Raw genomic sequence first — 72,089 nt, forward strand, 5'->3', positions numbered from 1 at the left:
ACGACACAACTTCTATCTAACAACACGCGTTCTATATGACAACACAAGCACCTGACAATCTACATAACAACACGCACTTCACAGCAGTACTCAGCTAGAAGACACCACTGTCTTCGACTGTGCCACTGCCTTGCGCTTCTTCCAATCAACTTCCTCTCTCTGACATTCAATGCCATTATTTAGGATAGAAGACATTCGTCTCTGTAGGTGACGGGGTTACTACAGACAACTGTTAGAGTTACACTTCCTGGTGTGGCTTCCTTGACTTCTTCCTGGTCGTGCTAAATGAGATTATTGTGCAGACCCAGATACATCAAGGCTTCCTCTACGTCAGAAGCATAGCAAAGATGAACATCTCCATGTCCATGTTGTTTTACATGAATGTTTAAACATTCCAAAGAAACAGCCATATTTTCCGTCTCACGTATATTGAAACCTTTCATCTCAATGTCCTGTAACTTTGGTGGCGCCATTGTGGAGGCAGGTAAATTATTCAGTGGGTTGCAAGATATTGACGATACTGAATGGTTGATGAGGAAAGAAACCACTTTTGGAAAGGTTAAGATCGATCAGCAATTCAGAGACCAGGAACGTGTATTCTTTCAACACTGATCACTCATGATTAGGGTAGTCCTGTGGTTAAAGCGTTCACTCGTCACGCTGAAGACCCGGGTTCGATTCCTCACATGCTAAAAGAGACGTAAAACCAAATCCACTCATTCCATTGTCCCCTGTCGTGATATTAATGGAATATTTGCTAAAGGCAGCGTAAACCCAAATGACCCATTCATAAGTCTAACGATGATTATAATTGATAGAAAAAGTTTGGAACAAGATTCATCCAATGAGAGGAATATAGCATAGTTTCATTGTCAATACTTTCTGTGTGAGTATGTGGGTGTACGGGGTATGTCTCAAAACAAGTTACATATCATTAAATCGAACTTTTGAACTGCACCCAAGCGTTTTAGATTATCACCTGCTGTTAACATGAAGAATGTAAATGAAGCAAGGTAACGATAAATGAAATATGACTGTGATTTGTATACCCTGTCTTCATCGTTAAAACAACACGCCAGAAACCTTTGTTATCAACAGCTGCATCAACAGCAGGTCGTTACACCTCGTCTAGACTGTGTCCTTTCAAATCACTTACCCTATGAATTAGAGAAAAATGTCTAAACTTGCATTCACATTTAATCACAACCCCGAATCAGTAAAGTATATATGGCAGACAAATAGTTGGTTCTAATATAACACAGCTATATCGAATCATCTTAACACGGCTCTCCGAAGAGTTGTTCTAGTTCTGAAGAATCAATGACAGACGGCTGGCCGATAAGTGCCAATTCTTTTAAAGTGAAAACACAGTGAAGAGTCGTGTAAGATAGTTGGCACCAATGGTGGTATTGTTCTGGCACGATACATCATGTCATAACAACATTGCCACTTCCGCTGCCAGTCTGCCAGAGTTCTCTGCGATGCCATGTTGGCAAGGAAGACGAATCAGCCTGTAAGGAATACCGTTGTTCTTGTCGATGTTAATAGTGACGATGTCTAGGAGGGATAATGCTCAGTCCTGTAACTGATAGTAAATGAGAGGTCTTCTTTGCTGTGATATTCTTGTGTTCTCGTTCAAGGTGGATTAACTGTCAGAGGAGTGGGGGAGAGCAATCCCTGGATACTTATAATGATTGATATAGCAGGGACTGAAGCTAATATAAGATCCTAACATCCCTGTTTACCTTCTAGAAATACAAAGGTCAAGAAAGACGCTTCTTGTATACAGTGCTGGGTGGCCCTGTAGTTGTTTACAAGCAAGTTGTTTGAGTTAATACCGATTTAATGGAGATGGCTGGTTCTTTGATAACCTTGGCAGAGTTCCCTCGTGATACTGCACATAACAGGGATGGTGGAAGGATAGCATTGTTGATGTGACGAGATATGTGAAGCTGATATTAGGCGATAAAAATATATCATGTAGTGTGTAACATTCCATGAACTATCGGAGACAATAGTCTTCAAACTACAAACATATGGGCCGTAGATACAAACCACAAAAATAGCCAAGATACAAGGATGTGCAGTCTCATAACTTCATTTAAAAGAACATGCAAATCTATTTATCGATATCAAGGACGGTGTGAGATCAATCATTTTGCGGCTATGTACATAAAGAAATTTATTGAAAGTGTATTCAAACTTGTAGATTTGATTAAATTTCTTGATAACTGTTCCTGAATGGGCGGTGGTGAGACGTGACTGACACAATACGTTGTATAGCTTAGTTTATCCACTTTCATTTTAAGGCTAAATTAATTAAATGATGTTTAATATGAAGGATAGAACTGACCTTTGGGGCAGTAAAACTAGTTACTAAAATATTCCGCCATATTCACTATTACTAATGATTTAATCAACCTGCTAATTTTTCTTTACATGCAGGCACATATGAGAGAATATCCTAAATAAATGCATTCCTGGACATGTTGACATTTGGACTGAGATTATTTGCTAATTATAGTCAGTAGGGAACAGTTGCACGTCGCATCAGCGTTGTTTCCGACGTATTACGACAGGACTTGGAATTACAACATGTCAAAAACTGAAAGTGGCAAAATTTGGAATTACAACCCATAAACAAATGAAAGTGGCAAAATTTGGAATTACAACCCATAAACAAATGAAAGTGACAAAATTTGGAGTTTCCACATGTTAAAAAATTAAAGCGACAAGCGTGCTGAAAACAAGTCAGACACAAGACATCAGATAATACTTAAATGTAGAGGAAACAACTGTACGATCGCCAAATCGCTTTTGCCATGGAGTAGGCACACTAAAATGTGAAACGGAACTATGTCAGTCAAAGTGTGTGTATACCTACACAACCAAACACAATGTGTTTCGTCAAAACATACAATAAGGATAATAAATGTTTTAATATTGTGCAGTCTGCCATGTAAATAAACAGTTACTGGTGCGAAAGTAATCTCGTTGCTCAATTTCTTATGAGGGAGCCGGAAATGTGATATTGGGTTTGGGGGGTGATATTTTGAAAACTGAAACATTCCCCGAAAATGAGTTTGACAATCTACTTGACAATCTATCTGTCTAAACCTATACAAAACGTTACATTATTCTACTGCCCTTAGAAAAAAATACAGCCTTAATTAAAAAATATTTTTCTGACAAAATATCCACGCTCCAATCAAAGCCTCTCTGATAATATACTTACACTCTTAATTATTGCCAGCCCCCAATGTATTCGTTTCAGTAGAGGGGTGTTTGTCCTGTGCTTACTTTTATCTTTCTTTTTGTACGTTTAATATATTTCATTTCAAGCACTCTCTCACGAGTTCAGGAAGTGCTTTAGCTGCGTTTGTTGGGTATAAGTGTCGATCAGCTCCTTCTTCTGGCTTGTGCTTGAAGTGCATCATATCAAACAGTTCCTCGCAGTAATAACACCAAACAACATTAGTGTATGTCTAGTATTCGCCATTAGCCTTCCAAGTGTGTTTTTCCAACAAACTCATTTCGAAGTCTGTTCTTTCCCTCAAAACATCCAAATCGTTTTACAAGTGAACGCTGTGATCTGGTATCGCGCCTACTGTCACTGAAGAATGTTGACTCTATGAAAAGGAGAAGAATGTTTCTGATCTCAAACAAACCAAGAGACATTTCTGTCAAAATCCTGTTATGAATTACACTATGCTGTAATGGCGTGGAACCGCACGTGCCCTACCTGCCGATGCGAGTGTGTGCATCTATTCGTTTGTTACGCCTGAACGCTTGTGACCGCTTGCATTCTTGTATTATATATTTCCGGCAGGAGCTTCGTGTTGGTCAAATTCTTTCATTCAAGATAACATGTTTGTCTATGTTATGAGAAGGTTCTTGATCGTCTTGCACGTGCATGTGCCTCAATGTCGTCATGAACACGGGTGAGTGATATAAGACTGTGGTTGTTCAGTTAGATATAGGCGCTCTGGATCCATTAAAGCATCTGTTTCAGCGGTGAATATTATTTTGTCTTTACATGTGCCCTAAAAATCAGTCAGGTCAAATTGTGTAGGCACGTGCAAGGTCAAGTGACTATTTACGCTAAGTGTTTCTCTGACTTCAAACAACGGTATTTGATCGTAATGTGTTCTGACGTTAATCAGTACACCAGCCATAAAACTCTTTTACAACAAAAACATTTTAACAGACTTTGTTATAAACTGCTTGCAAACCCGTTAAAACGCCATAGGTTGTCTGTATCTTTATATATAGCAATGAAAAGTATTCGTGCTACGTGAAGTCCGATTCTTGACCAATCGTCTATGACACAATCCCGAGATCAATAGTATGAACAACTATAAAGCGATAACACACCGACGTAGCATACTGGGGGCGGTGGGTAGCCTATGGGTTAATGCGCTTGCTCGTCACACAGAAGACTCGGGTTCCATTCCCAAAATAGGTTCAATGTGTGAAGTCCACGTCTGATGTCCAACGCCGTGTCGCACACGAAGCAGATTGTATCGACCCAAGCGAATTTGAGCATATTTTTACTTATAAACAAATAGGAATAGGGACACAGGGCGGACATTCAAATTTGGTTTTCGAAAGATTAACGAAACAATATAAACTGAGTAATCTGGGTGATATCCTTTAATGGAAATGCGCAGAATGGCATAGATAGATTTCTCTTTCCATAATCTTCATGACTCTTTTGGCATTATTAGCAAAAATATTAAATTATCAGTGTAATGTAATTTAATGAAAAATATGCCCACCGGTAAATGAACGAATGATTACATTAATGTCCACATTAGGGATTACTGGAGTGCTGAATAGGTTATCAATGAATGTAGTTAGGGAAGTGATGAGAAGATAGGGCAGATAATTGAATAGCTATAGAATTGATTGATGCTTGAATGAATGAACGATTTCAGGGTGAATGGATGAATGATGAACGAACAAGGGTGGGTGTGGAAGAGGGACGCAAAGGTGAACAGCTGGGGATGGGTATGACTGACTGGATGCATGGATGGATGGATGGATGGGTGTGGATGCACCATCACTAGGTCTCAGACTACAAAACGATTTGCCTTTTCTCGAAAACCTTCAATCACTTATTTGTGAATTATAACTATCATCAATATTTTGCTGTTTTACGTTCATTAATCGTAGGTGGTCCATTCATATTGTGACATCACAATTTTGCCATCTATGGGAGATCTTCCCGATTATTCTCCTGCGAGGACTTGAGTTTCCCAATGTCCAGTTCACCGCCCAGTGGATCGGCTCTGTAGGTCACTTCAGATGATTACCTGTCCTGACATACAGCGGATGTTCTGTCTTTATCACCTCCTGAGAGTGACCCCCCTCTGACCTGTGGTCACCATTGTAGTGTCCTACACCGCCCAGGACATCCGCCATTAATGTCGGAAATACTGACTCCTGCCCGCCAGGCCAACTTGGCAACGACCTTCTCTTCCGGCTAACCTTTAATGCCACCAATTAGCCACATAAACTGGTATATGTCATCTTTGTTGTCTTGAGGTTCTTGTCAATATGAACCTTGTGAATGGGTGGTTCTCAAACTGAGTCAACGAATTTGCGAATACAGACTGTGAAGAAAGATGCACTGAGTGTATATATGCGTGTGTAACGTTTAACTGGAATCTGGTGAACCTTGACTGCCCAGGCCGACAATTGTCCCAAGTTAAGGGCCTATAATTTTGAAGCTCTCGTAGCGGTAAAGCGGTCGTAAGTTAATGTTAATGTGTGTATCTTAGCGCTAAGAGAGTTTCGAAAATATAGGACCAGGTGTCATTTGAGACACTGAAGCTCAAACTTCGTAATGAATGCACCTTCACGTTGGTATTAGCTCGCAAAATTATAGCTGCCTCTTGAGACTTCACTAGTAGTGCCTAAGGCAGATGTGTGAGAATATAGATCCCTGGTGAAATACTTCTGGGAAAAGTCGACCAAATGGAGGGTTGATGCCAATAAGTGATCTAGACACTATTTGTGTCATCATATCCTCATGGCATAGGTCGGTGCTCATTGTATTAAACACTAGTTCAAGCTCAGTTTGCCACATATAACAATATATAATGCTTGACAACTGGGGCCCTAAACACCACTAACGTTCTATTAGAACGTAATAGACATTCTTCGTTTCTGGGAATATTGTGGAATAACAGTGTCGCTTTTGCAGAGCGGTACACAGCCATACTGCGCCATTTTCAAAAGTTGTATACCGAGCCTCGTTTTGACTTTTTTTAGCGGGTCGCGTGAGAAAAGCGTATAGAAATATATATAGAATCTCACTCAAGCATCTACTGATATCAAATATATCAACATCAGTTGATCCAGTAACAAATATCGGACACTTGCCGAAGATATTTTTACCTTCATGAACGAGTGTTGATATAATTGATATCAGTAGGCACGAGGGTGAGATTCTGTTTATCATCCAGGTTCATTCTTCATTAGTTTTCAATGAAAAAATTACTTTTCTTAACACAGTACTGCTATTATATTTGCAGTGCGACAGTGTCCTAGGATTGTGACATCATCAACTTCATAACGTCATAGCATGGTCAGAGCATTGTACAAAATTTACTGTCAAAATCATATGTCCTAGCAGATATCGTCTGATCTCACACAAGCGATATCTCATGTGGAACGTAGTTTGGGATGAACAATTTCATTGTCATTGAAAGATTTTGTAAAATATTCTTTTATAGAGACAGAACTGATGTAAGCACACATTATATTAAAAATATAACTTCTTATAGAAAGGCCTTTGTTTGGCAGCATGTGCTAGCTTAGCTCTGAAACACGGATTTCATTATTGATCAGAGGTCAGAAGGAACAATATACTGGTACTCTGACTAGCGAGCTGTAAATTAGTATTTATAACAGCTTCACACAGAAGTGGGGCTCTCAGTTGCTTACTGTGTTTTTTTTCAAGTGATAATCAGCTGTCTTGCTAAAGTGTTTTAAGTGGGGGTGAAATCGACTGGAATCCTCAACCAACATTACAGATTTAGTCATCCTCCACCAAGCCTGGAGTATATTTTCTAAACAAAATGTTACATAATCCTGGGTAAGTCTAGATAAAACGAAACCAATCCTGCTTCTAAGAAAATAGAAGGAAATATTAATTATGGGATTTTTTAAAGAAATGTTTTCATAGACTAAACATTAGTCCATCTCATTCTGCATGCTCAGATTTCTAAAAGGACATTGTCTTCATGAAAAAACGATACGTTGTACTACATAAACATATTATGTAAAATTCAGTTAAGGATAATATTAATCATGTAAGATAATCTAAAATGGAAAATGAAACAATAACACAAAAAAGCTCTCAAGCTGTCATTCATATTACTTCCTTGTTCGAAGACCTCATCAATGGCGCCATTCCACTGTAAAAACAGTCTCGAGGCAAATAGTACTTGAAAGACAAGGCGAGCAATTATTTTGTTTTCTTTGTATTAAATATCCCCCTGAGGTCACCCGGCTCCGTTTCTCACACCTACCCCACGGATAAAGTGACCACAGTCAAGTAGTCACCGGTGGACACAAGCAAACATTTGGACGTTCAAGTAGTTTTAGCCCGTAAACTCCGCACTCAATATATACCACATAGGAGTCGCAACGTGACAAAACGCGGTGGAAGAGCTAGCGATAACCTACGACTTCAAAGCCCAGCGTCTTCACCGGAAGACCTCTTAACTTGACAAGTGTTGTTCGAGGCTAGCTAATGAACAAATTGACCTGCTGGGTAATTCGGGGCATACTTTACCCCCTGTAACTCTTCCCTTTTCTCACTTTCCCTGGAGTAACTCTCTTCGTTTACGCATTTCCTTGGGGTGTTTCAGTATTATCACGTTCTCATCTTTGGAGAGTTTTTTTCAGTTTTTTTTTCTTTTGCAGTGATTCATTTGAAGTGCTTTGAACATTAGCCGTGAAAAACATGTTTTGGGGTCGTTTTTACGATTGTTGTGTGAAATTATTTTGACTCATTTCACATGGTATTTTGTGTTCTTTGAACTTATTTCTAACAATTCGTCTTTACAATCACACAAGGCTTTTACGACTATTGTTTGCAGAGACGGAAACTCGCAAAAATGAAGCTCTTGGCTGCCAGGATTCGATTGTGATCCCTGGTTTGTTTGCACCGTGTATCATGTGAAGCGGTGGGGTTAAGGTGGTAGTCAAACCATTCGCTCCTCACGCCGAGGATTCCCAAGAAGGTTGAGACTGATTCGTGTTTTAAAACACAAATCTGATAAAACAGTACGCACGCAAGTACGCACACACAGACACATGCATCACACACAATGAGAGAGAGAGAGAGAGAGAGAGAGAGAGAGAGAGAGTTTTGACGTTGACGTCGTTGCACCAGAGGCAATTTCCAATCTGTCATCATCATTTTTATCACTGTACCTTCTGTATTGCCTACTTTAATTGGCTGTAGAAATAATGTATTTATTGCGCAGCTCACACGTGTTTTTAGGCTGAACAGTTGCCTTGCCACTGCATTTGTTTTTCGCCGTAGCCAAGAAGGATAGTTTTACTGATGTTTGTTTTAAAATCTAGCGTCACTGGATCCAACTTTCCCACCCACTCGCTCCACTTTGATAAAATTACTTATTGAGTTATTAATGTTACTAGCAACTTATCACCTTCACGCATCTACTTCATCGTAAACCCGCGATTTCGAGTCTCTTATAAGTAATGGAAGAGTTTTGACACGTTTATTTATACATCTACTACAGTGAGAGATGAAGACATATTCACACATAAATTCCCGAAGACGCCATCTTGACTCAACACCCTCAGTCAGACGCCTAATTCATCATTGTGACATAAAATTGAATTTTCTATGAACTGTGAATGACCTTGACGGGTGAGACATCCCATTGTATTACATCACCGTGCCTGTGATAACTGGATGACGAAAAGTGCATTTATATAAGTAGATTAGTCCCCAGACAGCCTCAACAGCCAACCCAAGGGAATATACATGACCTTGCATGACCTTCGAATTAATCGAATAAGGAAACTCCATTTGAGTGATGAGGCATTAATGAAAGCCTCTGAATAATTTCAGCCCTTTGAGGTTTCCAATTTGCTCCCCTTGTCAGCTTTCACAAAGACTTCATTTTTTATTGAAAAAATGTTAATGAAATAGCTTTGGACTGTTTTTTTCATGAGGTTATTGCACCTAAGTACTGGCGTGTGTGGGTTTAAACATTCCATGGTATTTGCAGAATGAAACGATGACATCCTTTGGTGAAATGACGCATGTGTTTGCTTGTGTTGGGATTTGAATCAAACGCAGTTACTTATTTTAAATGACTCAATTTCAAGGTTTTAGAAAAGAAATATGGAATGTGTCAATTTTCGCAAATTGAAAATGCATGTGTAAATGCCTAAGTGTTGCTTTTATTTATTCCTTTTGAAAGAGCAATTTTCGCTCATTTTTATTCGGAGCACAAACTGATTCTAGAAGAATATTATATCAGCATGACTTTAGTAAATGTAAGAAAAACAGTTTGAATAATTTAGTTAAGATCGAGGAGCAAATTTAGTTAAAACTGAGAAACCCTGTGCCCCCCCCCCCCCCCCCCACCCCCCACCCCCTTCGCGTCTCCGATCTAATACTTTGTTTAATTTTCAGTGAACAATATCCTATCCTATCCAAAAGTGAATTGTCATCATTTAAAGAATACTTTCAAGTGGATTTATATTTTAAGATATAATCTGATTTAAAAGTGGAAAAAGAATAATTCGCATAAAAAACTGCTGACAACTTATTGTTAGAATTAGACCATTATATGCCTTTCTGTACAAATATAAGAAATTTCAAAAACTGAAGATTAGATGATTTGTTATCTTTATTGAATGAATATATATATTTAGACATTACTCAGCTACTGTTTAATTTTTAAAACAAAACTGTTAACAGGAATGAGAAGAGAGAGAGAAATGAAAAGAGACACGTTTAAATGAAAGTTCTTTCTACTCCCAAATACATAAATAACTAAATGTAAGGTTTGTTTCGACGCTCAGTGTATTAAAACCAGACAGCTAGGCAAATTCCTTTTCGGTGTAATTTTTCTTTTCCCACGATAAACTCGTCAGTGGCACAGCGGTGCTGGTGGTGCACGTGGTGGTTGGTTGAACAAACCCAGGATGTTTCCACGATTGTTACACGTGTGTATTTAACAGACTTAATGCTTTAATGAAGCTGCCAAGGGAACCAGATGTTGTTCCATTTGAGGCAATTAACGTTAATACCAAGTTGAGAACACTACTGAAAAAGGCTTTGTTCTAAAAATCTTCAAGAACACAAGTTGAACCTTCGCAACGCATCGCCATCTGTTCATTCATGGACACCCTCGTGCAATATCTGTAAACATAGGCATATTTGAATATTTTTCGTTGCTAGGCTGAACTGTTATGGTTCCTTTTCCATCAGACGTTAAAATGTAATGTCGGAAAAATGGCCACGCTGAGCTTATCTCGAAATTTCCAATGGCGTCAACTTTGTAAATTTTAATATATTTATAATATATTCTGTAACAACCGCAAATCTACAAACAGTAACTTAGCGTTAATGGGGTCACCTGTTCCAAGGCTTCACTGAAAGCTGAATTCGAATCCATGGATGGGCAGCAATCCTATCCTTCGAAGAGGCAAGTCTAGATTTTAGTAATTATCATTTAAACCATTAACCTGACCTTAGAGACTAGGTTAATGGTAGTACTAGACGAAAGATACGCCCATGGTTGCGTAGTAATTCTAAAGTCTTCATGAGCAGATAGTACAAGGACGCCAGTCTGAGGAACATTGTGTTCTTTGTATTCATATTATTTTAGAAATTATCAGCTGATATTATTTATTACTTTAGAGACTTGTGCAAGTCAAGGTTAATGAACATGTAGAACATGCAATACCGCGGAAACCAAATCTTATCATTCCCTTGCAGCCAGAAATCTTGTGGGAGAACAAAGCAAAAATATACAAACAAAACCGACAGACATGCCACAAAATATTGATCGAGACAACCGACTTTCGTCATGAGACTAATTTATTCCCAAGAGCCCATACTGCAAAAAGTAATTTCTGAAAATATCTAGAATTCCAAAATTACACAATTATCTGTATGCCTTTACGTTAAATCTACCACCATTCCCAGACTACCATGTTACCTAATCTGCCGTTTTCTAAAAGTCAAAACCAGTTTGGCCTTAAACATATAAATCAAGTGCATATGAACGTCTATTAAAAAGGTTTAATCTTTAAATTGTGAAACTGGAGAAACGTTAGCGTATTTTTACTATTACCGCGAATCTTATCTGAGCTCAAATCTCGAGGTTACGTCTCGTCGCTGACTGGCTCCCCGTCTGGAATGCACAGTCGCCGAGACGCGTTCAGTATATCAGTAGACAGGACCTAGTCTTGTGTAGTGACATTTACTGTTTTGGCACAGTGACGAAGACCTTGCGATAACCTGTCGTTGACACGTTAAAAACATGTTTCTTTGTTTACACTTGTATCGTTATAACAATTACAAATTTACGATAAAATTGCAATTTTAGTATCTTATTGCCTTGAAAACCAAGAGTCCTTACAAACTTTGAAACGATCCGTATCGTGCGCGAGACAATAATTATAAGAGGTACCGTAACGAGAAGGGGGGGGCGACCAATTTGCGATGTTTAGATGTCATTTACTCCGATTTTGTGACAGTAAAACTACGGTGGTATGTTGTGCCATGCAGACACATCAGTAATTGGTAGCTGATAGTGTACGGTAGGCCGCCTGGGCCATGTTAACAGAGGTGAATGTACGTATTCGGGAAGTCATTTTGCAAAGAACTGAATCTGAAAAAAGCACTTGACCTGAGTCACGTAAATTACCACTTTATGCTTACAATTAAATCAGCTTAACATATGATGGTGGTGGCCCTGTCGTCAGTGATGCTGCAATCCGCTGTGCAAAGTAATGCCCCTTAGCCCACCAGGCGCATAAGGCACCGGTCATTTTTTCGAGTACTGTTTCACTGAGAAACGTCTCAGACCGGTGCTACTTCGGGATTTCCTCACATATTGTGCAATTCCTCCCATAAGGTATTCACACTCAGAATTAACCACTCTACTCCGTCAAGTGAATTTTCTTCCACCAAACCAACTATTTTTAGAATGATAGTTTTTTAAGAGATTTTTACCCCCTTTTGTTTACATATCTAAAATATATATGTCTACATGTGCAATAATCGGTTTAACTTGGATGCGTGGAATGCTCCAATATAGATGAACCGATGTTGGTATTACGAGAAATATGTATTGCCAGGATAGATGGATTCAATGACTGCTTGAACAGAATGACTAGTTACAAGGGTTGACTAGGTAGTTGTAACAGAGACCATATAATAATATCTATTATATGGTCTGTGGTTGTAAGGATTGTTTGGACAGATGCATGCAAGATCACCTAGATAGATGGTTGCAGGATTGCCTGGGTAGATGTTTAGTAGAGTTGCTGCGACAGATGTTGCATGGACTACTGGACAGCAATTTGCACGGACTGCTCGAACCGGTTATTTCGGTGACTTCTTGACTTCTTCTTGGATTGGAAGAGCAGGCGGTTGCAAGCCCAATCAGAGAGAGAATGGCAGGAAGACAGAAACAAGCTCGTATACAGACAGTTCCAAAGGACAAGGAAGATAGTCTGAATAGCTGCGAAGAAATATCCTTAACAGTATTCCGTAGTATATTCCGACGGCGGCTGGTTACACGATCTAGACTGTGTGTCGGCTCGGACTGATTTACTCCCTATGTGCTGATATCGCCTTACCTCTTCACCACGTCAGGAATCCTTCCGCCACATAAACAAAAAAAGAAGCGCACGCGCCCGTGAAAATAACGACACGGTTTATTACAAGCAAGTCAAAGTTGCCTTTCTTCTGTCACACATAAATTGCCAAGATGCGTCCAAGCGAGGTAAGGGGAACGGAGTAGTCCAGCTTCTGTGTCGCGCTGATGACCTGGGAGACATCTCAGGGCAAAGGTCAAGGACGTAACTCAAGATCTCAGTTTACTTGTGGACGTTAACAATAAGCATGAAACACACATGCAACACACTTCAGGATATTATTCAGCTCCGTATAGTCTTATTTAATATTTCTTTGACATCGTGAGTTTCGTGAGAGTTAATGTGTATTATATGTCTATGACAATATATGTAGCTCATAAGAACCTAATGTCCAGCTACCGGCGACAGAATGTGTTGTATGTGAAGTTGTGTGTCAAAACCTGGATTCACTCGATTAAAATTCAAACCAACAAAGAAAAAGAGAGTGAGGGATGTGAATTTTACGTTATAAAGAATATCAGGCAACATTCAGGCGGACATTGGAAATTGACTCCACAAACTGTACCGATAAGGCACACTGAACCCAGGCGTTAGGCTTTGTGAGCGAACGCTCTAACCACTAGGCTACTCAACTGTCCCGAAGAAACTGAACGAATGACACTCAGTACAATACTGGACATAAATTATTTTGTCTCAGTTTTTTTCCCAGCTGTTCACCTCCGTCTGAATACTGAGCAGCCGGGCCGTATAAGTATTCTTGTCTAGACAGCAAGTATTGGATCAAACTATAGTTTTTGTCACAAGATGATTTATCCACGTGTTTCACATTTGCAAGGAACAGGTTCAGTGTTGACTAGAACAATTTACATTTTTGAGTCAATCATTTCATGTGTAAATGCATTTGTCTTATTGTTCATACGCTTCAATAAATGTATGCAATGGATACAAAGCACTGACAACTATAAACTGCAATTTATTATCTGAAGAAAAATTCATCTTGTTTGCCCAAGGTATCATGTTCCTGTGACTGTCAAACAGTATTGTTATTCAAGATAAGGAACATGTTTATTCATAACATCTCATTTCACATTTCATATATGTCAGAAATCATGCTAAACATCTTAGTTTCACAATAAAGCCATTGCTGATGGCTACATAATATGTAAACAAGAGATCCAAGCTCTGCCTGGAGTTTTATGAAAGTTGTTTTGATGTTTCTTATTTTTGTCCCACCACGGCAAATATTCGCTACGTGTGTGGCATTAAACTATTAATTTGACATAAACAAGACAAGGTAACTCAAATATGTTTATTTCAGCAATACAAGCCTGTCTGCTCTCCATTTCCGATGTCATATTCCCTTCATCTAAACCCTTTCTTCGCCTGTTAAAGAAAGAAGTCTAGATTGTCAACATTACTCATCTCCCGGAGACTAACATCTAGTTTCTGAAAATAACATGCATAACAGAAAATGTATTTTTTAATTAAAGCAATTCAGGTTCATAAAATGTCATTCATATGTTCATAAAATATAATGAACGGGAACCCAGAGGCATTTTTCATTTTCTGGAAGTAATAATCTAGACTTGCCTCATATTCCAGATTTGTTATACTGGGTATATTTGTCTCAGGGCCTGTATGACAGACTAGTCTGCCTCTTTGTCCATAAACTGCATTATTTTCCCTAACGCTCAGCCCTTTCTTCATTGCTGAAACCTGAATAAAAAACAAGTCAACATTTCCTCAGATTCAGGATACTCACAGCTCACTGAGACTCCAATTCGATTTAAACAAAATGATTTCTTTGTATTAGAATTTGTATATGTATTAGATGTCCCGTCTAACTGGGTTCAGCTTCGGTTTAATCGGAGTTATTCCCTTCAGTCATAAATAAGATGTATAATCGTCAGTGTTCAGTTATACTGTCTTTCATACCGATTTTCACAATGACAAAGCATCGTATTATATATTTTCTTGACATTAACCAGGATTATTTATCTTTGTGTGGATGTAAGTAACATTCTGGTTCCATATACTGTTGCCGAAAACGAGCAAAAGAGGATAAAAACGTTTTCAAAATCGTTCAAAGAGCAAATGGGTACACAGTCTTAAATCTCAGACAATATTTATGTGTCTGCCAACATCATATTTAATCAATACGTTCTACGTATGATTTGCGCTTAAGATATAAGTCTACATTACTTTAGATTAACATTCGAAAAATTCTGCAAATGCATGCGCTTTAAAAACGTATGATGATCACATTTGTTTGATATATTGTTAATGGATCTCAGAGTTTGGAAAGTGTAGGTCTGTTATATCTACAATAAAACATATGTTGCTCTCTAAAATGACTCTTATTGTACCAAACAATAGTGGCAAAAGTAAACATTTATGATATATGGTGCAATTTCAAAATCCATTTTCGCAAATAGCACCTTCATAAAGTCAACATTTAAAAAAATACTTTCTTCTTTTTAAAAATATATTTAATCAATATGTTATGACTGTCTCACATGTAAATATGTACACTGGAAGAAAGAGACCACCTGATGTGTCACATTCAATAGTTACGCTGCCATGACATGACAGATTAACGTTAGTAATATAAGTGAGTGAGTGAGTTTGGTTTTACATCACACATTCACGGCAGGGGACACCAAAAACGGGCTTCACATATTGCATCCTTGTGGCGAATAGACCCCGGGTCTTCAGCGACCCGGGTTCGATTCTGTTTTCTTTAACTTCTTTTGAAGAGTTATTTTGGACATGTATGCAAAATATTTATAATATTCACTCGGTGTACACTAAGTAATTAGAAAAGCTCATGTTAATGTAAACAGTAGAGGTTATTGTCAAAATTCAGTCTAAATTGTTGGAGTAGGCACGGTTTGGCAAGTTTATATCATACTAGATCATCTTTCTGTTTAAGAAAAACGGAATAGTTGGGTGTCAGACTTGTGACGGAAGCAATTTGTTTAGAAACTTCTTTCTGGAAACGTTTACACCTGAAGGGAAAAAAAGTCGATTTCCCGAAAGGTTTGTGCAATTTAAACAGCTGAGCATTCACTGGTGTTATTCTAACCCTTTGCTAAATCGTCGAAAGCATTAGTCTAAATGTCAGTCTTTTATCCTAAGAAAACATGATTGTTTTCATCAATTACGGCAGGTTGACACAATCTGATGCACATCACAAACCTTGCCTCCAGAAATAACAAAACGTTGCAATACATTCGCAGTAGCAACAGCAGATTTACAAGAGATAGCCTTAAAAACGTTGTTTACAACAATAAAGAGAAAAAAATCCCTTTAATGTTGAATTGAAAGAGTTGACTCAACGCGATCTCGTTTGATGCGAGATTTTACGGGACTTGAAGACAAAGCCATGTTGATCAAAGATCAATCTCACGGAAGAAAAAAATGACTGGCTTCTTTTCAAGATCCGACTGTCACAGGATCACGAACCTGGAGAAATAATTTCCTTTGTTTGTGAATCGGCATTTGAAAGAAGCGAAACAAAACAGGGATGATGTAAAAAGATTCGTAAGGTGAAGTCTATCTGTGTTGAAGAGAATGGAGACCTCTTGTCTCGGAGTGACGTGCAATGGAAAGCAAAAAACTGGAAGTGTTTCCAACATGATGGACAAATCCTTGTTTATATCCTTCTAGTCAGGTTTATACTGTGACAAAAACTGTTTTTAGAATATTTCCTGACGTTGCCATTTTTTTATAATGCGATAAATAAATATACACTAGATTGATGTTTTCTGACATTTCCGTCTTACAAAACCACTGTAAAGCGTTCATAAACTAAGCTACTAAAAGAAATCAAGACGCGCTTCTCATGTAGTGAAAAAAACCATACCTGCCACAAAGGAATGCCCGCCTAACAAAAGAAGATGCTTGGCATTTTCCAAATAAGTTCTTGTAAAAAGGAGAAAAGGCCCCCAAACAACTTTGGACAAGAAATTAAAGCATGATATTCGAGATGGAAACCTGTATTGTATTATTCTTAATGAAGCGATAGGTTCAAACCAGTATCAGAAGTTTGACATTTCTTAAACCTTACCTATTTCACCACAGTTCCATATGTTAAATATGGTTTCTTACTCAAAGCGGCGAGTTCACACTTAGAGACGTGTAAACAACGGCTGTGTTGGCCTATGTGTGTTTATGCTAAGAGTAGATATTTATTTGCATTTCAGTAAAATGCATCTATCGTTTTATCATTATCGGTAAGCGAAAAAAGGTATTTACGTGTGAGGACTATTAAATTCCTCAGCCACACAACAATTCCAGACAGCCATGACGCTCTGCTTCTAAAGCTTTGTACCATATGAACTAAACCGAAGTCATCATGTTCGCTGGGTGCTGTAGTCGAGTTTTCTCTCTTGGTCACGTAACTAAGCGTAGGGGTGTTCTCAATTTCTTTTTACAATATGCCATCGTTGCCAAATAAAGATATTCCCTGAATACTTACACGATCAAACTATTCGTAAATATTTGGACCCCTATCAAAATACGCCATTGGCAGATCCTGTTATTTACAGACGTGTCTTCTATGTAAAAACACGTCAGTTGTTACGTGGGGAGTGGGCAAAAAGACGACGGTTGCGTTTGGGTGGCGGTAATGGTACATGACTAATAGAAACACCGTTCTGTTGAGGTTAAACGGGGTTGGTATATAGACCATAAAGGCACATGTGTTCGCGAGACTGATGTATTACTTGTCATTGTTGAGTTAACGGGTTCTTAATGATATAATCATACTAAATGTTACATCAAGACTAATGAGGGTTGCAATTTCACAGCTCGGAATAATAGTAATTAAAAATACAGATTCAAATTTATGGTATACTTTTATGGTAACGCTCTGTCGACGGCCGTTTCAAACAGGATGTACCCCTCGGCCATTTGAACGACAGCTATTATCGGTGTCGTTTGTTTCTTTCTACACGTACTGGTGGTGCAGTTGGTGCAATGCGCGGATGAGTGGATGAGTTAAGACAGCTATTTCATCAAGTAAAATTAACCTGACGCCTCATCTGCTTTCCATCCGCGCCTTGAAACAGTGAGTGAGTATGGTTTTACGCCGCTTTTAGCAGTCCTCTAGCTCTGTCGTGGCGGGGGACACCAGAAATGTGCTTCACACGTTATAACCATGTGGAGAATGGAACCCGGTTCTTGATCGGACTTTTGGCCATAAGGCTACGCCACCGCTTCCTTAAGACGAATTGGTCAACCTTGTGGCTAATGTACACATGTAGGAGTCAAATGAAAATACGTGTTACAGTTTTGTCGTAACTGATTGTTTTACCATTAGTGACGATTTCGTTTGTATAACCCCTCACTTTCTGGAAGCTGCACTAAAGGCTTGAATGGTGTATCCCAGCACAAACAACATCCCAAAGAGAGACGTTTGATGTTCGTAACAAAATAATTTTGATTAAAACTTATAGTTGTCGTGCATGTAAGGTCGCAGTCGGGCAGTGGACTCTATTCCTAGCAGATATTTCTTAAGATTTCAGAAACCTTGAAAACCTGCCAGAGATGTGCCAAGTCTACCATGTCCATGAGAATGTCCACCCCAAGTAGATAGTTAGTCGTCCATCTGTCTTTGAAAGCAGACACAATAGGCAAGGGAAAAGAGAATCGACAGACAGAGGGAAGAGCGCAGACAAATCAGTAGAGAGTAAGCCGTGCAGTGATGATCACTGATCATCCAATCCAGCCCATCTGCCTGACTTTGCCGTTTTCTTCTGGTAGTCTCTGTCGGACACTGTGTAAACTGTTCACCGTGTCTTACTAAATTGTACTGCCAGGATATAAACACTCATTCATTTGTACGTCACAACGACTGTTAACTACAGGCCTGTCTGGCCCTGATGATTTGAGTACTACTATGACAGATCAGATGGTAACTAACTACAACGCATAAAACAACAGCCAAACAACATTAGTCTTAAGGTGACCGCAACTCCCATTCCTTAACGCACACTTAATATAATCTAAGGTTGCTTTATACAAAGGCACCCAGGGCAATAACATTTAACATTGCCAGACCAATATTTTCCTTCAGTCTTTCAAAGTTTTAGAAAATACCCGAAAACAGTGAGACAACAATCATTGTTATGAAATTGTTATGCAACCCGATATTTTCTTAGTTCTTTTGAAATTTACACATAAATGGAAAAAAGCTTGTAAGGTATTTTTGGTAAGACTTAAAATCGCTTTAAATATTTTTAGGAGCACATATCCAGGAACATTTGCAGTTCACTTATCTACATAGTATTTACACCCAAAGCCCATTGAGTGCCCCTTCAAATGACAGTCAACGTCATTTTGCTTCGGGGAAACAGTTTTTGCCAAAAGCAGTGTATTCAGAACATGCGTCCAGATGTGTCAGCGACGGCATCAACGCAACAAAGTCCATTAGCAAATTGTTCCACTTAGTGGGGAGAGAAAAGTGTTCGGCTGAATGACACTAGTTATGTATAAAGTTTTCAGAACATCTGTATATCATATGAGATTGTCAGCGGAATATGACCTGATGTTGTATGCCGCACCTTTTTTCTTCCAGTATTAATTGTTATATGTATATGATGGGGTTGGGGATTAGGAAATTGGTTTGATATAGCTGTGACTAACGGGATAAGGTACCCTGGTGATACCGGGTATCAGGTACCAGATTTGGTTGACACATGCCATCGTAACCCAGCTTCGTGGATCTATGTTCATGCTGTTTTCATTGAAATATCGGGTCCAAATTCAATTATTTACAGATCACCGCCATATATGAGGAATGTTGAGTGAGTGAGTAAGTTTAACGACGTTTTTTAGCATTATTCCAGCAATATCACGGACACCAGAAAAAGGACTTCACACTTTGTACCCATATGGGGAATCGAACCCGGGTCTTCGACGTGACGAGCGAACGCTTTAACCACTGGGCTATCCCACCGCGATAGTGTGGCGATAAACAACAACAAAACATGACATCACTTTGGTCTGAATGTACAGAATCCAGTTATCCTGCTGCTACAGTTTCAGGTGGACGGTCTCAGAAGTGTCAGAAGTTTACCATGGTGACGAGAGACCTAGAAGCATAACCATGGCAAACCGGGACTCGAACCGGTCATCATAAGCTGCTGACGTACCCAAGGGATGTAACTCTCACATGCATTTATATGTTTGAGAGGCACTTACTATTGTCTATCTCCTTGGCATATGTCTGACAAGCAATTAGTCCCAACACTAGAGCCCAAGCAGCATTGAAATACTGCTAACAGAAGCACTGGATGCCGTTTTCAAGCCCTTCCTTCCTGCAAGTGAGTTCACTGCACAACGAGAATAAATCATCGGATTTTCTCCAATGAAGCGTCTGTTATACGAGGACGTAAATCAAACATGTTTACCTATAAATAATAATTTATCGTCGTAAACGCAAATTGGGAAACAAAAGATAATTACAGAATAGTTCTACTTCAGTCAGGGCTGAAGCGTTATAAACAATGAGTCACGTAACAAAAAAACTACCCCGTTAAACAAAAACGTAGAAACCCTTCAGATGTGTTATTTGCAGTGATGGGATTTGCCGGCTGACAGCGCATAAAGGTACTTTGGAGCAAATGTACCACCGCCATGAGTTCGGCAGTTGCTTTCTCCGAAGTCCGCGCGTTATACCTCACCCTCGAACAATTTACGTTCATGTCTGGTTAGCACATGATGAAGACACAGATCCAGAAGATGCAAGGGCTGAGAAAATAGACGGGGAGGGAGGGAAGGATGCTGCCGAACACCAAGGTTGATGAATCCTGCAATGTGTTTAAAGGAACATTTCGTTCGGATGGATGTAATACTTGTCGTACGTTGAGGTAATAAGAACATGTCTTGATGGTTACTTTGATTTTGTTTTTTCGTCATCGTGACCTGACCACCATTCCATACGGCGGTGTGTGGTCTTGTGGATACCGTGGACGTACACGTCAGATGAAGGCAGCGCTGGTGGATCAAAGAGAAAGGCAGTGGGTGAGAATAGTTTAAGATGCGATGCAGGTTTCAAACGTTTACCACCTCCGGGAAGCCCACAATTACGTGTATGATGCTGCACACTAGGAACAGTCTGTATGATGATCTAGGATTCGAACAAAGATTGAGAGCGGACACACGATAAAATGTGGTGGTGAGTCAGAAGAAACTCGAACAGATTTCATTGTTCAGATCCCTCTGATATGCACTTTGAAAAGAGTCCTAGTGAAATACAGTTCACTTCCATAGGCAAGAAAGTAGCGTTTTGTGAGCCAATCTTTTAAATTAATCGCTCTTCATGTAGGCCTGTGCTGAATTTCTGTCATGTGAAGTCCCTTTCGGATTCCCCAGCGTGATATTGTTGAGATATTGCTAAAAGCGGCGTAAAAACATACTCAGTTCCTCACCAGTTCCAGTTTTTGTGAGGTTGTTGATTCCTGACGTTTCTGGTATTTTCCATCCTGATGTTGTTTGGATTCGACATCTAACTATACCCGCCTACAAACATTTTACAAAGTGAAGAATGACTTGGTGTCTGAAGGAGGTTGAATGTTAGTCAATAACGTGATACCCCATTTACCTGGTAAACACATTGTAGTCGAACTGCACGTTTGATATTACGATATCACTAGAACACCTTCAGTAACCTTTCACTGCCTATTCTCATCCCATCCAAGCAACCTGACATACACACGTGTGTGATGTATACACGCCGTGTGGGAGTTCCTGTTAGTCTCTGACAGGAAGCCGCGATTTCCTGCTGACCTTCAAGACTGACCAACCTCCCCGTGTGGTCCCCAGCTGACCAGAGACGTGATGGCGATCTTGCAACATCGTCAAAACTGTGTAATCTGCTTGGCCATAATGTCAGAATATAAAAACTCACACGCGTCAACATGAAATGCCGTATCCAATTCTGTTTATTTACCCTATCCTTTACTCCCAGCAAAGATTAAACTAGCAAGAAAGGAGTATGGGGTTTTGGGGTGGACCTATCAGAAATATTTCAAGGAAGCAGTGGGTATATCTGTAAATAACTAAACATATCAAATTTCGGTTTGAAGAAATTTAAATACAAGGGCGAAAAAAAATATTTCTATAATTCGTTTCCTTATATCTTTTTTCTGTGACATAAAGAATAAGACATATTTGGCTCTATAAGTTAACCTTATGTTTAAATTACAGTTCAAAGATATGACTGACTCTATGTGTGTTATTCAAATATATTATTCAAATTTCATCGATCTCACTTGCATTTCATTTCACTAACAAAAGATGAGGGGAGGTAAAGTGATGACACCCAATCTTTCCAAGATATCAAACTGTGTTTCCACTTCAATATATTTTTTCATTTGTTTTTGACTGTCTATGCCTGCCACATTTTCTCAAAGAACGTCATCAGATATCAGCGTTCGTGTCATCCCTAAACTATCATCGGGAAAAGCCGCTACTATGTACTCCTATTACCATATTGCGCGCACCTGATGTCTCGTGGTGATCCCCAGACTAAGTAAAACCTCCAGTAAGATGTGTTTATATAGACGTACAGGCAACCCCTCTATACTTAAATGTCATGTCTCCCATTCAGACACGTGGCTCGTGTTCTGATAACAAGCTCAGAAGCAACTGTTGTGATTGAAACTAGAGGCGGTGAAGGTTTGTAAGACTTTGTGTAGGCACAACGCAGGGAGATGCACGTGCATGCATGTGTGATGGTTTCTACGTCCGATGTCAGTTTGATACAGTTTGTATAACGCTGTGCTCTATGGCATGTGTCTGTTTGTCTGATCATCTCCGTGTGTTCATCTCTAAAATATTCACTTGATGTTCTTGTCTGTGTTGACCTCAGTTGATGTTCTTGTCTGTGTTGACCTCAGTTGATGTTCTTGTCTGTGTTGACCTCAGTTGATGTTCTTGTCTGTGTTGACATCAGTTGATGTTCTTGTCTATGTTCGCATTTGTTGATGTTCTTGTCTTTGTGAACAGCTAACGTTCTAGATATGCATCTATTGTTGTTCTTCTATGATGCGCAGTTGAAATTCTTGTCTGTAATGTTGAGTTAAATCTGCCGATCTTACTGGCTATTCGTATATTTCATGGCATATTTCCCATAAAATGTAATGTGCCAATCCGGCGATGGACGGGGTGTCGTTCTGCAACATTAAATAGAAAATACATAAAGAAAACACGACCGCTCATCCTTGAGAGTCTTGACTGTACCATTCACTATGCTGTTGTCTGAATTCATAAGCATGGATTAATTTGAATCTTATTGTATAATCGCTAGGCGTGTTAGACATGTATCCTAACACTGGGCACGTTGTTTCAGTAGACATGGATGGAACCTAGACAAACTTCGTTAAGAGGAAGTCATGAAGCGCGGGCTTTTAATTCAATAGAAGGCGTTAGAGGGAATCTTTTATCAGTTATTCATTCGTTATATCTTGATGTGAAGTCATGTAATGACCGGTGTTTGTGATATTCAGTATTTTATAGTTTGTGCCTAATGCAGGGAGAAGTATCAACGCCAATGGTTTCTATGTCGGTGATTCTTTTCTAAAAGATAGCTGTATTAAGAGTTTAAATCTTTACAAATGTTTCTGCTTATGAATGCTGATGATCAGGTCGCTCTCTCCTTATAATATCCTTTGCATCTGAGATATTGTCAAATATTGGATTAAGTAAAACATGGTTAAGCCAGGAATTACCACTAGATTATCTGATTGTTATAGAAGAAAAAATAAATGATCGGGCTATTCAGTTAATCTTCAGTCAGTTGTCCAACTCATCGAAATGTGCAATTTATAAAAAATGTCATTAACCGGTGTACGCTTGAATATTATTTATGTATATTGGAAGGTATGACCTAAATTCAGAGACAGATCCCATGAATTAGCAATAGAAACTGGTAGGAATACTATAGAATATGTCTATTAAACCATATAATTATATATCTCCATCAGTATTTAAACTTTTTTAACTGCTTAGTACTAATTATTTTAAACTGATGTGGAATTTAGGACAATTTTTATGTAAGGCTTGTTTGATTAAGAAAGCAATTAATTAGTAAAGAACAATTGTACATCTTCCTTTACCTGTGTCTTTATTCTACTGTCACCGTGTTTGCAAACCTGTACAAATTTTTATATAAGGCTTGTTTTATTAAGAAAGCAATTAATTAGTAAATAATAACTGTAAATCCTTTGCAAACCTGTACCAATACCAACGTTGGTGTCATTGTACCGATTATCTGTACACATAACGGTAATAAAGAAATCGAAGCACTCCTCTTGTCAGTTCATTAAGATTCTGAAATGGTTACTCTTCACGGCTTGTGGATTTGGTTTCCACAAAAAAATCGAGGCTGATTGCTCTGTTGGTTATCAAACAAATTCATCACTCCAAATTCGCAGTGGAGTCAGTCAACTATGTGTAACCTGTATTGGGAAATTTGTTTGTGGTAATGAAAAGCTCGTGTCATCAAGAGTTTCCCGACTTCCAAATGATACATTGGGCATTCTTCACACTTGTATACCGCACACTTAAACTTCTACAGTAGCATATTTTGGAAAATACAAAAATCTAAATCGGATCCTCCTGAGCCACCAAAATAGAATCGCGAGGAAACCGCTTTCTAAAAAACTCCTCATGATCTATACATCTTTTCAAAATGAAGAGAAAATGTGTGGGATTTTTTTAAGAACAGCTGTGAATGATAACATCCACACAACTGTTTTACAAGTTTCTTTTGTGTTTACATAGTGGAATCTGATACAATACGCGATGTTCAGCGAAGGCAGATTACACTAACTGTTCCCCAAAAAGCTGAAAGATTACTGAATTTGATAGACAAATCAAATAGACAATCCCCTTTTGGGTTCAGCGTTTAGCGTGTAGAAGGTATTGATTTTGAGGACAACATACATACATCCAGATACATATCACACGCCGAGCTATCCAAACAAAGGACTTCCGTAAACATGATATGATAATAAGACGTTTTGTGTCCTCACAACATATGTTAAACACATATTTAGTATTCATTCCTCGCTCATCGGGAATCTAATCCCATGTGACTTGTCTAGTGATATGAAGCGTTAGATGGCAGGACTTCAAAGCAATGTACTTCATATTTAGATAGAAATAACCTTAGCATCCTCTGCTCTGCATCTTCTTTCAAACACATTGGAACATATACTTGTAATGATAAGTATGAGGCTCACTGGTCTTAAGTTTTTTTGGTTTGATATAGAATATGTGCATTTCACGAAGACATGGCTGTGTTCTTCGTTCTACATTAAGGAGCCGCAGTTCGTAAAAAAAACATTGCCATAGCAAACCTAGACTTGCACCACAAAACATCAGTGCTTTGTGTAAATAACAACATCAACTTCTTTCTGTGAATGAGGACTGTTTATGATGCGTGCATGTAGGACAAGGAAACGAATAAACGGGAATAGTTCTAAAGACAAAGTCTATGGATGTTAACGTCTTTATTGTGACAGACGCGACGTTTCACACTACATTCTTACTCATTCATCAGGTGAATGAATTAGGAGATGGACAGTTATATAAATTATGTACATGTGAAAACTAGAACAGTATGAGATAACAAGGGACATCAGTAGTTAATTGGCATTTCATTGGTAGATGGACAAGTGGAAGCCAGGAATTGTCAATCCAGGCAGTATTGTTGACGTTAACAATGATGGCAATAACGAGGGATACACAAAGCTAACTATAACGAAATAAATCTTTTATGTACGTACAAATCTGAACCGACTCACCAACCCCCCCCCCCCCCTCCCCCCACCCCCACCCCCCACCCAACCCCTCCACCACCTAATTTATGTCTAAATAGCACAAAAATAATATGTAGACTCTGTAGACAAAAGCATAGATTACTTGCTTCAACAAACGATTCACGGAGAACTTTCTGTGTCAATGATCCTAATGTTTAAGATGAATTTGGAGAAAACGAAGACCCTATTTTGCTGAAACGATTTCGTCAAAATAATCATTTTAAAACACAAACAGTACATCTCCACCTTCAAACATTCAAGCCTACTTTTCAAAGATCTTTACTACACACCAATGGCTGGCAACGTAACAGTGAGGGTCGTACAACTCATCAGTAGTTTCAACTCGGAATGTGAGAGGAAGTAGATTTAACGATGGGGAAAACAAAGTGAAGTTTGACTTTCTCAGTTGGAAAGCTGGAGATTGCGAACATGTCAAGAGAGGTACTAGCGTTAAGATGCTGTTACACCTGTCTAGTAATGAAACGGCAACATCAAAGTCAAATTTAAACATCAACCAGGTCCTTCCCTCTACCACAGATGTTCGCATTAAGTTAGATGCAATATCCACAAAAACATTGTGGTCACAGTTCAAAGATGGCGCAAGGTTTAATGAAACACTTCCTTTTTCCTGGAAGTTGTAAAAACCCTTACAGTCACATACCATGATTAGGAGTAATTACATGGAGACTCAGTTGAGTAAACACAGAAGATATGTTAGTTTGTATATGCCTCCAAATGATGCACCCCTACACGATAAACACTCCACACTCATCATCATTCACGAGAACGTGTTGGTTTTCATCAGATGTATCAGCGTGCCAAGATTTCCCTCACTGCTAAATTGCTTTAGTTTTTCTTTTGTATGGAAATGTTTCTACTTAGTCTTCAGTGGTTGATAATCTGGAACTAAAGTGTCAAGTTTTCTAATAGTTAAAAATACCACAAATGGAACCGTTAGTTTTAAGGAGCAGTTAAAACTATAAAACATCTGAAGGGATCCCCGTCAATGCTTCCAAATGCTCATTGGTTCTGAAAGCGGATAGTGCAATCTTTCATTGAATGTGATAATGTTTCATGAAAATGATAAGTTTCAGTGATCACGACCTTCCCCGAGGATAACCCCATGTTTAATCATGGGTTTCACATTATAAACATCAACGACCCTGCATTCCTTTCCCCATATAAATCCATCGTAAATCAATTTGAAGAGTTATCTCCCTTGTGTGGGCCACAATCCGACGATGTCGCATATACCAATGATCGTGGGTTTTGCTACTGCTATAGACGCCTGAACGGCTTTCCGCTCTCCTACCGCATGAAGGTCACAAGTTGTACATAATCATTCTTTTCACTAAACGTCGTCGACAAGATTTCTGAGGCAGAGTAAGCAATAACATTCTTTGGAATTTTACATTAGTACTGTCAAGTGTGACTGACTTTACGCAAAGGATAGTCTAGTTGAAGTATGCTTTGTAACCGGTATGATTAATCGCTGATTACGGATATGGTAGTATTTTCAGCACAACTCAACCAATCTTGTTTTTGTGTGTGTGTGGTTGGTTGGTTGGTTGGGTTTTTTTTATTTTTTGTTTGGTTATTAAATCGGCTGTTATTTGGTCCGACCTGCGGATCTTCAAGATTCCTGAATATTCGGATTAGATTTGAACCTCAGTAATTCATGTTTGTTGTAAATGGCAACTGACAGGATGAGGTGGTCAGGCTCGCTGATATGGTTGACACTTGTCATCGTGTCCCAGTTGCGTAGGTCAATGCTTCTGTTGTTGATAACGGGATTGTCTGGTCCATACTCGGTTATCTATAGACCACCGTCATATAAGAATGAAGATTTTTTTATGGATATCAACTTCTTTATGTGAGAACACAACGTTTCGGAGTTAATGCTTACTCCTTCATCAGGTGATTGAGAAAGGGATACAGAGGTGTATTTATATGTACAGGTAAAACAATAACAAAGTAACAAGTGGAATGAGTTAACGAAAGCTGGAAGCCAGTATAAACAAGCACTGATAGGAAGCCGATAGTTATGATAACAATGATGGAAGCCAATGGTAATGCATTACAGTTGATTGGATATGTTTACATAACACAGATACGGGGTAAGGACGATGTACATGATTGGGGATAAGGATGGAAGCCAATGGTGATACATTACGCATGATAGGATGATGTACATAACACACGATAGGGGGTGAGCATGTTTACATGAGGGTTGATGATGTACAAACACAAGTAGGTAAGGATGTACTCGGGTAGATTGGCTATACATGAATTACATAGATAGAATGTACACAGATAGATGAGATTAATTTATCAATAAGTCCCAGGCACTTGGTAGGTACACTCCTTGGTCGCGGTTGATGGCTGGTTTCTGTCTCCGGATCTCGATGGCCTCTTGCAGTTTCCTTTGGCGCCAGTTGTTGTTGTTGGTAGATAACCATCGGCTCCCTATCAGTGTTTGTTTACACTGGCTTCCAGCTTTCGTTAACTCATTCCACTTGTTACTTTGTTATTGTTTTACCTGTACATATAAATACACCTCTGTATCCCTTTCTCAATCACCTGATGAAGGAGTAAGCATTAACTCCGAAACGTTGTGTTCTCACATACAGAAGTTGATATCCATAAAAAATCTTCATTCTTATGTATTTTCACTTCTAAATGACATTCAAAGAATTGATACACCGTCATATGTTTATGAGTGCGTCGTCAACAACAAAAACACAAAAACCAACAAACTGGGGCTCACAAACAAACCCAGTCAAAGGACGTACTGAGCACTCTCCAGAACACACGCTTCTCTTTAATCCACGATGCAATGACATAACAGGAGAATTAGTCCCATGGCAAGACGAAGATGTTGGTTTGATTATGTATTGATCCAGAAAAATGAACAGTTGAACAAATATATACAAAATTGGAGAAGAATGCCGACTGCATTTCCCATGTCGTAAATTTGATGACACCTGACTGCAACTTATAAAGCAACATTCACTCAACAGGACAATGATTTTTAACTTTGTCCGCTTTTTCATGAAGTCTGCAAAAGCTAGAAAACCCAACAACAGTAAAGCAACTCGTTATTTTTATGACATTTCTCAGGCTATCCGATGTTTCTTAGGTCGTTTGGTATTTACATATATATGGATCAAAAAGTGTAAGGTATTTTTGAAAAGACAATCTCTTTGAACATGTGTTGGATTCCATTTTCTGGAATATTACTTCATCACTTATCTACATAGTATTTACACCCACAGCCCTTTGGGTGCCCCTTCAAATGACAGTCAACGTCATTTTGCTTCGGGGAAACAGTTTTTTCCAAAAGCAGTGTATTCAGAACATGCGTCCAGATGTGTCAGCGACGGCATCAACGCAACAAAGTCCATTAGCAAATTGTTCCACTTAGTGGGGAAAGTGTTCGACTGAATGACACTAGTTATACATAAAGGTTACCGAACATCTGTATATATATCATACAAGATCATCTACGGAACATCAGTCACAGTCAATGTGGTAGTTCGACGTAGAGAACTTTTTTCTTCGAGTATTTTGGGAGTGAGAAATGAGTGAATTGGTTTAATGTAACTTTGACTAACGGGATTAGGTGTCAAGCTCGCTGACTTGGCTGACACATGTCATTGTATCCAAGCTGCATGAATCGATGCTCATGCTGTTTTCACTGAAATATCTGGTCCAGATTTGATTATTTACAGATCACCGCCTTATATGCGGAATATTGTTAAGTGTGGCGATAAACAACAAACAAACATAATGTCGCTTTGATCTGAATGTACAGAATCCAGTTATCCCGCCGAAGCAGCTTCATGCGGATGGACATGCAGGACTGACGCCGGTCTCAGACGTTTAACACAGTTCTAACTAACCAAGTCGAGCATGGTGACGAGAGACCTAAAAGCATAACCATGGCAAACTGGGATTCGGACCAGTGATCATAAGCTGCTGGCGTACCCAAAGGATGTAACTCTCACATGCAATTGCATGTTTGAGAGGTACTTACTATTGTCTAACGATCCGTTAGCATGTGTCTTTCGACAAGTAATTACTCGTAACACCAGAGCCCAAGCAGCAGTGAAATACTGCCAACAGAAGCACTGGATGCCGTTTTCAAGCCCTTCCTTCCTGCAAGTGAGTTCACTGCACAACGAGAATAAATCATCCGATCTTCTCCAATGAAGCGTCTGTTATACGAGGACGTAAATCAAACATGTTTACCTATAAATAATAATTTATCGCACTTGAATTATTTTTTTTTAATTTGTTTTTGACTGTCTATGCCAGTCACATTTTCTTCTCAAAGAACATCATCAGATATCAGCGTTCGTGTCATCCCTAAACTATCATCGGGAAAAGCCGCTACTATGTACTCCTATTACCATATTGCGCGCACCTGATGTCTCGTGGTGATCCCCACACTAAGTAAAACCTCCAGTAAGATGTGTTTATATAAACGTACAGGCAACCCCTCTATACTTAAATGCCATGTCTCCCATTCAGACACGTGGCTCGTGTTCTGATAACAAGCTCAGAAGCAACTATTGTGATTGAAACTAGAGGCGGTGAAGGCTTGTAAGACTTTGTGTAGGCACTATAGAAGATGTCTATTAAACATATAATTATATATCTCCATCAGTATTTAAACTTATTCAACTGCTTAGTACTAATTATGTTAAACTGTTGTGTAATTTAGGGAAATTTTTATAGAAGGTTTGTTTTATTAAGAAAGCAATTAATTAGTGAACAATAACTGTAAATCTTTTGCAAACCTGTGCCAATACCAACGTCATACCAATGTCATTGTACCGATTATCTGTACAGATAACGGTTATAAAGAAATCGGAGCACTCCTCTTGTCAGTTCATTAAGATTCTGAAATGCTTTACTCTTCACGGCTTGTGGATTTGGTTTCCACAAAAAATCGAATCTGATTGTTCTCTGTTGGTTATCAAACAATATTCATCACTCCAGATTCGCAGTGGAGTCAGTCAACTATGTGTAACCTGAATTGGGAAATTTGTTTGTGGTTATGAAAAGCTCGTGTCATCAAGAGTTTCCCGACTTCCAAATGATACATTGGGCATTCTTCACACTTGTGTTCCGCACACTTAAACTTCTTCAGTAGTTTATTTTGGGAAAATAAAAAGAAATCTAAATCGGATCCTCCTGAGTCACCAAAATAGAATCGCGAGGAAACCGCTTTCTAAAAAAGTCCTCATGATCTATACATCTTTTCAAAATGAAGAGAAAATGTGTAATTTTTTTGAAGACCAGCTGTAAATGATAACATCCACACAACTGTTTTACATGTTTGTTTCGTGTTTACATAGTGGAATCTGATACAATACGCGATGTGGATTACACTAACGGTTCTCCCCAAAACTGAAAGATTACTGAATTTGATAGACAAATAAGACAGCTCAGATAAAAAATCCCCTTTTGGGTTCAGCGTTCAGCGTGTAGAAGGTATTGATTTTGAGGACACCTTACATACATCCAGATACATATAACACGCTGAACTATCCAAACAAAGGACTTCCGTAAACGTGATATAATAATAAGACGTTTTGTGTCCTCCCAACATATGTTAAACACATATTTAGTATTCATTCCTCGCTCATCGGGAATCTAACATCTCGCACTTGTCTTGAGTTTTTTTTAGGATTTGATATAAAATAGATGCAGTTCATGAAGTTATATGTTCTTGTTTCTACATTAAGGAACCGTCGTTCGTGAAAAAGCACATTCCCATAGCAAACCTAGACTTGTACCATAAAACATAAGTGCTTTGTGTACATTGAAAATATCAACTTCTTTCTGTGAATAAGGGCTGTTTATGAAGAGTACAATGAGCAAGGAACGGAATACCCAGGAATGGTTCTAAAGACAAAGTCTATGGATGTTAACGTCTTTATTGTGACAGACGCGATGTTTCACCGTATATTCTTACTCATTCATTAGGTGAATGAATTAGGAAATAGAAAGATATATATGTACATGTGAAAACAACAGTATGAGATAACAAAGGAAATCAGTAGTTAATTGGCACTTAATTGGTAGATGGACAAGTGGAATCTAGGACTTGTCAATCCAGGCAGGATTGATGACGTTAACAATGGTGGCAATAACGAGGATACAAAACGCTAACTATAACGAAATAAATCTTTTAGGCACGAACAACTCTGAACCGACTCCCCAACCACCACTTAATTTATGTCTAAATAATCCATACACAAAAGAATAGATTACTAGCTTCAACAAACGATTGACGTAGAACTTCCTGTTTCAATGATCCTGTTGTTTATGGTTAATTCAGAGAAAACGAAGACCCTATGTGAACCCCATTTTTTAAACACAAACATCTCCACCTTCAAACATTCAAGGAATTTTTTTCAAAGACTTTTATTACACACCAATGGCTGGCAACGTAACAGTGAGGGTCGTATAGCTCATCAATAGTTTCAACTCGGAATGTGAGAGAGAAAGTAGATTTAATGATGGGGAAAACAAAGTAAAGTTTGACTTTCTCAGTTGGAAAGCTGGAGATCGCGAACATGTCAAGAGAGGTACCAGCGTTAAGACGCTTTCACACCTGTCTAGTAATGAAACGGCAACATCAAAGTCAAATTCAAACATCAACCAGGTCTCTACGACCTTCCCTCTACCACAGATTTTCCCATTAAGTTAGATGCAATATCCACAAAAACATTGTGGTCACAGTTCAAAGATGGCGCGAGGTTTAATGAAACACTTCCTTTCTCCTGGAAGTTGTAAAAACCCTTACAGTCACATAGCATGATTAGGCGCAATTACATGGAGACTCAGTTGAGTAAACACAGAAGATATGTTAGTTTGGATATGCCTCCAAATGATGCACCCCTCCACGATAAACACTCCACACTCATCATTATTCACGAGAACGTGTTGGTTTTCATCAGATATATCAGCGTGCCAAGATTTTCCTCACTGCTAAATTGCTTTAGTTTTTCTTTTGTATGGAAATGTTTCTACTTAGTCTTTAGTGGTTGATAATCTGGAACTAAAGTGTCAAGTTTTCTAATAGTTAAAAATACCACAAATGGAACCGTTAGTTTTAAGGAGCAGTTAAAACTATAAAACAGCTGAAGGGATCCCCGTCAATGTTTCCAAATGCTCATTGGTTCTGAAAGCGGATAGTGCAATCATTCATTGAATGTGATAGTATTTTATGAAAATGATAAGTTTCAGTGATCACGACCTTCACGGAGGATATCGTCACTTGTTTCATCTTTCGATCCATGATCAAGGGTCTATCATGATAAACATCAACGACTTTTTTTGTTTATTAAGCGGCGTAAGTGATACCTCTCAAATTAAACACTATTTAAGGCAAGTGAAGTAGGCTACTCAGAGGATAGTCTTCTCGAAGGGTGCTGTATAAGTGACATAGCTAAAGCTATAGCTCAATTGTGAGAGGCGACCACCGGGATCAAGCTCTGACTTGGTTCACACATGTCACTGATTATTAATTGTGCAGATTGATGCTCATGTTATTGATCATTGGATTATTTACAGACCACCTTCAACAAAGCTGGACTATTATGCCGTTAATCAACACACAAACTAAATACAATGCTCGGACAGTTAAACAAATAAACAAAAAGTGTCAAAGGATGCAATGAGACTCCAGTTGAGGCGGTATACATTATTAAACAAGAGATACCAAACAAGACTCAGTGTATACTACCTTTGAGACCGACCGTAGAATTGCAAGTATGTTGTGACATTTAGCAATAATATCCGTCAACGACGGATGATAATCAGTCTTGTTCGTTCGGCGAACAAATTCCTCCTAATTCCGATGAACGCGGGAGGTAAAATAGCAGTGAAACTCATCTCAAGAATACCTGGAAATCAAGACGATAACAGGCGTTTGGGAATATAGCGAGCGTCTGCACGTAAAGCCATCCAGCCATCTCGGGAGCACCGGGTGTCATAATTAATTAAACTCAAACGAATGAAGTTATTCAAAATGTAAGCATGAAAATGCCTGAGACTTTATAGGTTTGAGTGAAATATTGGGTTTTAAAATTTGCTACAATACTTTGCATCTATACGTGAAACAAATAATCGCAATTTAATCGTTAATTTTAATTTTGATGCTACTTGACAAGGTCGAACGCTCACTTCTATTTAATCTACGATTCCTAATACCCAAACGATGACATGGCTTGGCAGGTGGGCAGATGGAAGAGCTGAAAAGTTAATGAGAAATTTGTGAATCCATTTGGAAGTCACGCAAGCACATGTATATTTCACGTCAAGGTTTCATGTCAATAAGTCCATGACAAGATGATGATGTTGGGATGACAATGTATTGATCCAGAAAATGAATGGTTGAACTAATGAGGACAAGACTGGAGAAGAATGGGTTTTAAGCACATCACATACTTCCTGCTCCTATCGGACAAAATCTGACTCTCTGTGAAACAGTCTTAAATTCCATGAATGCTTATACTGGTATGAGACAATATTATTGATCCTACTTCTGTCAGAGATGTTTTGTTATGATTTTGGAATTAGTTTTGTTGCTTTCAGTTTGAAAGTCGCTTTGGTTCACTATTGATTCTGAGTCAATGCAATAAAATAACCAGTCTCGATTATCTGACAAAACAGAATCTATTTTACTGAAAACGAAAACAACTTTGTTCAAGGTTTATGCTAACGTCCAACTGTCAAATTTTAGTGGAGGTTTGGCCTATACACAAATGTAACGCTACGGTTATGTGAGGATTATGTTTTTTAATGCAACTTTCACTGTTAAAGTTGCGTCCCTTGGCCGTACAAGGATTTGTTCTAACCCCTTCAACTCACATCATACCTGACATTCCCTTGATTGTCCCTCGCTGTGCTTCTTTTAACGAATCACGTTGAAATACTGTGAAAAACTTCCTTCGTTCCGTAGATATCGATTCCATATTTTCCTGTCCTCCTGCGATATGAGATAAACGAGAACACATTGCAACAATTTAGACATAAACTTGTAAAGGTTAGCTTTTAACTCACTAATATATTGAACATATTGATTTCTATTTTTTCCGAATTCCCTAGCGAATCACAGGTCGTGTCTCGCAGGTTTCTAATATAATGAGTCTTCAAACTTTGAAGAAGACGAGAAATCAACAGAGTCTAGACACACTTTAATAAGACTGTTGGTACATGACTCCGAAATTACTTTGTGCACATAATGAGAAGATAGCTTCAAGTGCTGACATCAAGGCTCCGTCAGATTAGAGGCCATGGGTGGCTTTCCGAGACGGGAGCTAAAGAACCTCGCCGTATTCAGTGTCCATGTAAGGGTTTTATTTTAACAGCCTTGTAAACATGCAGTATTTGACGAGAGGAAGTCTTGATCTCGGAGATTAGAACCACTATAAGCACAAGTGGGAGGTGTAATGGAGGGAGGGGTCGTGAGGTGGTTGTTGATGTCGCGGCAGAGGTAGAGGTTGACAAACGTACAACTGTCAGGAGGGTAAATATGAATATGAGACGACTGTGAAGTAAAGATGATACCATTGCTGACCCTTCTATCGTAGTATCATCAGCACAGAAGATGCTATAGAAATGTCATGTACATCTAGTGATAGTAATATCAGTAAACGGAACTGCTACTAGAACGTCTACTACTAGTAGTAGTAGTATAGTAGTAGTGGAACTAGTAGTAGCAGTAGAACTAGTAGTAGTGTCAGTAGTAGTGTCAGCACTGGTAGTCATGGCAACAATTATGGTGTTCGTTGGCAGTGGTAGTTGTCATAGTAACTGTTATTATCATGATTTTAGCAGTAAAAGTAGTAGTCCAACGGTTGTAGACAGGTTAGTGGGCATGTAGAAGACACTGCCGAAGCCGTTGTAATCGTAGAAGTTAACGTGGTTTCATCAGTTTCATAAGTTTAAAAATACACATTTATTACACTTCAATTACCACTGCTAACAAAATTGGGTGTTTGTCTAAATGTAACGTCCCCCTAAACTTGCTTTCCAACAGTGAACCGTTTCAGCAAATCCAATTTAACAGCAGTTCTTAGCGAAGCAGATACCACATTTCCATCAGCCAAGTGCCCAGGGATGCCAAGTCAGAAACATATCCTGACAACACGCCCTCCCACCTAACCTCCGTTGACACATTGTGTATATTGTTAGCCCCACACATCCCAGATTCACGAAGCGAGCAGAAGAGCAATCCTGTCAACCAGAATAGAATTTTGTAATTCTGGAGAGTGTATTTACTTTGGCACCAGCTTGTAATCAGAACTTCTGTATCACCCTTTCAGAGAAGACGGAGCCAGTTGTAATGCATAGCGTAATCTTAGGATATGCTCTTATTGGTATAAAAACGGATGTGTTGTCATTTCGAATTGTGTATTTGAAGAGAAGTAGGCTGGCATTTGTGCTGCACTGCAGACACGAATTTCTGGAGAGTAGCCCTGCATATGTATCCGCTATCATCGGCATCTGTTGTCTAACTGACTTCATGCATGTATGTATGGTCGTCCATGATCTTTTCGTGATGTTCTAATGGACACGTTTTGTATGGCCTCCAGAGACGACTTGTCTTCGAAAAACAGAGCATCAAAGGCCGTCTTGCGTTGATTATGTTTTGGTATGGATTCCGCTTTTTCCACATGTTCAATTTGTTTGTGTGCTTTTTTGCTTAAAATGAAATCTATAATTTTTTATTACAGTTTCAGGAAACGTTTCGTGTTGTGCTTCTGTCTGAATCAATAAGTCACGTATTTTGCAGATTTTTCATTCCAGTCTCCCAGATTTAAAATAACAAGCCACAGCATAGATATCAACCACAGTTACATCACTGTTTAACAACATATTAAACCTCTCGTTATATATACTTCACATGACTAGACCTTACATTCATAAAGGTTTTTAATGCCGGTGATTTTCAACAAATTCTTGATAAAATGAGACGAAAACACTGGTGTGCAGTACTGTGCTTGAAGACACTATTCCCAAGTACTGCTTACTGTACATGAGATGGGGTGAGGTGTATTTAGGGTGTAGCGTCTACTCAAGAATATTTTGGCCATGTGACGACGTGCAAGCGTGCGAATGTGTGGCCGCTTGTACTAGGTTTTATAGCGCTAGTTCACTAAGATACCATGCCACAGTCAAGCCTGAATACCATCCCATTTAGACTGACTCTGACCAGTCCTTGTTGTAGCCGTTAATGCCGACCTCCCAGACAGCGACCAATAAGTATCAAACACTAACGTCGTTTGGTATAACGCGGTATCAAACCCGAGACCTTCCGCTCTCCGGGCGGACACTATAACCACTGCACCAAGGAGTGGGCTTACAGTACTTGAAGACACTGTTGGGCAGCACTGTACTTGAAGACACTGTTGGGCAGCACTGTACTCGACGACACTATTGTGCAGCACTTTACTTGAAGACACTGTTGTGCAGCACTACTTGAAGACACTATTGTGTCGGACAACACTTCAAGTAATTATTATACAGTACTGTACATTAACACACCGATATGAATACTGTACACGGAGGCACTATTATAACTTAAAACAACGCTGTTGTACAGTATCGTTAAAACTATTGTTCTAATACACGATTGATTAAGACAACACGAACCCCACACTGAAATCGATATGTTCCAGCGAATCCTCATCACATTAAGATGCTGAAGGACAATTTGATCGGCAAAATGGAAATACATACACGAGGCCCTCGCCCCAGGACCCCTGACGGATCATGTCTTTAAGTGCTAATTACGTCATTACATTCCGTGATGTCACTATGAGATGGGGCTGGTATGACTTCATGTGTTCGCCTGGAATGAAGCTATTCAATGAGTTAGCATTGTTTACTGGTGAGGTATGTATCTGTGCCTGTCAGGAGGGGGATCTAAAGGTAGAAATAACATGCTCACGTCTCTGTGTTTGTTTGTGCATCATCTGTCCTGTTATTGATGAACACTGACTACAGGAACTAGATGAGGAAGATGGTGTTGTGTTACAGCCTGTTCCCACAGTTGTGTAGCTTCTGTTACTGGAAGGAGGGAAAACACCATCACATCGAGTCTCATTGAAGGAATGTTAGTTTGCATTTCGTATCACGATAATGGAGGTGATTCAGGGTGGAATGGGCAATTATTATTCGGATCTTTCCGTGAGTACTCGCTGCTTTATGGCTTTCATAAGTGAGTTTGCTTTTACATCGCACTTAACAGTACTCCGTGTACATTACGAATGGGTTGAACACAATGTACCCAGATGTTAAACAGGGCGACTGGTCAGTTAGCTCAAATGACGATGGCGTGGCCATGCTTTAAAACATCCGGAGATCTGATTTCGATTCCTCGCATAGGGCAGAAAGTGTCATTTCTTATTAATACAAATCCTTTCTTACAGTCGTTAGAAAACTTTGCTGAAAGTAGAGTCGATTTACAAATCTAAGTACGCCACCAACATGATCATGAATGACCTTGAAGTGAGCGGATGAGTGTGTGAGTTTAGTTTTAGGCCGCACACAGCAATATTCCAGCTATATGGCGTCGGTCTGGAAATAATCGAGTCAGGACCAGACAATCAAGTGATCGACAGCGTGAGCATCGATCTGCGCAAGTGGGAACAGATGACATGATCAACCAAGTCAGCGAGCCTGACTACCCGATCCACTTCGTCGCCTAGAACAGCAAGAATAATAGCCTTTTATGGCAGGCATGGTTTGCTAAAGGTCTTTTCTACCCCGGACCTTCACGGGTCAAATCACTTTGAAGTAACAAAAGCATAGGTCATAAACACATGAGAAGGCAAGTCATCCGTTCGCCTTAAAAACAAAAGCCAAAAACAATAACACGGGAACGTATGGGACAAGTCAAAATATGGATCTGCAGAGAACATCATTCTAGCGGCTGGTACATTCAGTTTTGAATCAGGTCAGTATAAAAAAGCAAACATGATTACCATTGATTTTTCCTTGGGCTCTGGTGACTGAAAGCAGGAACATTCTCCTTATGTACTACATCCCAAGAACGGAAAGAATCGATGTACCCAATACTACAGCGTAAACATTGCACCGTGCCATTGAAGCACCATCAAACGCGGATTTTTATTAATTTTTTCACATCACACTATTTGGTGGGTCGGACAAAGTCTTTAAAGTGAAAGAAACTAATGAATGCCAATTAAGATTTCTGAGAAAATGCCATAAATCCTATAATCCCATATAAGGTCATTTTGACCAGGTCTTGACAAGAGTAAATGCTCTGATTGACGAAAACGAACGAAATGATACAGTTTAAATGTCATTCCCTTCCACCGACTTACTCAAATAAAATAAAAATCAGAAGACGAGGTTCACCGCCTTTCATACTTCATGTTTAAATCTGTGCATAACGAGTGACAGGAGTCGATGGGGTAGTGTAATGGTTAAAGCGTGCGCTTCTCACGCTGAAGTTCCGGATTTGATTCCGTATAAAGGTACAGTGTGTGAAACTATGGCCATGATATTGAATGACTGACTAAAATAAAAGGTGTGACTTAACCTTCTAAAAGTCAAGTTTGTGCCATACCCCGGTAGCTCGAGCCACATACCATCAGACAGTTCCAGTGGAGTTATCAAATAGCGTGCGTCACACGACAGACACCGCTGGTATGACGTATGATCATTGATGACACAGGGTTGACGCTAATGTCAAAGAAATACACTTCTAAAATATGACCTGGATAGTCGTGTTAATGGATAGAATTATAGTTTTGTTGGCCAACATTAAGCTAACATGTGGTTAGTGTACCCCAACCATATGGTATCTATGCAACAACACATGGTTAAATAAAACTTTTCGAACACTTGCAACCGTTGTAAATTCAGTCAAACTCGCTCTCATAGACATTCATTCATATAGTGGACAAATGAATGATTGGGACGCGGCCGAGTTAGATGACAATAGTGAGTGAGTTTAGTTTTACGCCGCACTCAGTAATATTCCAGCTATATGGCGGCGGTCTGTAAATAATCGAGTCTGGACCAGACAATCCAGTGATCAGCAACATGAGCATCGATCTGCGCAATTAGGAACCGATGACATATGTCAAAAAAGTCAGCGAGTCTGACCCCCCGATCCCGTTAGTCGCCTCTTACGACAAGCACAGTGATCTTTTATGGCAAGCATGGGTTGCTGAAGGCCTATTCTACCCCGGGACCTTCACGGGTCTTTAGATGACAATAAAAAATGTTACGCGCACAAATAAAAGTGGCGCTCCGATGCCCAAGAAACACTTCACATTTTTTTATTTACCCTTCCATTGGAAGGGCGACCGTCCATATGCCTCATTTCACATCAATAATCGTTTAATCATACCTAAGCTAAGCTCTTTGATCACGGGATTGTCTGATTCAAAGTTTGGGTGATACAGCTTGCACGTTAAACCAGTTCAGTTACCCGCAGTAATTATATAACAACAAGGGTGTTCAACTAAATGGGTCAAATATGAGTAAACCAATAGCAATATCTAGTCGCTGAAGTATATTAAAATGATCATTGAACTTCATACCATTACAGCAGATGAATGAATGTTAGACGCTTGTCATGATTAAAACCAAATTTCTTTCAATAACTTAGAAGCTTGCAAAAGTACATCAAACATTCGAACAGCAAACATCAATTGTTTAAACAATATGTATTTTAGATTGTGACACTTCTGTTGTTTCTGTTGGTATAATAATTGCACGAGCTAGCAATAGCCCATGTTCATGACCCAGTCGTCAAACTAATGACATTATTGCCCGGGTCACGAACGTCGGTGCATTCCAAAGGCATTCTCGACTCCCTGGGGAGGATATATTGACCAAACATAATCATTTTGGTTCTGATCGACGCGTGACGGGGCCGTGATCGCTGAGAATACAATGAGTCATATCTCCACACAAGAAATGCACAGCCTGAACCAATAATATCCAGTCAAATTAATTTCATTAGTCGCGTGATATTCCTGGCACAAAAACCTGTTTCTATCTAGTGGGTGCTTTCTCTGATTGATAACGTAGTTTTTCTTTACAGGTTTCATGTGATAACGTCTGGCTTGGCATGTAGCCTCCTCTTAATTCCTATCTTGTCTTTAAAATGTGCGAGGACAAGGCTTCGCTTATCTCGTTAAGAGGATAGAATTATTTCCGAGATTTCACGAGATTACAACTTCGCGGATTTATTTTCAGACAGTGCAGTGTGCAACGAACCTCCCCAGTTGACTCGAAGACGTCTTCATACACTTGCTCAAACATCGATCCGTTTTCTTGCCAGCAAGAATTTTAATTAAACGAAAGTAGAAATTTAAAAGATACAGATAGCCTGCACTGGTCTGCAGCGCGAGAGTAATCTCGTTTCAAACGGCTTTTGCTAGGTATCATGCTGTGTTTAAACTTAAAGGTGCTCTTCCGAGTGCTGTTGAATCTCAAACCACCTCTCACCAATTATCCTGCCGTTTTAGAATCACTTGTTGATTCCAAGCATAAAGTGATATCATATTATGTCACGTGTTATGCCTCCTGTTTCTTGAAGATACAGTTTGTATTTCGAGAATGTTTTAACACCGACCTGTATCATGATACTGATTATATTGCACGTGCAAATATATTTTTAATACTTTATATTACAATGTTACATGGTACGTATGGAATTTGAGAGTTGTCCCGAATTACAAACTTTTCTTTGAACTATCAAACTACAATGTCAAACGCAATAATTTGACCATTGCATTTCAACAACCATTTCAAAGTCTAAGACAATTATCTTCTATGCACCGATATCACCTTAAACCAAAATAGAACTCAGCCATTATTTTGCCAGATAAGTATTTTGAACACCTGCAGAGTAACCGGTATCCGAAAACAGGATAGGGAAATACTGTTCCCATAATAAGACAGAGCAAACGTAATGATGACGTATCTGTCTAAGACTGAAGTAATACAAAACCATATTAACGGTTCCTCCAGAGCCAGTGCCTTCAAGACAATAGCAGTGACTGCAATACACAACCAGACAGCTATGAAATCAATGCTTGGATGTACCAGAAATACATCCTCTGCAATGTACATCACGAAATTAACGTTGCCAGACAGATGGAATGAGGTAGCGTCTCTCACCTGTCACATTACCTGTAATTACCCCTGGTGCATCCTTCCTCTGCTGTCATGTAGAACATTTTCAGGGTCTCCTGTCTGGTTTGATTCATTGTGCCAGGATTTCATATGTTTCGTTGGGATTGTCATTTGCGGTGTGTGTTACCCATAACCTTGACGGGGGCAGTGGGTGAGTGAGTGAGCTTAGTTCCACTCCACTTTTAGCAATATTTAAGCAATATCACGGTGGGGGACACTTCGTGAGTATGGTTTCATTTCGAAAATCCTATTTAGATAGTATTGCTGATTTAGCTTTAAACGGCATCAAACACATTTCACTCTTTCTTTCTGTTTTGGCGCGTCCAGCAAACACGGTAACTACTTGACTACCTAACTCTCTCCATTGTCATATGATAACGGGGGTAAGGAAAGCGGAGACCAATGTACTGTGCGGGCTGTACCAGATGCAAGTGTTTGTGATTCGATGTAATTTAAAGCATGTGTTGCGGAAAGGTGAGTGTATCCTGACCCGTAAATCAGGGCGGCATCCTTCATAGTTCAGTCAGAAACCAGTCACGTGGAGGTTGTGATGTACTGGTCTTACAATTACCACGTTAATAATGATAATATTAATATAAATAATTGATTCACTGGGGACGACGACGACGATGATGATGACGACGACCGATATCGATGATGATGATGATGATGATGGTGATGATGATGATGATGATGATGATGACGACGACGACCGATATCGATGATGATGATGATGATGATGATGATGATGGTGATGGTGATGATGACGACGACGATGATGATATGAGAAACAGTTACACTTTATGTGTAGATATTCCCATGATTGTGTATAAGTAACACTGTTCTACAAACAAAACATCTGGGGGCAGCACCCGAGGGTACCGTATGGTTTTATTGGGTCTTACACGGGGATATAAAGTTGTGATTGTATCAAGACACACATGACATGAAGAATCCCCCGGCTATAACACTACCGATCACAGATGACAAGATATCACCGAGGTCAAGGACGTCTTGTTGATCATATCAGAGAAAATCCAGAAGAGTCGCCTCCAGAAGGTCAGCGTGTGCGGTAAGGTGTTGACAACCAACGTGCTTGTCCTTGCCAGTCTGGGATTCGAACCGACGATAAGAAGATCATGGCCAGAGAAAGGGATGCAACCTCCAACTCAGACGGGGGCAGGTTTTCATCTCTAGCGTATCTGGACGTCTTTGAACTTCTTGAATTATAAATTCTGAAACCTGTCAGTATTGACTAAACATATTGATAACATACTAGTAACTGAAATACTGCATAACTGCATAAAACCGTTATAACTCACTCACTCTTTCCAGTACATGTTGCCTTCCCAAAACCCCACCCACATGAATACTAGATACCTGAGTAAGATTAAATAACAAGGGCAAGGATTATTTCACCGCTGTTCATCATTTGACGTCCCTACTGTAGTTTTAGTGGCATACAAACAGTCCTAAAAATCATAATGTAAGAACCAATGCCTTTCACTAACACCAATACTAACCTCACAGGAAACCCATCAGCTGCACGTACGTTACATTAAACTCTTCATGTGGTCTATGTTACGCATTAAGCGCCATCTTGTTCATGTGAGTGATCCACCATCTCATATTTATCATGTGGCATATCGGCAGATAGACGTTTTCGAGAACGCTTTTCCCGTCGTTGAAGTGCGAAAACGACCATGATCAACAATAAATTTCGACTGTGTCAAATTTTCTTCATGCCTCTTATGAAACAAGTAACACTATACTCGGTAGGGAGAATTTGTCAGTGACTTCCTCTGAACTGGGTTACATGCTTATGTAGCTATGATTACTTGATTTATAAAAATATGTCTTTGAGCAAGATAAAAAGCAAAAGACATTATATGTTTAGCGAGATCAAAGCGTCCCACATAAACTTCTACTGAAGCCAAACAGATATGGAGCATACATTTGTGAAACTTCTGCCGTCGAAAGTATCAAACGATATTTTTGGATTCTGTTTTATAGTCAATCTGTTAGAAACAACTTCAAGAAAGAAACCATCAAATGTACTTATTTTTTAGAAATTCAATCTTAGACGGCACAAGATAAAGTATAGTTAACCTTTCAAATGAAAGATTCTACATCTCAATGCATGCGTGCATTCAGGTTGCAAGATGCTACAGATGGAAGGAAATATGTTACATGCTTACATTTGAAATGTGTGGTGCAAATATAACGAATGTTACATATAAAATGTAAGATGCTACAAATTAACAGATGCTGGCATTTATGATGTAAGATGCTACAACATTACATCTGCTTACATTTTGAATTTGAGACTCACAGAGCCCCAAACTGTTATGCGTTTCTTTAAAAACCCTATTCGTGCCATAAACAAATAACTCTCAATTTCATTAACGACATGCCAAAGCACCAAGTATGCCTTTGAAATGGTTGTTGTTCCACGTAAAATAAACACATGGTCCTTGATAAATACGAGATTTAACATGCGTTGCGCCATTTCGAGGAAAATAGTTCTCTTTGAGAAGTAAAGGAGGCGGGCATCATGTCGCCATTAAATGGCTTGAGCAAAAATCTCGCGCGACTTCTTGTTATTCTACGAGAGCTCTGCATGTGCCAAACCCGTGCGGACAATGGCAGAGAGAGATAACCAAGTACCAATGTAATTCTGCAGACAATCACATGAAGAAATAACAAAAGGAAGCTGGCAGTGTTTAGACAAGGCTTCAAGACAAGTTCATCTGCTGTGAGACAGATGGACGGTAATGCGGCTTAGAAGATTATAGAGTGGACAGGAGTTTGTCGTATCGGGTTTCTTCTCGCGAAGTCTTGGTAAAACAACGCGTGTTCTCGTGAGTCATATTCCAAAGTGACCGCGGAGTGACTTACCAGTGTGTCACCACGGTGAGGCGTGATACATAAACATGTACTAATGACCATGAAATATGATATGGAATGTCCACAGTAGAAATCATAATGGTTTCTATTTTTGCGCCGGAAGCATTACACACCAACAACACGGACGCATTTCTCTAAACGCGAGGGTGCCACCTTAATTGTGTGCTTCAGTAGCGAAATACATTCACTGAGAATTCTCCTCACACAAATTATAATGATCAATAAAGTCAAGATTTTGTTTATGAAAGCAATCGTTAATGAAATGTTTTCCGAAATCATAAGAAGTAGATCCTAATCACTCACTCACTTAACATAAGAATGATGTGCAGTGCGATGCAGTAGTTTGTTTGTTATTATTTGTTGTTAATTTGGTTGGATTTGCTTATTTTGGGTGTTTGTTTTTTCTTTCTTTGTTGTTCTTGTGTTCTTTGGGGGTGGGTAGGGGGTCGATAACGGGAACGTAGCTTATAAGAATTGGGACAGACATGACTGACAAAATGTTCCTTTGGCATCTATCCATTACACCGGAACACAGTTTCGACGCGCCCAGGCGTGTACACGTTCGGGCTTCTTATATGAAATGCTAAATAAACGTGTTCTATTGTTCTAATTCAAATCATCTACCTGTATAGTAGCATACTACACGGACACGGAAATACCAGCTCCCAAAGGTGACGTCACGTGTTCTATCTTATGCCCATTTTAAAGGAGTTCAAAAGTCAAGTAGGAAAACCTTTCTACGACAAGCAGACAATGCCTTCCACGTTGGTTAATTCTCTTCTGGCGGACCGTGTTAAACGTAATGATAGTCATGTATGTTATTACAACTTGAGAAGGAAGCAACGTGTAAGCGTTCAAGATGGCGGCTGACGCCGTTGGTGGGAAGTAAGTCACAGCTCGCAGCGTTTATCTTTCCGATCGACGCTGAGAATTGTTGTGAGCTCTGATAACTATCTAGCTGCCGACATTCCGTGCCTCCATAGCGCTTGCTGAGAGTCAAGTGCGGGGAGCCGGTGCGTACTTAACCTTTGTTACGTACAGTACGTAAGTGCCGAGAACGTATCGTCTACAAGTGTGGTGACATTATCCGCCTCGCGCAGACACTGCAATAATATACATTTGGTTCCGGAAATGTTTCATCAGATCGTGGCTGGCAGTTGCAGGAACTGTAGCAGCAAGATCGCGAAGTCTGTGTTGTGCGAGATGTTAACATGTGTAAATATATAAGTTACAGTCCGACTGAGATGGGAAGTCAGTTAAAATGTAGACGGTTTCTTTAAGTGAATGAGTGGGTCTTTGTGGGTGTAACTGATTGTACTATTTATAGTCTGTTTGTCGTGAAAACGTACCGATGAATTTCGCTTTAAACAGACAAGTAAGCCAAATATAGTGAAATTAAGATTGCGAATCTTCATAATTTTACCTTGCCAATTCAACTGTATTCAATTTAGGACAAAAGTTGTTTAGCAAGATCATACATTCAAATCGCTGTTATTGTTTGGCATTACAAGGGGGTAAGCGCAGCAGTTGGAACAGTGAAACAAATGCACGTGCGATGATTAGCTTTAACTTACACCAACCCCATCTGTTCTCAGTGTTTCAGTTAATGTGCACACCTCAATGTAATCCAAACAAATAGCGCAATGTTAAACTAAGATCGTTTGTTAAACCATTGGTATCATAAGCTGAAAAAAATCTGAGGTTTAAATGTTCCACTGGCAAGGTAAAGGTATGAGGATTCGCCATCTTAATTTCACTTTATTCGATTTACGTTTTGGTTTAAAGTGAAATTCGTTACGTTTTTCACTGCAAACAGACTATGATTTGGGTTAATAACGATTTCCCAGTTCTTGGGTGAGTTTTTGCTTTTGATCGCTTTTTAGCAATAGTCCAGCAATATCACGGCGGGGGACACCAGAAATGGACTTCACATATGACACGTGGGGAATCGAACCTGGGTCGGCGTGACGAGCGAACGCTTCAACCACAAGGCTACCCAGTCACCTCTGTTTCGTTTAGAGTTGTAGCACTTGAGGAAAGGGAACTTGTTATGGGACGGAGAAGTGTGTTGTGTTTCTATGACACATACAGAACAGTTTTAAGAAATATGGGATGATTCGTGGGGATATTTATTGATTACTGATTTTGTGTCCCGATAATTTCTTTCGTGTGGGTGCTGTCAGTTGCCTGATAATGCTAGTATATACTTGGTACCAGAGATTCCTACCAGCCGTCATGCTCAGTTTAAACAATAAATATCAAGACGGTCCAGGTTGCGTTAAACCACATAACTTATTGTGAGCAAGTCTACTTCACGGCTGCAAACTAAAATGCCTGTCTCTGTATTTCTTCTAGAATCATCTAGAGTCTAGAAAGGTAACCATCGTATGCTGATATGATTCATTTTCTCACATGGGTGCACTGTGTGAAGCCCATTTCTGATATTGCTGGAATATTGCTAAAAGCGGCCCCGGGAGTAAAACCCAACTCACTCACTCACTCACACCTTCACGACATTATGCAAGAAAAGCATCATCAATTAATTATTAAACTGGAATGACAGTAAAATGAACAAATGCACTTAGTCGTATTAGTATTCAACGAGTATTATGCGACACAATAATCAAACATCTAAAACATTTTATCAGTGTTCCAATGCAATATATAACCAACTTTGATCAGGAAGGTGGTTGTTCTGTTATCTACTCAAAATATACCAGTTATTCCGAGCCATTTATTAAAAGCGATCAATACTGCATTAAAAACAATTTCTTTATGACACATTGCATGAAAGGCTCGGAGGTCGTGGCGTATGACCCTTTATCTCTACATCAAAGTCTCGAGAGTAAATGTTGAGTACATCCCTGGCTATATTTGATCGATGATATTAATAATATGTCTTCCTTCCCATTGAGCAGCTCCACTGCTCCCGGGACGACAATGTCGACCAAATCAGCTGCATGGACTACACAAGTCTTCACTTGAAGTAATTCCACAGATGACGTCATTTCCGATCAAGATTTTCATGATCAAGCACACTGAATGTAAATATAATCGGACAAGCTTCACCGGTGGGCGGAAAACACGGACTTTGTTGATATAAGACGTACCTTTAATGGAAATGGTTCTTCTTTGCACAAAATGGTTAGTTTGAGTTGTTTTATGTTTAAATTAAAGCCTATATTTGAGGTGGGTATTTCATGCGCGTTTGAGCATGTTAGTGGCAATATACGACGGTCTCTACTGAGTACGTGCGAATTAAGAGGGTTATTTTGAGTAATCGTAGATCATATGAACACTTCCAGCTTGGAATGTGATCCGAGAAGCGTAAGAGGATATTCGGTGTACAGTTAGCTGGGCGTATAACGTGACATTATTAACTGTTACTTGGAGTGCGGGAAAGGTTACGTCATGAGTGGAACTTGAACCATAATTGATATAACATTAGCTCTGTGTATGCATAATGGGAATATAACATGATGTGTATGTATATTAGATAACACAGATTGCAGACGTGTATAACAGGGGCGGACACAGCTTTTTGAGAAAGGGGTCGGGGTGCACAATCTTGAGAAAGTGAGGACTACAGTTTAGTTTAACACAGCACTTACAAAACAACAAAACTGTATGTACATTATCGTGTCTTGACTAAACAAAGTATTGATCAACAGCGAACTAAGAGCATCGATGCGCTGTTGCGTCCGTTAGTCGCTGGGCTTGTTGTTTTATGCTGCACTGGGCAATATTTCTGCTATATGCTTTGTAAATAATTGAGAATGGACCTGACAAACTGGTGATCAACAACATCGATCAAAATCTGTTTTTATATATATCCGAGAAATAAATGCAAACCACGTTTAACTTATTTTGATAAAAAAGTGCAGACTTGTTTTGTTAGATAGATAGATTTAATTTAGACGTCTCGCACAAGTTAAATCCGGACGTGTGATTGGCAGCAGCGTTTACCTCCCTTATTACACACAGACACTTCATTTTCTAATCTCCCTCATATCGACAGGTAAATAGTGCCCTGTAACCAGCCATTCAAGAAGTTTAAATAACTCCTGAACCTTCGCTGTATGGATGCCCGCCAGACGGCGTTCACATGTATTTGTTTCAGCACTTGGACTTAGAACAGCTTTCGTCGTTTTATAACGAGGTTAAGCTCAATGGGTCCATCCGTGTCTTTGTCCAGGTTAAAGGTAGTCATCGAGCGTTAATTCTAGAGACTACTTCATTCGAAATGTTTGCCCATGTTTGTTTGTTGTTAAATACACCACTCATCAATATTCCAGTTATATGGCCGCGGGCTGCAAATAATCGAGTCTAGACCAGACAATCGAGTGTTCAACAGCATGAGCATCGAGCTAAACAATTGGGATACGATGACAAGTCAGCCAGCCTGAACACCCTATCCCTCTTCAATTCTAACCCGGCTCTTCACGGTTTATCCGAAATGTGTCACCCACTATTGTTCATTATCGTACCGATCTTTGCAACACATACGTCCTAACACGGGGTTTGTTGTAAACCTCCCGCCACACGACAGCGATATGAATCCTGAACAGACAATCCCGTGATAGGTATCATGATCATCAACCTACAACATGCGGAAATGAGTTGCAGTGACATTCGCCAACCTGATCAGTGAGCTTGGCCGGTAGATCCCGTCAGCCACCTCGTTGTAATAGCCTACATACTCACTAAATGTCTACATTCATATTTAAATCATTTATTATTTCGACTCTGCTTGTTTCATGACATTGCTTGGTAATTCTTTAAGCATGATGCATTTAAGGAAATAGATACTGAGACTTAATTGTTATAAATCAATCGATTTTAGAATGATGTAATTTTACTGTTTGAGGATGCTGACTGAAAAAAGAAAGACTTGTCAAACTGACTAGGACCACGAGCTGGCTAGCCCTGTGGATAAAGCGTTCGTTGAATACAGCAAGAACCCTGGATTGACTCCTGTCATAACGCCATAATGTTAGTGGCAGAATTAACTCACTGATTGTCGGTTTGAATAGGCGCCCAGCGTTCCAAACTGTTCGCAAGAGATGACCCGTTGATATCTTCGTGCTCTGACGTCGCGGGCGTTGCTGAATAACTCACCATATCATTTAGCTAAAAAACCGAAGATTCTTCATAGAAGACGATTATTGATTCAGACTGTATCATTGACATGTGTCTACCAATGACTGAATACCGTCGATGACACCACTGCTGGCTGGAAAAGGTGGGACTGTCCTGACCCCTCCGAGTCATCCGTCAAAGGCAGATACACAGACAAGAACACCACGGGAATACTATTCAGACCTGGGAATAGCATCGGTCGTCATTCTTGTCAAATTTCGAAAGATCCAATTGTCAAGAAATAAACTTTTGGAGAACTTTCATATGGCCATGGATGTTCAAGTACATTCGCCAAAAACTCAACTACTGGCTAACTCAGTCGTTATAATTAAAGTGAAATGGGTTAATTTAGATGTCATGTGTTTCCTCACTAAGGCTACCAAGAACACAAAAACCCCTCTGAACGAAGTCGTCTGATCTCTAATCTCCAGGCATGACGTCACCACTGTCTGACGTATCACGTTCATCACAACAATGCCACCAGTTCCAGATCTCCTGGATCCGAGTGTGAGTTACACTGTATGTTTACCTTGACCTTTATGTGTACTTATCTCAGGCATCGACATCTAAGTCCAGCTCGTGAATCACGTGCAACATCAACAATCGGACTCGCCGCAGACGACAGGAAGTCATGTTTACGCAGGCCGATACGTCTGCGCCGGATAAACCAAAGCATTGCGCAGTCGCAGATCAAAGCCTTGATGTAAACAAGTGATATAGTATAAAGGGATTGTGTTTTATTTCAGAATGTAATGTAGGTACCGCTGACGAACTCCAGCCAGGCTCAAATCAGTAGTTGTAAGAGATACGTTGCTTGAATGTTCTGGAAACAGGCGGGAAGAGACTCTGGTGTGGAACTGAATTGTAGACGATCACTGTCGTGATACTTATCATTGCGTTATTCTGAAAGCATTGAATGATCTTGATAGCACTGAAGCGAAGTTTCAACAGATTTCCTTCCTCAACATCCGGGCCTTTCATGTGGAGGTGTTTCACTAATGAATGGTTTGGGTAGATTTGTGCCTCACTTAACATATACTGGCCTCATAAGTAGAATGTTTGCATATACTACTTAACGCAGGTTCTCTGATCAAGCAAATAAAGCAGTGACACTTATTTCTAACACGGTTATGTTCTGTTAGCAGGAACAGCTGCGAACGTTTAAGGTAAAGATGCCAATCAATGTAAGCTGAGGTATTATGGATATAACACTCAAAACAAGTTAGGGACTGTTATTAGTACACCGTGTAGGTGTTTCTGTTATTCCCTCGTTAAGTACAGTTAATCAAGGACATACAAAATATAGGAAATGGTAGATGGCGCAGTATTGTTGTTTAAAACAGAACAGAAAACACACCAGCATATCGGCGTATGCCCTAGCTCCTGACGTTCTATCAATGATCTTGTGCATTCTTGCCTTCAGATGTCTCTCTAGAAATGCACCTCAATATCTGTCCGACGCCCATACAAACCAACAAGATACCTCTCCCCCCCCCCCCCCCCCACACACACACACACCGCTCTGAGAAACATATTAATATTCTGTATATTCCCAAAGCCAGAGCAGTGAAATCATTTCCCACAACATCTCAGAGAAATAACGGAACTTTCAGCCTTTCGAACATCGCGAAAGACCAACCTTTACAAAAGGCCTTCTTGTCTTGACATCAGCACTTTGACCATGCATTATGCATGGAAATGTGCGCTTTATAAATTAACTATTATTATTATTAAGCTTGTTTTGTGACAGGGTCATATTTCCAAAATATTCGATAAGATCGCTAACAATCAGCATGCTATACAACTATATACAAAGCTGTACAACGCCATACAACTCTACACGACCATATACAAACCTGTACAACGCCATACAACTCTACACGGCCATGTAACCTCTACACAGCACTGTTCACTTCTTTACAGTCCCGTTCCAAAAAAGTAAAAGTGCGGCAAGTCTATGTTACGGAATGGTAGTTACGGTCATCTTAGCTCTACGATCTTTGTGGAACGGAGTCCTGTACAAATCCATACAGTCACTTCCCTCCAAAAAAGCGATCGCAACTGCTACAGTTGTCGTAAGTCTATAAAAAGAGTGCTCACAGGGCCCCGCTTCACAAAGGATCTAACGTTAAGATGATCTTAACTCCCATACTTTAAAGTTGACTTAAGACTGTCGTAGCGCTGCAGTCACTTCTACGCTTTAACATAGACTTACGACTGTCGTGGCGCAAAGGAGACCGTAACTCCAAAACTTTAACATTGACTTACGACAATCGCAGTTCTGTTCCATTTTGTGGAACGGGCCCCAGATGACAGGAGCGTCGTACACTCAAAATGGTTCGAGGTGGACCGAGCTCCGAACACCGAATTTTTTACAATCATTTATAATTTATAACGACTTTATCTACAACGTGTAGAACTCGACACGATGCTAGAACGGCACAACGAATCAATCGTGTCAAAACGCTTTGTCAAAACCATTCCGCACACTCTAGAAGCGAGTGCCAACAACATCAGTTCCGAATACTGGAATCCCTCTATCTGCTTCCCATTAAATCAAATACGTCACCGGAGCTTGTACACTGTAACATTCCACTGGGTCGCGGAGTGTCGAGCGTCGCTATGTATCACACAGACACAGGATGATGAGATCACCAAGGTGATTACACGTAGGTAAGATGAACTTCATCTCAGTGAAGAACCAACCGCTCACAGATGAAATGAATGTATCCGTTCTGTCACCAAGTCATCAATCTCTGTCTAACACCATCAGAAACCGTCCCACTAGAGAAGCAAATGCCCTGTAACAGGTCAGTAAAAGGCCGACACACTGCGCCATCATCGTAACACCATTACGACGAATTTGTATTAGCATGGCTACACGCTGATAAAATCAAATAGGACAGGGACGGTAAGACAAGACAAAAAGATCAATGTTACTCGGGTACATATTTTTCAAAAGTGACGAGGGCGGTAGGACTTTTTCTCTAATTTATAATAGAAAAAGAAGTGACATGGGAGGAAAACATTCATTCATTCATTCATTCATTCATTCATTCATTCATTCATTTATTTATTTATTTATTTATTTATTTATTTATTTATTGTCTCCAAGAAATACAGCTTGGGAAGCACGTGTTAATGGGTAGTAGATTCAGTCACATTCACACAACTGGATCATCGGGACGCGGACAAGTCATTTTTTTAAAATGGGAATAAAAAATTGTAAGGCGCACAAATAAACCGTTCTTTATTTAGTGTAATTTCCTGAAAGACACGACGAGGCTATATAGAATGCATTTTGTTGAAAGTTAATGTCATTTTTATCTAGGCCTAATTCATGTAGGATATTGTGTTGGAATGTTTTGGGGGGTTTTTTTTGTTTGTTTTGTCTTGTCTTTTTTTTCAAACTAATTTACTTGGAAAGATTACAAGAACTTCATTACGGATTTTGCCTGTTTTGACAGGGTAAAATCTGACTTGACAGGGCTTTAAAACGAAAAGAAATATCAAAGTGATTAAGCATTAAGTGATTAAGTATATTCAACGATTAATGATCAATACATTTTCACGAATGAAAGGAAATGACGAGTGTCAAAAAATGAATGTATTCGGTTTCAACGACTTCATAAACTTCATCACGTTTTTTCGGCCAAGGCCCATTTCCCTAGCAGGTCTACTCAAAATACCTTCAAACGTAACTTCCGAGTAGACACTAATATGTGACCTATTGTAAAGGATTTTCCTGAAACTATGTCTAATAATCTACATGTATTTCTTGTAAACTTTTTGGTGATGTATTTATGTTTTTTGTCACTCCCAGTAAATATTATTACAGCTGTAATTTCTAGTTCACCTTGATGAGAACATGCAGGCTTATTGGACACTACATCCGGTTGAACAGCACCGCCGTGTTCGGAAAATAAGTTACACAACTTAACCTATTGCACAGGAATGTGGCCAACAGACACAGCGTGTTTGTCATAAATGTTAAGGATGTCCAATATAGCTCCTCATTTAGGTGCCCAATGTGTTTTGTAAATATGAAATCCACTAATTACTAAGGGTAATACTGGCTGAAACTTTCCATGTAAACACGTTACAGAAATCTTCGGGCAAGGAAGATAACTCCATTCTCACAATCAAACGCCCGTGGGCTTAAAACGTTATTTTTTGCTATGAGGCTCACGGGCTTAAATACGTGTAGTCCCGGTAATGTCCTTTGGAAACCTGTGGCATTCTGCAGTTACGATATAACCTTGAGCAACTGAAACAAATGTTTATGAAATATTCATCAACAACTATTGTCTTCAGATATCCTGATACTAAGTACGTATTTCCGAGTTGGTATCAGATGTCATTTAATCTTAGCTTGGCCAAAATTGCCACATGGCTTATACATCTAGCTAAATTACTGGCAAGAGTTGATGAAGATAAATCACATTAACTTTGGATGAACCTACTTCTCCAACAGAAGTGCGTGACCATCAGAACTCAAGCTCGATACTGAATGGATGCTTATACTAGTCTCTGGTAATGATAACATTAGAAACAGAAATACATATTCAGTGAAACTCATTAAAATGGATGAGAAACAGTTTTCATAATATACAATATTTATTTAATTTCATTGGTAGACATACCGGAAGACGAAAGATAAGAAGATACGAAGATAAGATGGCAAGCGCAGCTGCTCTTTATGCCAGAGAATGGATTGCAGATATCAGATATGAATTAAGGCTTATTAACTGAGGATCTATGTCGTATGTTCTGAGTCATAGCGAAATACGGATCTCTCGTTACGTTTATTAAAGGGTGCCACCGATTGGGTCTCCACGTCTGAAAGTAATTCAAGCACGTACGACTTGCCGGACTCGTACAACGGCCGAGATGAGGTTTGAATATGGATATTTCGTTGATACTGATTTAAATCATAGCTCTACAGTCTCCTGATCATGTGGTTACAGTTCTGATTTCAAGAGCAAAGTAGTTTAGAGCACCGAAAAACCCAACAATACTGTGTGCTTACGGCACAGCCGTAATGTTTACAAGACCGGATACATATATTGTCGCCCATCGTTGTGTCGACCTTCCGGTTGCCTCCAAGTAAAAGTTTGGTTTGTTCGAGCTCTTTTTATATTTTTTCGCCTCCTTTCATTCGAAGCGTTTCTTTTGTTCCTGTCAGCATCGACACACAACTGTAATTCTGGATTATCGCCGTATGAAGGAATTGGCAAGATAGTGCTTAAAGCCCTCCTATTCGCTCGTCACAACGAACGCCGAGTTCGATTTCCAACTTTCCTAGCATCCCAATCTTGATGTATTGCTATCTAACGATGTACATATATAACGTTATTATATATATTATATATTATATATTATATTAACGTCAGACACCCAGTCACGAATACTGGATTCCAGTGGATGTAAAAGATGATGAAGAGTGAGTGACTTTGGTTTAATGCTGTCTTTAGCATTCTTCCACAATTTCACGACGGGGGACAAATGGGCTTTAAACATTGTACCCATGTGGGGAATCGAACAGTGTTCTGCGTGACAAGCCAACGCTTCAGCCACTACCACTACCGACCCAAATACTGATGAGAACTGTATCAATGGAATCTTTTTCACTTTCAGCTGAATAGATATACAGGACAAAATATGTTAGGGATATTGCCATTTTTATGATTGATATTTTATCAGTGTGTCAGTCAAGAAATAGATCATGATTCATAATTTCAAAGTTTGCACATGTCCCTAACTATGTTTGCCCAGTCCATGAGTACATGCGATCAGACTGGAGGCGTTCCTCCGTTTACTCATCCTGACAAAACGACGAGTCAGTCTGATCCCCGTAAGGCAGACCAAGGATGTTTATGTGATCCTCGCCACGGGTTCGAGGCAGTCTTGCCGAGTGATCGGAAGAGTCAATTAATTGACAATCTCCAGTCTTGATTATCGATTGTATAACGATAATGAAGTAGTCGTCGACCTTTCTTCATAAATAGCGTGTCACTGAACTGTGCGCCGTATAATAAAGCTACGATTAGCGCAAGTACATAATACAGTATAGAGTATAAAGTTTGTGGACCAAAGGCATTGGGGAACGGGGCATTGGTGGACAACGGTTCCTCTCAAATTGATATGCCAGAGTTACAAAACTGTTGTGGAACTTAACTTCATGAAATGTCTGACTATCTGGTGACTGAATTTAGTTTTACGCGGGTTTGGACATTCTTCCAGTTTTGTTGCGTATCAGTTATGGGTTTTTTTCGCATGTGTTTGGATATTCCGGCTATATGGCGGTGGTCTGTAAATAATCGAGTCTGGACCAGACAATCAAGTGATCAACATCATGAACATCGATATACGGTGATATACGATAGCAAGTGTCTACCAAGTCAACGAGCCTGACCACCCGATCCCGTTATTCGCCTCTTACGACAAGCATGGGTTACTGAAGATCAGTTCTAACCCGGATCTTCACGGTATGTCGGCTGTAACTCCGACTAACATGTCACATGTCAAATACATGATCAGGATGATGCTAATCCATAAACAACGGATTCTGTGACGGCCAAGAGACACAACTCTCCTTAGTGAATTTTGGCGTTAGGCCATCGGAAGTGACTTTTACATTACGTATTCGAGATAATTTGTCGTTTTAGGAATTTAACATGCACCGCAGAGAAACAAAGACTGCGACAAGGAATTGATGTAATGCATCTATAAATAAACGCAGCATTCACTTTGGAAGGAAAGCGCTGGCTCAGATCGACACTGCGGCGATAGCAAGGCGATTCTTCTTGCCTACAGCATGTGAGTCCCGGTGGTCTTACAAGACTGGGTTGTGTATCACGTGACATATTGCATGTAACAAGGCTAATCAGGAACATGTGTATATCCTGGTCCAGACTAACTCATGGTACAGACATTGAATTCCCAGACTATGGATTAGGCTTTTTCTACTACCTGTTGTGTTTGTTCCGCTTGACGAACTACAATTTTTCAAGAGGCAATGTATTATGTGTTCGTTGAGTTTCTAATTGTAAATCAGATGGCAAAGAATTTTGTTTTGTTTTTTGTTGAAATGACCAATGTCCTTAAAATAATTTGCATATTTTGTAAGACGTGGAATATTTTGGAGTTCATCACAGATAATATTTTTCTGTTATGTTAAGTTTCTGTCATGTTTAACAGTTAATTTGATTTGAAGAGTGTGTGTCATAATCTCCAATCGTATCAACTTTACCTGAATTTCTCCGCTTGTTTTTATGCATTTTTGTTTGGAATACGATATAAATAACTGTTGAGATTTGCGTAACTTATAGCTTTAATAAATAGCCAATGAGTGAGTTTAGTTTTACGCCGCACTCAACAATATTCCAGCTATATGGCGGCGTTCTGTAAATAATCGAGTCTGGACCAGACAATCCAGTGATCAACAACATGAGCATCGATCTGCGCAATTGGGAACCGATAACATGTGTCAACCAAGTCAGCGAGCCTGACCAGCCGATCCCGTTAGTCGCCTTTTAACCACAAGCACAGTCGCCTCTTACGGCAAGCATGGGTTGCTGAAGGCCTATTCTACCCCGGGACCTTCACGGGTCTTTATTCAACAAATATTTATGATATTTTCCACTTGGTGTAAACATCTCATGAACATACTGTTGGGATATTATGTCTCTGTTGTACATTTGTCATTTTCAATGTTTTAGAAAATGCTACAAATAGTAATTTTGTCACAGGGACAAACACGGTATGTCTTTGAGAAATAATAAATGGTCGACCTGTATCCAAGACAATGATGATAGCTTCTCTCTGATGTTGAAGCAGACGAAAAAATCTCGTACCGTCACCACCAAAATTCTAAATAATATAACATTTTACAACTCAAGGTGTTGTTTTAATTTCAATCGTTCTAAATTAGACCTCGAAACAGGGGGCCATGCTTCGTCTCGTGCCCGGTAACATAAGAAGGGCTGTTGACAACGGCCATAGTGTAACACGAGAGACGAATGTCGCCATTGACCTTATTACCGCCACCTTCATGTTCACCCTCCGATTCCCTTTTGTGTGTTACTCCGCGTCTTATTACTAATCACAGTCACACAAAATCTGTCAGAACGAGAAAATAATCCCAACAGATTAAATTGTCGATGTCAGTTAACTTAGCGCCTTTGTTGATTATCCAAAGGATTTTCTTGACGTAATACAATACACCAAGCCGTCCATCACAGATTTCCCCAACATATTTCTACCATACTGAAGGATATATGATTTGTCCGGAGAGGGAAATATTCTTTGAAGTTGATACACACGAACTTTCGTCCTTAAACTTCTTCATATGCCAATATGAATTATGCATGTGAAAGAGTCATTGCGTAGACACGTGTTCCAATTACAATTTATCGACTTAAAGATTACTCGAACCATAATTTAGTCGTCTTAGAGATAATACCGACTTTATGTCATTTTAATTTGATACATTAATTATAGATATATCTCGAGTTATTGGGGACATTTCTTGGTCCCAACATCTTGGGATATGACACACATTTAGTACATCTGTCAGCCCCATCAGTTTGCCAAAACCATGTTTGCTGATTATTGTCCTTCACGAACAGAACTGTTTCTTGCTTCCAAGTATCTCCTACTCGTATGTCGGGTAAAGTATGATCTCCGGGATACTATGCTGGTATCAAGAGACGTGTGTGTGGATCGATGGTGGAGCTGGTTCATGGAGTGACATCGTGCTCCGACGTCGTTGATAGACCAGAATATTTCATTTACATCTCGCCCTCATATAGCTGGAATAACGCTTATTGAAGCGTTCAACAACAACGTGCACTCATGGCCCAGTATCTCCAGACACCACAACTACCTTCACTTCGTTGGATTTCATTTGAGACCAAGGAACTGCTCACTAACACGAAATCTAATGTATGCAACAAAACCAAATTTTGTACAGTCACATGAAATCGACGGACCAACTCTGGCGATATGTCCCATAATCCTGGGCACCCGAATAAAAGGGTTCAACTTGTTTAACAAACAACCATTATTCTATTGCCAATGTTTGTACAAATGGCAGGCAAAAAGTGGGAAAATTGGATTCGTCGTAAAAAAATATCTTGGATTAGAACCGTTGCGGTTCTTCCCGAATCAAAAACATGCAAATAACTCATTTTTGATCGGTTTGTGTTTAGTCCACAGCACCAGTGTTCGTATGGGCAGTAGAGCAGTGTAGTCCATACAGCGTTTGCTCATCGTAACGAAGGCCCGGGTTCGATTCCCAACATGGATACAATGTTTGAAGTCCATTGTTTGCGATAATGCTGGTATCTTGTTAAAAGATGCTTGAAACAAATCTAAAATTCACTAAGTGCAGCGTGACTTCGCGAGTAAGTTTAGTTTTACGCTGCATTTAGCAGTACTAGAGCATTGTCACACACTAGACAACTCGGCAGACGTTGTCATTGCGTTTATTGTGCAAGGTCTACAGTCGATGACATGGCACTGTATGGTAAATGGTGAGATCGCGCACTAGTCGATAACATACATTACAGGCACTATGACCGTGTTGTTAATTAACTACACTCAGAAAGACACAGACAGACATCTACCTCGGTGTTTAAGTGCAATAATCTTGAACGCGAAGTTCCAAGTCCCACCTAACCTTAAACAAACTCCATTTACCCTTAGAGACCCACTTACACTTGAACCTGGAAATGAAAATATTTTCAATTTTTTTAAGGCGTTACGTACTTATCCTTTTCACCTTATCCATTACACGAGATTGGTGGTGTCAGGGACATGCATGCTAACTACGCACAACCGGAAGTGCTAGTCTGTATGCAATGCTACTTCATCATGTTTCATGATGAAGATGATGAAGAAGTGCCTTTGAATTGCCCTGGCTGAACTAGTACCTCACATTAAGTCCCTCGCGGCAGATTAAGGAGGTAAAGCGTCCATAACATGACGCGGGAGATACATCAATATCGCTACGCCAGAGATGACAAACAAAATAATCCCTCCCCTTATATCAAAGGTCAGGACCTGTGTGTTGCTAAGTGGTGAAGAGTGGCGGAGTCAGAAAACGGTAATAGGGCCTGACGTATTGCAGGCACTCAATCAAACTTGAGTGCGCCTTTAATTGGTGTGTGACGGACCCCGTAAAACATTCTTTGAGAGCCATTTAAGACAAGGAATCAAATATACAGTAACGCCCATTTATACACAGTTTCTAATATGTTCAACGGTAACAAATATCACTAAAGAAACATACTGTTTACCAGATTGCCAGGTTTCTCGTGAGTGATTCAGTGAGTGACGGAGTGAGTGGTTCAGTGAGTGAGTGTTTCCGTGAGTGGGTGGGTGGTTCAGTGAGTGATTGGGTGGTTCAGTGAATGAGTGAGTGAGTGATTGGGTGGGTGGTTCAGTGAGTCAGTGAGTGATATTCAGTGCACAACACAACGAGTCAGTTCCATCTGAGGTTTCATTATCATAAATCCCAGGTAACCCACGCTTATCATATCACAGTGTGGATTGGCGCCTCAGACTCGCGGACGTGATGCGAGTCACCCATCCCCGACGACGTGGGTCGTTGTTCATAATATAAATCACCGGACTGTCGTATTCACATTACTAAAGTGTTTTATTGCCTGTATTTTAGGAGCTCTGTTTCGGACATACCACAAACATAAGGTGCGTCGTCCGTCTGATAAGACCACAACCTCTATGGCAGATATTATTTGTCCATTGGCCCCTGGATAACGCAGTGGCCCCACCCAACATGTACCCTACACCTTCCTGTCCTGGCTGCATCGGACAGTAACAGCCTCCTAAGTAAGGTGGCCGAGTGGGTATTTGTTAGGCGGGGGAGAGACCTTTGATTGTTGTTCGAATCCTAGATTCGCCCTCTTTATGATGCTTTGTTCAAGCACTATGCCTGTGCTGTTGGGTTTGAACCAGGTAGTAAAGATGCAGGATCAACAAACCTTCATCCCTCATAGGAGCAATCGACGGCAAAAACTGAAATAGCAGGGCTAAGGCAAACACACTCACTTCGTTTATTTGACTGATGTTTGATGCCGCACTCAGGTAATGTTTAGCTATATGTCGGCAATCTCTAAAGCTAGCTAAACGTCGGCAATCTCTAAAGCAGCCTGGATCAAACAATCCAGTGAGCAAAACCATGAGCATCGATCTACGCAGAGGTGGGATACGATGGCACATGTGAGCCAAGTCAGCGAGGCTGACACCTGATCCCATTAGTCACCTTTTACGACAAGAATGGGTTGTTGAAGACGAACTCTAGTCTGGCTGTTCATGGGATCACTAGCTTTCGAAAACACAGCAATTAACTGCTACAGTGGTATATATCCCACTGGCAACTGGATTCAAACACAACACCATGAGTAATTCGGCTAATTCAATAGTAGAAGTAGCTGAAAGAGGGCATATGCCCATGGTACCATCTTGGGAACTTCCAACAGTCCCCCAGATCATAGGTGTTAATGGCAAACCAAATCGCTAATTAGCAAGGAAGCCCTTATGGTTGCTCCAAACGTGTTCAATGACATTTGAACAACAGCTTCCTCAACATGAGGGGCAAACCTCTCGCTCCATCTTGCACAGATAATTGCAAATCATTGACGTTTGAACGATTGCATTGAAAAGACGACACACATCCGTTCCAGTGGTTTATCTGCAACAGTACGTCACCCAGGTGGTTACGTGTCCGCTGATTGGCTACTTGCCCTCCAATCACATCAAACGACACTATGAACAATCGATCAGATATGTCTGACAACATATTCAATCTTGTGGTGCTATTTGCCACGCTACAAGCTTCATCTCTATGACTCAGCCTATCGCGCTCAGCTGGTCGTTGAGGATGATGGTTTTGTCGGATTATGATGCTAACGTAATGGCTTCCAGATAATTGTTCAACAAGCTTGGTCTCCAACAGGAAGGTAATACAGCTCTTCAAACTGGCGCCCTTGATCATATTCCCTACATCACAGGTGACGCCATGTAAGGATTATGTAATTTTATTTGACTTGATGCCATCATGGTCGCAACAAAGGATCTGAAATTGGCACCTGCCTTTGTTGAGAAGCCGTTATGACAAGAGCAATTTTCATCAAGCAGAGACGCACAGCCTTTTGATAAACGGACGCCATTTCCTTTTTTTATGAAGGAAAGTAATAGTGGGCACAAAAATCACTCAGTACATTTTTATTGATTAATGCTATGTTTTTTGCTTATTTGTTACAGTTCTTCAACCAAAGTAAATTCCAGCCAAGCTGATACATAATGAGAAAAAAAACCTATACGCTTCAAGTAGCAAAATGGATTAGAAATGACAAGATTTATAAAGTAGGCGAACTATTGATATTGTTTTTCATCTTTTGTCATTCATTTCAATCACCCATATAAATTGCAGTTTTAGAAAATGTATGCCAATATTGATATTTGCATCGGATAGTACATGAAAAAAAAAAATATTGTTCCAAATCATTTTGTTGGACATCTGCTGGAAGGAATGAGGTCACAAAAGGCTAATCTTACTTTGGAGATGGTCATATTTATTTTGGTCCGATGAATCATGCATACAAGTATGAACGTGCACGCGCAATTCAATTTAGTCCACGCCTCACCTGATTGGAGGACCTGTAGGTCATGTGACATGCTTACCTGTTTCTGGGTGACTCACATGTATCCGGATTTATGGGATCAATACCGATATTGTCCTTTGAATTGTCCATTACAAGATATTGATGACTAAAGTAAACACGCGGCACAGAGCTTATTTGATGGAGCAATTTAAGATGTACCAATTCTTGCGTTTCAGAAAGAGCACTGGAAGGATGAAACGCTGACACTTAATGAAAATACCTCCCCAACATTAATCAAACAAAACGATATTTACAGGCAGATTCTCAACGAATTTGCAAAAATGATTGTTTGATTAAACGAATACGTTGAGATTAGATTATCAGTGCTGGCGTTTTCTATGACAGCACTTCGATTTTCCCTTGCAGGATTGATCTGATGCGCCTGGGACGTGACTGAGGGGGATATCAGATTGCGAACGTGACATATCCGCTGCTTTGTGACACCCGGTGTCGCGCATTGGTTTGGGTTGAGAGCCACAATATGACCTAATAGAGAAATGGACATCAGTCACTAGAACGCACGTACGTGTGAGGTGGATGCATGCGCGCACGTACACACTTGCATATATGATGACGTACACCGACTATTATTCACGCATCCGCTTTCGCATGCAAGCACGTTAGACTGTGCACGAACGCACGCAGACGTGTGCACGCATCTACACACGACTAGTTGTATAATTATGTCAACATGGCTTCGTGAAATCGGACCAGGTCCTAATTATGCACCTATTCATTTATGCTAATGTAACCAAATACTAAATACCAATTATTGCGAGAGGAGAAAAAAATAGCTTTCATCTGATAGCTCTGGTTTAATAAACGAATTATTATTGCGCTCCTGTTAACGAGCTGGAGGTGACTGTAATGGACTCCCCGCTTATCAACAACACAAGCGTCGACACAAAAATCCTATTCACGCCTATCAAGTGATGATGATGTTTTAATAAGTATGAAATGGCTGTTATCAACACCCGATAGATTACCACACGTGCAAACAGAGGAGATGATTAAATGTCAAACCTCTAACATAGAGCAACACGTTGTGTGGTCGGTTGCCATGGCTCCAAAAGGTGGATATGACGTCACGCATGTGACGATGAAGGCAACATAATACGCCACTAAAAGCAGCAAATAGGGCTTGTTCGATTAGAGGAACCCACTCCAGGTAGCGTCAGACACAATTAAGAGTGTTCCTATTGATCAAGAGAGTCTAACCGCTCTGTAATGAGAGGTAGTACGGTTAATAGCATGTCCAACAAACAGGCTATTTTCGGATTTATGGAAATAAGTATCGAGGAATGAGGAGACATGCAGACTTGCTTCCGACGTGTTTACCCCATGTAAATTGACCTCGTTGTACTGAGATGTATAAGAAAGTTTACTTGACATAGGTTTATCACCTCCTTTCATTCTAAATCTATCAAAGGCTACCACCATCTGTGTCAGTTACACTGTTTAGTTTTCTTACAAAGCAGGCGAACCTCTTTGTCATAGCTGAAACGTTAGTGCTGTGCTGGGTTATGTAATTATACTATGAGTGACTGAGTCTAGTTGTATGCCGCACTCAGCAGTATGCCAGCTATATGGCGGCGGTCTGTAAATATTCGAGTCTGGACAAAACAATCCAGTGATCAACAGCATGAGTATCGATCCACGAAATTGGGAACCATTGACATGTGTCAACCAAGTCAGCTAGCCTGACCACCCGATCCTGTTACTCGCCTCTTACGACAAGCATGGCTTATTGGAGACGCATTCCAACCCTGGTCTTCACGGGTCGTAGACTATACGATACATAATCTTCAGTATTCTGGAAATCACGAGATTCTTTCACATTCTTTCCTCCGATGCTGGAACTTATCTCTCGTGTTCAGTCATATTTGAGATAGTAAGAACGCTGCTAGTAGACTTGATTCCGCATCCTGTAATCAATTAAGTTTATGAATTGTGTGAGTTGAAGTGTGAGATGTGAGTGACACTATGGTCATGGCATTTTATATCAAAACTGCATATTCTCTCATGTTTTAGACGAATAATCTTTACTAACGGACAAAAGAAACGATTCAAAGTCGAATGTTCACGTTGCCTAAACGCCTTTTATTAAAATTCGCTTTCTTTTTTCACAGTGGTGGTTTGTCTTTTGTAATATCAGTGATTTCAACTTGGTATCGGTTTTTTCCATTAGTTTACTTGTCTTTGCATGTGTTTGTGATGCCCCCATGATGCGGGATGTCTCACCTTTTATACCTGGTGCCAACACTACCGCGCTTCGATATACAGTGGAAACCGTCTAAACCGGCACTAATAGGGACTGAAGAAATAATCCATTTTAGACAACGTGAAGGATTGGAGAGCTGATGATAGTGTAAAAGCCACAAATGGGACTGAGACTGTATGCCGGTGTTGACAGCTTACCGGAATGGACAGATGCAGCTCCAACTGTATGCTTCTTATATAGTCAGAGTGGTACCATAGGTATTTCCAATTTCCTTTCTCAGTTGAATTCTAATTCGCACATTTAGTCATAAGAGATCATTTGTATAAAACCAGATAATCGCATTTATCATTAAAACATTTTCCCGGCGTAAAAATTGTCCGTCAACTTCCCCTGGAAATTGAATGTTAACTGTTAAAAAAGTTATAATTGAATTTATTGAAATTTTCAGAACTATTTCATACAATCACTGTCGTTACGCTATATTACTAAGCTGCTTAAGACTAGGACTGTTTTTCAATAATTGCAGACAAAATGCTTTCTTTGCTAATGCCAAAGGACCATACTATGGCATTACGTATTCACTTCAAAGAAGGAAACAGACCTTTCCGCCGAAGTCGCTCTTGCAGGTAGGCAATGGAATATATGCATTATTCCCAGACTAGCAGCACAAAGTAATTAGCTAACTCTATAAACAGAGACAAGAGGGTGTATGATCTCCTTTCAGAACCACATAATCTCCAGACACAAACTTGCCTTTGATCACCGAGCCTCGAGTCCCAGAAATCCCCTCTCACACATAACGGTAAAAATAATGCACCACAGGTCGATGGTGCGTTTGGCATCTTATTGCAATGTGATCAACGTGTTGGAAAACGGTTCCAGCGTAAAAATCAATGTGTGTTTTTTTCACTCCATATTTTTGGGGATGGAAGTAAAGCGGGAGAAATACTGAAATCAATATCATAGAGTAGTCTAGCTCCAAAGCAGCTCTGAACGCTGAGCCCAGGGAGGTACAGTAGTTCTATACTTTACAGAGGCAAGTCTAGATAAGCGTGCCACTCTGTTAGAGGAATAACGTGTTTTTCTGTTCTTATGCTTCTAGAGATTATCATTTAAATTATTACTCATTACCTTAGAGACTTTGGCAGGTCTATGTATAGTGATGAAGAGTGGGAGGGAGGCCATGATACTAGAGACTTTGGCAAGTCTATGTATAGAGATGAAGAGTGGGAGGGAGGCCATGATACTAGAGACTTTGGCAAGTCTATGTATAGAGATGAAGAGTGGGAGGGAGGCCATGATACTAGAGACTTTGGCAAGTCTATGTATAGAGATGAAGAGTGGGAGGGAGGCCATGATACTAGAGACTTTGGCAAATCTATGTATAGAGATGAAGAGTGGGAGGGAGGCCATGATACTAGAGACTTTGGCAAATCTATGTATAGAGATGAAGAGTGGGAGGGAGGCCATGATACTAGAGACTTTGGCAAGTCTATGTATGGAGATGAAGAGTGGGAGGGAGGCCATGATACTAGAGACTTTGGCAAATCTATGTACAGAGATGAAGAGTGGGAGGGAGGCCATGATACTAGAGACTTTGGCAAATTTATAAATAGAGATGAAGAGTGGGAAGGAGGCCATGACACTAGAGACTTTGGCAAGTCTATGTATAGAGATGAAGAGTGGGAGGGAGGCCATGATACTAGAGACTTTGGCAAATTTATAAATAGAGATGAAGAGTGGGAAGGAGGCCATGACACTAGAGACTTTGGCAAGTCTTTGCATAGAGATGAAGAGTGGGAGGGAGGTCATGATACTAGAGACTTTGGCAAGTCTATGTATGGAGATGAAGAGTGGGAGGGAGGCCATGATACTAGAGACTTTGGCAAGTCTATGTATGGAGATGAAGAGTGGGAGGGAGGTCATGATACTAGAGACTTTGGCAAGTCTATGTATGGAGATGAAGAGTGGGAGGGAGGCCATGATACTAGAGACTTTGGCAAGTCTATGTACAGAGATGAAGAGTGGGAGGGAGGCCATGATACTAGAGACTTTGGCAAATTTATAAATAGAGATGAAGAGTGGGAAGGAGGCCATGACACTAGAGACTTTGGCAAGTCTTTGCATAGAGATGAAGAGTGGGAGGGAGGCCATGATACTAGAGACTTTGGCAAATTTATAAATAGAGATGAAGAGTGGGAAGGAGGCCATGACACTAGAGACTTTGGCAAGTCTATGCATAGAGATGAAGAGTGGGAGGGAGGCCATGATACTAGAGACTTTGGCAAATCTATGTATAGAGATGAAGAGTGGGAGGGAGGCCATGATACTAGAGACTTTGGCAAGTCTATGCATAGAGATGAAGAGTGGGAGGGAGGCCATGATACTAGAGACTTTGGGAAATCTATGTATAGAGATGAAGAGTGGGAGGGAGGCCATGATACTAGAGACTTTGGCAAATCTATGTATAGAGATGAAGAGTGGGAGGGAGGCCATGATACTAGAGACTTTGGCAGGTCTATGTACAGAGATGAAGAGTGGGAGGGAGGCCATGATACTAGAGACTTTGGCAAATTTATAAATAGAGATGAAGAGTGGGAAGGAGGTCATGACACTAGAGACTTTGGCAAGTCTATGCATAGAGATGAAGAGTGGGAGGGAGGCCATGATACTAGAGACTTTGGCAAATCTATGTATAGAGATGAAGAGTGGGAGGGAGGCCATGATACTAGAGACTTTGGCAAGTCTATGTATGGAGATGAAGAGTGGGAGGGAGGCCATGATACTAGAGACTTTGGCAAGTCTGTGTATGGAGATGAAGAGTGGGAGGGAGGTCATGATACTAGAGACTTTGGCAGGTCTATGTACAGAGATGAAGAGTGGGAGGGAGGCCATGATACTAGAGACTTTGGCAAATTTATAAATAGAGATGAAGAGTGGGAAGGAGGCCATGACACTAGAGACTTTGGCAAGTCTATGCATAGAGATGAAGAGTGGGAGGGAGGCCATGATACTAGAGACTTTGGCAAATTTATAAATAGAGATGAAGAGTGGGAAGGAGGCCATGACACTAGAGACTTTGGCAAGTCTATGCATAGAGATGAAGAGTGGGAGGGAGGCCATGATACTAGAGACTTTGGCAAATCTATGTATAGAGATGAAGAGTGGGAGGGAGGCCATGATACTAGAGACTTTGGCAAGTCTATGTATAGAGATGAAGAGTGGGAGGGAGGCCATGATACTAGAGACTTTGGGAAATCTATGTATAGAGATGAAGAGTGGGAGGGAGGCCATGATACTAGAGACTTTGGCAAGTCTATGCATAGAGATGAAGAGTGGGAGGGAGGCCATGATACTAGAGACTTTGGGAAATCTATGTATAGAGATGAAGAGTGGGAGGGAGGCCATGATACTAGAGACTTTGGCAAATTTATAAATAGAGATGAAGAGTGGGAAGGAGGCCATGACACTAGAGACTTTGGCAAGTCTATGTATAGAGATGAAGAGTGGGAGGGAGGCCATGATACTAGAGACTTTGGCAAATTTATAAATAGAGATGAAGAGTGGGAGGGAGGCCATGATACTAGAGACTTGGCAAGTCTATGTACAGAGATGAAGAGTGGGAGGGAGGCCATGATACTAGAGACTTGGCAAGTCTATGTACAGAGATGAAGAGTGGGAGGGAGGCCATGATACTAGAGACTTTGGCAAGTCTATGTACAGAGATGAAGAGTGGGAGAGAGGCCATGATACTAGAGACTTTGGCAAGTCTATGTACAGAGATGAAGAGTGGGAGGGAGGCCATGATACTAGAGACTTTGGCAAGTCTATGTATGGAGATGAAGAGTGGGAGGGAGGCCATGATACTAGAGACTTTGGCAAGTCTATGTATAGAGATGAAGAGTGGGAGGGAGGCCATGATACTAGAGACTTTGGCAAATCTATGTATAGAGATGAAGAGTGGGAGAAAGGCCATGATACCAGAGACTTTGGCAAATCTATGTATAGAGATGAAGAGTGGGAGAGAGGCCATGATACTAGAGACTTTGGCAAGTCTATGTATAGAGATGAAGAGTGGGAGGGAGGCCATGATACCAGCGACTTTGGCAAGTCTATGTATAGAGATGAAGAGTGGGAGGGAGGCCATGATACTAGAGACTTTGGCAAGTCTATGTATAGAGATGAGGAGTGGGAGAGAGGCCATGATATCGTAGCGTGTCGGCTTTAGGAATAAATTTCCTACGGCACGGAATGAAGGTCTTTTAATCATTTTGTGGCCCCGGTTCCTTTCATTACCAGGCGAATTACGTAACGATTCCGCTACCATTGGTACAATGCAACAGTTAGGTTAAATATTTGAGCGTTTTTCGAGTAGAAAGTCGTGCTTAAGTGTAGAGAAAAACGGTCGTGACACGATTCAATGGTGAATCACTGCACTGTGAGTTGTTTGTGGAGTAAATATTTAGTTCTTGGTCTAAGCTCTGTACGTGCCGGTTGGTACTACGAGAGGGTTAATTATGGAGTATAATAACTTGAGCAGTATATCCTCCAGGTTTTCTGAAGACGATTGCTTTCCGCCCCCTCATTCTTACCGTAAGAGTTAATCAAACTAGCGATCGAAGAATGATCGAAGAATGAGACAAGGTTGTGCGTGTTCATGCCTTCAGCCACTAGCTGCCTAGACTATAACGGTACCTTGCTCAACTTGGATGAACATTATGTGCTTGATAATTCACTATACCTTGCATCCGGGAACTATGGACATATGGCTCTAGTCCAAGTTGTTTGTTTGGCCTTCGTTTATACAACAACTAATGACGCCCTGATGTTACGGCAACTTCATAATCTGAGACTTCTTGTACCGAACATGCAGAATTTGGGTTGTCCCCAGGGAGCTGAGAATACAATTCCAATGCATAGTGAGTGATTCACTGTCCCGGTTGAATAGATAATATCATGCACTCCCGGTTCGTGGGATTTCTAGTCTGAGCCCTGTAGCGTCTGAGCTATATTAATTGATTTATGTATTAACCTGCTGTAGTTACCTCCAGTCTGAGCTCCCTGACACCCCCATAAGTGAAATTTCTTTAAAATCACCTTTGTAATGATTTCATCTCATAAATAACCTGTCATCACGATTCCACCAGTATAATTTTGCCATGGCGTAATCGCCAACATGTGAAAAACATCAATGACGGGAACATGCCAAATATAGATCTAGCTGTCGAAATCAATAACTTGTTTTCCAAAAGCAATCAAATTGAGAGTAATTAACTATTTCTTTTAGATATGATTCCTGCTACTTTTTAATGAAGCTCTCAGTATAATCCGGCTTGGATGATCGTGTCGCAAAGTTGCAGATCGATGCTCATGATGTCAATCACTGGGTCCAGGATCTGGTCCAGATGTGGGTGCAAAGCGTAAAGCGTATTTCTGGTGTCCCCGCCGTGACATTGCGGGAGTATTGATAGAAGCGTGTAAAACCACGCTGACTGATGTCGGTTGAATCAATCCATGAAAGAAATCTTTTAAAAAAACACTTTATATTTATCGTCTGAAACCGAGGAAATCGATTTCAAGACACAATTCTTTTCTTAAATAACCCATTGCATATGTGACACCATCACTGCAACCATCAACTTAACCATCTCCGACTCCTGTTACATACACGGTGGAAATGTCAAAAGTCGGGAGAAAGTACCAAGAAAATGTGCTGATTCAGCAATTCCGCCGAGAAGCAGCAGTTGGCTGTCAGTCTGTGAAACCAATCCATGTCTTCATGTATACAGCAATACAAACATGCACATCATCAGAACGGCGGTGCTTTCTTTTACAATATTGATAATTTCGATTAACTTGTGCCAATGAGTAGAAAAGAGAATAGGAAATGAGATCAACTTTAAACAAGCAATTTAATCAGGTTTTTTTCGTCTGTGAAAAATCGAGCGATACCTGTTTGTGGCTCTTGTAGGTTGTAATAACAGCAAGTTCAGTCATTACAACCAGATTTCAGACTTCATCTCTGATTCACATTTCTCGATATGTGTATAATTACGAGTTTTGTGTCAATATTACGATACCCTAAGTATACTTTAGCTAAGTCGGTAAGTCGCATAAACACCATGATTGTGTCATACAAGTAAATCCCAATCCAGAAATATCCAAGTTTCGAGATCTATCACCAGAATATATGTAAGACATTTTACCAGATAGTGTATGCAAAAGTCGTGTTACCGTAATGGATAATCACGACCTGAAATATATTTTTTCATTTGGTATTGTACGTCAGCCTTACGAAGGATAGTTGAAAGTTTCTCTGTTCTACTTTTTTGTTTGTTGTTTAACGCCGCACTCGCCAATATTCCAGCTATGTGGACAAGACAATCCAGTGATCAACCGCGAAAGGGACACGATGACATGTGTCAACCAAGTCAGTGAATCTGACCACCCGATCCCGTTAGTCGCATGTAACGGGCACGGCTAGCTGAATTCTAACCCGGATCTGCATGGGTAATTCTATACTTTGAGAAATGCTTGAGTAAGAATAAAGCATAGAGGTATATAACGATGTTATGAGAGTATGTTGTGTATGTTGCAACGGTAACATCACTAACATACATGTATTTCGACAGCTGCTGATAAATGCATTTGCCATACTGTACGGGGAATAGACTTCTGAGGTCTGGAATGTTCGAGACGTGTGTTACAGTTCCAGATAGACAACTTTATGTGTTTGATACCATACCATGGAATACGTTATTCCACTCGTGAGACATGCTTGTGTTCCGGTGTTACTCATCGCCAAACTGACGTTAATTTCTCCCCATCCAGTGATTCAGGAAAGGTGTTCTGTTCACTGATCTCAAGGCCAAACTCCGAAACCTCAGATAGAACATCTACATTCCCTGAGTGAGTGAGTCAGTCAGTCAGTGAGGGAGCGAGTGTGTTAAAACTGCTTGGGACAGGGATAGGAATGCATTTACTTCGAAGGGAGACACATAACACCAGATGGAAAATGTAGGTGTCTCTTTGAAAAAATACGTTTACTTATACCTTTTCATGATCCAGTTCACCCGTTAAGGTCCCGGGGGTAGAATAGGCCTTCGGCAAACCATGTTTGTCGTAAGAGGCGACTAACGGGATCGGGTGGTCAGGATCGCTTACTTGGTTGACACATGTCATCGGTTCCCAGTTGCACAGATCGATGCTCATGTTGTT

Source organism: Haliotis asinina, chromosome 15 (genome assembly GCF_037392515.1).
Source record: "Haliotis asinina isolate JCU_RB_2024 chromosome 15, JCU_Hal_asi_v2, whole genome shotgun sequence".
In the NCBI taxonomy this organism is placed as follows: domain Eukaryota; kingdom Metazoa; phylum Mollusca; class Gastropoda; order Lepetellida; family Haliotidae; genus Haliotis; species Haliotis asinina.